Source organism: Petromyzon marinus, unplaced genomic scaffold, assembly GCF_048934315.1.
Source record: "Petromyzon marinus isolate PM22_M1 ecotype Great Lakes invasive population unplaced genomic scaffold, UKy_Petmar_22M1.pri1.0 PM_G_Scaffold_36, whole genome shotgun sequence".
Taxonomy (NCBI): domain Eukaryota; kingdom Metazoa; phylum Chordata; class Hyperoartia; order Petromyzontiformes; family Petromyzontidae; genus Petromyzon; species Petromyzon marinus.
In genome coordinates, this window is record NW_027422939.1 from 1,341,192 (window position 1) to 1,413,280 (window position 72,089).

General features: G+C 42.8%; 1 protein-coding gene across 1 annotated transcript; it reads left to right on the plus strand.

Moving 5' to 3' along the window:
• Positions 1-2,414: 2,414 nt before the first annotated feature.
• LOC142915882 (uncharacterized) lies at positions 2,415-33,921 on the plus strand. The gene is made up of 16 exons (XM_076061520.1): positions 2,415-2,513; positions 10,026-10,139; positions 12,371-12,450; positions 18,934-19,098; positions 22,576-22,643; positions 23,878-23,951; positions 24,303-24,361; positions 24,494-24,563; positions 24,861-24,934; positions 25,592-25,700; positions 25,841-25,935; positions 26,844-27,019; positions 30,199-30,266; positions 30,445-30,497; positions 32,921-33,025; positions 33,218-33,921. The coding sequence occupies exons 2-16, from the start codon at positions 10,079-10,081 to the stop codon at positions 33,323-33,325; spliced, it is 1,365 nt and encodes a 454-aa protein (XP_075917635.1). The 5' UTR covers positions 2,415-2,513; positions 10,026-10,078; the 3' UTR covers positions 33,326-33,921.
• Positions 33,922-72,089: the final 38,168 nt, after the last annotated feature.

Here is a 72,089-nt window from a genome sequence, read left to right on the forward strand (position 1 = left end):
TCTAGCTTAGTGGTCTAATCACCACACCGTGGTGTTGTTGTTGTTGAGTGATTCACTTGGGGCCTTGACAATGCGTCTAGCTTAGTGGTCTAATCACCACACCGTGGTGTTGTTGTTGTTGAGTGATTCACTTGGGGCCTTGACAATGCGTCTAGCTTAATGGTCTAATCACCACACCTTGGTGTTGTTGTTGTTGTTGAGTGATTCACTTGGGGCCTTGACAATGCGTCTAGCTTAGTGGTCTAATCACCACACCTTGGTGTTGTTGTTGAGTGATTCACTTGGGGCCTTGACAATGTGTCTAGCTTAGTGGTCTAATCACCACACCTTGGTGTTGTTGTTGTTGAGTGATTCACTTGGGGCCTTGACAATGTGTCTAGCTTAGTGGTCTAATCACCACACCTTGGTGTTGTTGTTGTTGAGTGATTCACTTGGGGCCTTGACAATGTGTCTAGCTTAGTGGTCTAATCACCACACAGTGTTGTTGTTGTTGAGTGATTCACTTGGGGCCTTGACAATGTGTCTAGCTTAGTGGTCTAATCACCACACAGTGTTGTTGTTGTTGCTGAGTGATTCACTTGGGGCCTTGACAATGCGTCTAGCTTAGTGGTCTAATCACCACACCGTGGTGTTGTTGTTGTTGGTGAGTAATTCACTTGGGGCCTTGACAATGTGTCTAGCTTAGTGGTCTAATCACCACACCGTGTTGTTGAGTGATTCACTTGGGGCCTTGACAATGTGTCTAGCTTAGTGGCCTAATCACCACACAGTGTTGTTGTTGTTGAGTGATTCACTTGGGGCCTTGACAATGTGTCTAGCTTAGTGGTCTAATCACCACACCTTGTTGTTGTTGAGTGATTCACTTGGGGCCTTGACAATGTGTCTAGCTTAGTGGTCTAATCACCACACCGTGGTGTTGTTGTTGAGTGATTCACTTGGGGCCTTGACAATGTGTCTAGCTTAGTGGTCTAATCACCACACAGTGTTGTTGTTGTTGAGTGATCCACTTGGGGCCTTGACAATGTGTCTAGCTTAGTGGTCTAATCACCACACCGTGGTGTTGTTGTTGTTGAGTGATTCACTTGGGGCCTTGACAATGTGACTAGCTTAGTGGTCTAATCACCACACCGTGTAGTTGTTGTTGAGTGATTCACTTGGGGCCTTGACAATGTGTCTAGCTTAGTGGTCTAATCACCACACCATGTTGTTGTTGAGTGATTCACTTGGGGCCTTGACAATGTGTCTAGCTTAGTGGTCTAATCACCACACCGTGTTGTTGAGTGATTCACTTGGGGCCTTGACAATGTGTATAGCTTAGTGGTCTAATCACCACACAGTGTTGTTGTTGTTGAGTGATTCACTTGGGGCCTTGACAATGTGTCTAGCTTAGTGGTCTAATCACCACACCGTGTTGTTGTTGTTGTTGAGTGATTCACTTGGGGCCTTGACAATGTGTCTAGCTTAGTGGTCTAATCACCACACTGTGTAGTTGTTGTTGAGTGATTCACTTGGGGCCTTGACAATGTGTCTAGCTTAGTGGTCTAATCACCACACCATGTTGTTGTTGAGTGATTCACTTGTGGCCTTGACAATGTGTCTAGCTTAGTGGTCTAATCACCACACTGTGTTGTTGTTGTTGAGTGATTCACTTGGGACCTTGACAATGTGTCTAGCTTAGTGGTCTAATCACCACACCATGGTGTTGTTGTTGTTGAGTGATTCACTTGGGGCCTTGACAATGTGTCTAGCTTAGTGGTCTAATCACCACACCGTGTTGTTTTGTTGTTGTTGAGTGATTCACTTGGGGCCTTGACAATGTGTCTAGCTTAGTGGTCTAATCACCACACCGTGGTGTTGTTGTTGTTGTTGAGTGATTCACTTGGGGCCTTGACAATGTGTCTAGCTTAGTGGTCTAATCACCAGACCGTGTTGTTGTTGTTGATTGATTCACTTGGGGCCTTGACAATGCGTCTAGCTTAGTGGTCTAATCACCACACCGTGGTGTTCTTGTTGTTGTTGAGTGATTCACTTGGGGCCTTGACAATGTGTCTAGCTTAGTGGTCTAATCACCACACCGTGGTGTTGTTGTTGAGTGATTCACTTGGGGCCTTGACAATGTGTCTAGCTTAGTGGTCTAATCACCAATATTTAACAGGCGACGTTTCGGGTAACGGACCTTTATCGCACGGTGCACGACCGGCGAGAATCGATATCCGGTGAGCGTCTGTGGCATCGATTAAACGGGAATAGGCCGATTCTAAAGGAATCTACAACCTTCGATTCCTTTACTCTCGATTTAAAGAGTCGATTCTTGGCGCGCGAGCGTCACTATTCTACTCACGCAGCGCGGCTTGGTGGTGGAGGTTTTTATTTTTAAAAGTTTTAACTTTCACGTCTCGTTAAGTTGCTTTAGGAGTCTGTAGTTGTACGAAGTATACCGCAAGGCGTACAGGCCGCAACAATCGAGGCGACTCCTGCGCCTACAATCGCCGGCGGATCAAAGCATCGCGAAGGTTGATTTGGGCCTAACTCTATCATCATCTGTGCCAGACGTCACGATCATCATCATCATTACAGAGAGATTGTTCACGATCATCATTACAGAGAGAGATTGTTCACGATCATCATCATTACAGAGAGAGATTGTTCACGATCATCATCATTACAGAGAGAGATTGTTCACGATCATCATCATCATTACAGAGAGAGATTGTTCACGATCATCATCATTACAGAGAGAGATTGTTCACGATCATCATTACAGAGAGAGAGATTGTTCACGATCATCATCATTATGGAGAGAGAGATTGTTCACGATCAGCATTATTACAGAGAGAGATTGTTCACGATCATCATCATCATTACAGAGAGAGATTGTTCACGATCATCATCATTACAGAGAGAGATTGTTCACGATCATCATTACAGAGAGAGAGATTGTTCACGATCATCATCATTATGGAGAGAGAGATTGTTCACGATCAGCATTATTACAGAGAGAGATTGTTCACGATCATCATCATTACAGAGAGACATTGTTCACGATCATCATCATCATTACAGAGAGAGATTGTTCACGATCATCATCATCATTACAGAGAGACATTGTTCACGATCATCATCATCATTACAGAGAGATTGTTGAGTGATTCACTTGGGGCCTTGACAATGCGTCTAGCTTAATGGTCTAATCACCACACCTTGGTGTTGTTGTTGTTGAGTGATTCACTTGGGGCCTTGACAATGCGTCTAGCTTAGTGGTCTAATCACCACACCTTGGTGTTGTTGTTGAGTGATTCACTTGGGGCCTTGACAATGTGTCTAGCTTAGTGGTCTAATCACCACACCGTGGTGTTGTTGTTGTTGAGTGATTCACTTGGGGCCTTGACAATGCGTCTAGCTTAGTGGTCTAATCACCACACCGTGTTGGTGTTGTTGTTGAGTGATTCACTTGGGGCCTTGACAATGTGTCTAGCTTAGTGGTCTAATCACCACACCTTGGTGTTGTTGAGTGATTCACTTGGGGCCTTGACAATGTGTCTAGCTTAGTGTTCTAATCACCACACTGTGTTGTTGTTGTTGTTGAGTGATTCACTTGGGGCCTTGACAATGTGTCTAGCTTAGTGGTCTAATCACCACACCTTGGTGTTGTTGTTGTTGAGTGATTCACTTGGGGCCTTGACAATGTGTCTAGCTTAGTGGTCTAATCACCACACCGTGGTGTTGTTGTTGTTGAGTGATTCACTTGGGGCCTTGACAATGCGTCTAGCTTAGTGGTCTAATCACCACACCGTGGTGTTGTTGTTGTTGAGTGATTCACTTGGGGCCTTGACAATGCGTCTAGCTTAATGGTCTAATCACCACACCTTGGTGTTGTTGTTGAGTGATTCACTTGGGGCCTTGACAATGCGTCTAGCTTAGTGGTCTAATCACCACACCTTGGTGTTGTTGTTGAGTGATTCACTTGGGGCCTTGACAATGTGTCTAGCTTAGTGGTCTAATCACCACACCTTGGTGTTGTTGTTGTTGTTGAGTGATTCACTTGGGGCCTTGACAATGTGTCTAGCTTAGTGGTCTAATCACCACACCTTGGTGTTATTGTTGTTGAGTGATTCACTTGGGGCCTTGACAATGTGTCTAGCTTAGTGGTCTAATCACCACACAGTGTTGTTGTTGTTGTTGAGTGATTCACTTGGGGCCTTGACAATGTGTCTAGCTTAGTGGTCTAATCACCACACAGTGTTGTTGTTGTTGTTGAGTGATTCACTTGGGGCCTTGACAATGCGTCTAGCTTAGTGGTCTAATCACCACACCGTGGTGTTGTTGTTGTTGTTGGTGAGTAATTCACTTGGGGCCTTGACAATGTGTCTAGCTTAGTGGTCTAATCACCACACCGTGTTGTTGAGTGATTCACTTGGGGCCTTGACAATGTGTCTAGCTTAGTGGCCTAATCACCACACAGTGTTGTTGTTGTTGAGTGATTCACTTGGGGCCTTGACAATGTGTCTAGCTTAGTGGTCTAATCACCACACCTTGTTGTTGTTGAGTGATTCACTTGGGGCCTTGACAATGTGTCTAGCTTAGTGGTCTAATCACCACACTGTGGTGTTGTTGTTGAGTGATTCACTTGGGGCCTTGATAATGTGTCTAGCTTAGTGGTCTAATCACCACACAGTGTTGTTGTTGTTGAGTGATCCACTTGGGGCCTTGACAATGTGTCTAGCTTAGTGGTCTAATCACCACACCGTGGTGTTGTTGTTGTTGAGTGATTCACTTGGGGCCTTGACAATGTGACTAGCTTAGTAGTCTAATCACCACACCGTGTAGTTGTTGTTGAGTGATTCACTTGGGGCCTTGACAATGTGTCTAGCTTAGTGGTCTAATCACCACACCATGTTGTTGTTGAGTGATTCACTTGGGGCCTTGACAATGTGTCTAGCTTAGTGGTCTAATCACCACACCGTGTTGTTGAGTGATTCACTTGGGGCCTTGACAATGTGTCTAGCTTAGTGGTCTAATCACCACACAGTGTTGTTGTTGTTGAGTGATTCACTTGGGGCCTTGACAATGTGTCTAGCTTAGTGGTCTAATCACCACACCGTGTTGTTGTTGTTGTTGAGTGATTCACTTGGGGCCTTGACAATGTGTCTAGCTTAGTGGCCTAATCACCACACAGTGTTGTTGTTGTTGAGTGATTCACTTGGGGCCTTGACAATGTGTCTAGCTTAGTGGTCTAATCACCACACCTTGTTGTTGTTGAGTGATTCACTTGGGGCCTTGACAATGTGTCTAGCTTAGTGGTCTAATCACCACACTGTGGTGTTGTTGTTGAGTGATTCACTTGGGGCCTTGATAATGTGTCTAGCTTAGTGGTCTAATCACCACACAGTGTTGTTGTTGTTGAGTGATCCACTTGGGGCCTTGACAATGTGTCTAGCTTAGTGGTCTAATCACCACACCGTGGTGTTGTTGTTGTTGAGTGATTCACTTGGGGCCTTGACAATGTGACTAGCTTAGTAGTCTAATCACCACACCGTGTAGTTGTTGTTGAGTGATTCACTTGGGGCCTTGACAATGTGTCTAGCTTAGTGGTCTAATCACCACACCATGTTGTTGTTGAGTGATTCACTTGGGGCCTTGACAATGTGTCTAGCTTAGTGGTCTAATCACCACACCGTGTTGTTGAGTGATTCACTTGGGGCCTTGACAATGTGTCTAGCTTAGTGGTCTAATCACCACACAGTGTTGTTGTTGTTGAGTGATTCACTTGGGGCCTTGACAATGTGTCTAGCTTAGTGGTCTAATCACCACACCGTGTTGTTGTTGTTGTTGAGTGATTCACTTGGGGCCTTGACAATGTGTCTAGCTTAGTGGTCTAATCACCACACTGTGTAGTTGTTGTTGAGTGATTCACTTGGGGCCTTGACAATGTGTCTAGCTTAGTGGTCTAATCACCACACCATGTTGTTGTTGAGTGATTCACTTGTGGCCTTGACAATGTGTCTAGATTAGTGGTCTAATCACCACACTGTGTTGTTGTTGTTGAGTGATTCACTTGGGACCTTGACAATGTGTCTAGCTTAGTGGTCTAATCACCACACCATGGTGTTGTTGTTGTTGAGTGATTCACTTGGGGCCTTGACAATGTGTCTAGCTTAGTGGTCTAATCACCACACCGTGTTGTTTTGTTGTTGTTGAGTGATTCACTTGGGGCCTTGACAATGTGTCTAGCTTAGTGGTCTAATCACCACACCGTGGTGTTGTTGTTGTTGTTGAGTGATTCACTTGGGGCCTTGACAATGTGTCTAGCTTAGTGGTCTAATCACCAGACCGTGTTGTTGTTGTTGATTGATTCACTTGGGGCCTTGACAATGCGTCTAGCTTAGTGGTCTAATCACCACACCGTGGTGTTCTTGTTGTTGTTGAGTGATTCACTTGGGGCCTTGACAATGTGTCTAGCTTAGTGGTCTAATCACCACACCGTGGTGTTGTTGTTGAGTGATTCACTTGGGGCCTTGACAATGTGTCTAGCTTAGTGGTCTAATCACCACACCGTGTTGTTTTGTTGTTGTTGAGTGATTCACTTGGGGCCTTGACAATGCGTCTAGCTTAGTGGTCTAATCACCACACCTTGGTGTTGTTGTTGTTGAGTGATTCACTAGGGGCCTTGACAATGCGTCTAGCTTAGTGGTCTAATCACCACACCTTGGTGTTGTTGTTGAGTGATTCACTTGGGGCCTTGACAATGTGTCTAGCTTAGTGGTCTAATCACCACACCTTGGTGTTGTTGTTGTTGTTGAGTGATTCACTTGGGGCCTTGACAATGTGTCTAGCTTAGTGGTCTAATCACCACACCTTGGTGTTGTTGTTGTTGAGTGATTCACTTGGGGCCTTGACAATGTGTCTAGCTTAGTGGTCTAATCACCACACAGTGTTGTTGTTGTTGTTGAGTGATTCACTTGGGGCCTTGACAATGTGTCTAGCTTAGTGGTCTAATCACCACACAGTGTTGTTGTTGTTGTTGAGTGATTCACTTGGGGCCTTGACAATGCGTCTAGCTTAGTGGTCTAATCACCACACCGTGGTGTTGTTGTTATTGGTGAGTAATTCACTTGGGGCCTTGACAATGTGTCTAGCTTAGTGGTCTAATCACCACACCGTGTTGTTGAGTGATTCACTTGGGGCCTTGACAATGTGTCTAGCTTAGTGGCCTAATCACCACACAGTGTTGTTGTTGTTGAGTGATTCACTTGTGGCCTTGACAATGTGTCTAGCTTAGTGGTCTAATCACCACACCTTGTTGTTGTTGAGTGATTCACTTGGGGCCTTGACAATGTGTCTAGCTTAGTGGTCTAATCACCACACCGTGGTGTTGTTGTTGAGTGATTCACTTGGGGCCTTGACAATGTGTCTAGCTTAGTGGTCTAATCACCACACAGTGTTGTTGTTGTTGAGTGATCCACTTGGGGCCTTGACAATGTGTCTAGCTTAGTGGTCTAATCACCACACCGTGGTGTTGTTGTTGTTGAGTGATTCACTTGGGGCCTTGACAATGTGTCTAGCTTAGTGGTCTAATCACCACACCGTGTAGTTGTTGTTGAGTGATTCACTTGGGGCCTTGACAATGTGTCTAGCTTAGTGGTCTAATCACCACACCATGTTGTTGTTGAGTGATTCACTTGGGGCCTTGACAATGTGTCTAGCTTAGTGGTCTAATCACCACACCGTGTTGTTGAGTGATTCACTTGGGGCCTTGACAATGTGTCTAGCTTAGTGGTCTAATCACCACACAGTGTTGTTGTTGTTGAGTGATTCACTTGGGGCCTTGACAATGTGTCTAGCTTAGTGGTCTAATCACCACACCGTGTTGTTGTTGTTGTTGAGTGATTCACTTGGGGCCTTGACAATGTGTCTAGCTTAGTGGTCTAATCACCACACCGTGTAGTTGTTGTTGAGTGATTCACTTGGGGCCTTGACAATGTGTCTAGCTTAGTGGTCTAATCACCACACCATGTTGTTGTTGAGTGATTAACTTGTGGCCTTGACAATGTGTCTAGCTTAGTGGTCTAATCACCACACTGTGTTGTTGTTGTTGAGTGATTCACTTGGGACCTTGACAATGTGTCTAGCTTAGTGGTCTAATCACCACACCATGGTGTTGTTGTTGTTGAGTGATTCACTTGGGGCCTTGACAATGTGTCTAGCTTAGTGGTCTAATCACCACACCGTGTTGTTTTGTTGTTGTTGAGTGATTCACTTGGGGCCTTGACAATGTGTCTAGCTTAGTGGTCTAATCACCACACCGTGGTGTTGTTGTTGTTGTTGAGTGATTCACTTGGGGCCTTGACAATGTGTCTAGCTTAGTGGTCTAATCACCAGACCGTGTTGTTGTTGTTGATTGATTCACTTGGGGCCTTGACAATGCGTCTAGCTTAGTGGTCTAATCACCACACCGTGGTGTTCTTGTTGTTGTTGAGTGATTCACTTGGGGCCTTGACAATGTGTCTAGCTTAGTGGTCTAATCACCACACCGTGGTGTTGTTGTTGAGTGATTCACTTGGGGCCTTGACAATGTGTCTAGCTTAGTGGTCTAATCACCACACCGTGTTGTTGTTGTTGAGTGATTCACTTCGGGCCTTCCAACACCGCCGGCGATGATTATCTCAACCGGTTCTGGGACTCCCCTAGGTCGACTCAGCCTCAAATGAGTAGCTGGTGTAGCGGTGTGTAGTAGTAAAACATCGCTAGCACTGGGGAGACAAAGGCGGCCGGGCGTGGTGCTGGCCACCCACCCCCCTCGTGTGCCACAGTGCCGGTAGCCTTCATAGCTGCTGCTCGCTAACAGCACTTGCCCCTACAGCCTGTTACAGGCTACACGGTGTGGGATCTTTGTGTTATTGTTTGGTGTAAACATGTCAACATGTTGTGAAATTCTATTCCCGTGGACGTCGAGGGGATGGCCATACCCTGGGCACGCCAGGTGAAGGCAGTGGCAGCAAGTATTCAAATCGCCATCACTTTCCATCTCTTTGGGGGGGGTTTGAGTGTTTCCCCCTCGCACGCCACGTGGAGTTTTCTCCCGGTGCTGCGATTTCCTCCCACACGTGTATAATAACAATAATAAGCACAACTGTTATTACATCTTAAAATAAAATAAAAACTAAATGCAGGACACTTAAGAAAAAACAAATTTCACTCGATGTGGCTCTTGGATCAATAGGCACGTGTCAGCTAATTATAGCATTGTGTGGTCACAATGATCAGGAGCACGGGGTAGGCCTTACGTTGAGGGAACTCCATTTGAAGAACTTTGATGTTAAGCTAGATTCATCTTCTTTGGTTCTTTCGGTAAAGTCACCACCACGTAGAATGAGAATAAAATAATAAATTAATAAAATAAAATAACACGATAAAATTCTCACGACGTTTCGGCCACAACACAAGTGGCCTTCATCAGGTGAAGGGACAGCGCTCGCTCCAGCGCTGTCCTCTAGACAGTCTCGTCCCTTCATCTGATGAAGGCCACTTGTGTTGTGGCCGAAACGTCGTGAGAATTTTATTGTGTTATTTTATTTTATCAATTTATTATTTTATTCTCTTTCTACGTGATGGTGACTTTACCGAAAGAACCAAAGAAGATGAATCCTTGCAGTCACGAAAGCTTTAAATCGACAAATGAATCTAGATTCTCATTGTCAGTGCAGCAAAGCACAAAATCAATACAGTAACACCATGAAAATACAATTACCGATTGACGTATTGGGAAACTTGTTGCATTCGTATTTTTGAAAAATGTAAAAATTGCAGCAACAACGCTGTTTGCCCCCACCTCCATTAACGCTACAGCGTAAACAGACGGGCGGTGGCAATTAAAAAAAATGATTCCCATTTAAACTTGTAAGTTGCTTTGCCGAGAGATCTCGCTGGTGCCATCTGGATTGCTCTGCAGCAGTGGCGCTGTCTTAATAAATTCCACATTTGTTTTTTTCTTGCGTGCACGTACACGGTGTCTGTGCGTCATGCAGGAAGACGGCTATCGGAGGAGTGTGCAAAGAATACAACATGGAGGGGAACGACAATGAAACCTTCAGCCGAAATTTGGGCAGCAGTTTTTCCACGCTCCCCGACTTCAAAATACGGTGCATCTTGGGCAGTGTTTCAGAGAATGAACGAGGTCACCGTCAATCTAGGCAGGTCCGGGAGCCATCGAGCCGTGGCCAGAGTCAGCTAGGGCAAGGTCGCGGTCAAACGGGGCCATTCCAGGTGATGTTGGGTCACGGGTGGTGTCAGATGGGACAAGGTGAAGGTCAATCTGGTGGGCAAATCCAGGGGCCATCGGTTCAAGGTTGGGGTAATAAAGGGCAGGGTCAGCCGGGGGAAGGCGACGGAGTGGCAATTCAAGGCCACAATCAGCCAGGGCAGGGGCCTTCGATTCAAGGTTGGGGTAATAAAGGGCAGGGTCAGCCGGGGGAAGGCGACGGAGTGGCAATTCAAGGCCACAATCAGCCAGGGCAGGGGCCATCGACTCAAGGTTGGGGTAATAAAGGGCAGGGTCAGCCGGGGGAAGGCGACGGAGTGGCAATTCAAGGCCACAATCAGCCAGGGCAGAGCCAATATCACGACGGGAAAAAAAAACCCCAATTGGGCCGAGGTCAGACTCAGCCAAAACAGGGTCAGCGTCAACCCGAGCAGGGCCAGGGACTGTCAGGGCACGCCCATGGTCTGCTGGGGCAAGGCCGAGGTCAACCTAATCAGGGCCTGAGTCAGCCAAGGCAATCTCATTGTCCACTGGGCCAAGTCCAGGAGCCATTGGGTCACGCTTGGGGTCAACTTGGACAAGGTCAAGTGGGTCGTGGTGAAACTGGACAGGTTCAACAAGGTCAAGCACAGAGGATGCTATTGCAAGGTCAGTCAACTTGGTCATGGTCAAGGGACACCGCCAAGGTCAAGGTATTCCTTTCAGCTGTAGATCATGGCCCCGTGTATCGCCTGGCTCCAATCTGTAAACCAATCGCGCCGCGTATTTTACTTAAAACGATCTCAATCCTCCGATGTCCACATTGATCGCCGAGCACGAATTCCGCTTGCGCTTTTCAACCGGCGTTTAACGTCAGAAGTACGGTGCGGTGCTCTGCTTAGTCATTGACGATAACGATGGTTAGGCAGCGCTTGCCCCAGGAACGCAAGAGGCGGTACGTCCGTCACGCCGCGATGAAAAGCGGCTCGGCCTAGGTGTGCGTGCCTAGGGCAGGTGGACCGCGTTGGCTAGGAGACGTTAACTACCTCGCCTGGTACGCAGGAGGGTCGTGGGTTCGATCCCGACCCCTGACGCCTGTTGCTGTGTATTTGGAGTTTGCGTGTCTCTCTCTCATCATCATCATCACGGTGGCTAGGAGACGTTAACTACCTCGCCCGGTACGCAGGAGGTCGTGGGTTCGATCCCGACCCCTGACGCCTGTTGCTGTGTATTTGGAGTTTGCGTGTCTCTCTCTCATCATCATCATCACGGTGGCTAGGAGATGTTAACTACCTCGCCCGGTACGCAGGAGGGTCGTGGGTTCGATCCCAACCCTGACGCCTGTTGCTGTGTATTTGGAGTTTGCGTGTCTCTCTCTCATCATCATCATCATCACGCTGGCTAGGAGATGTTAACTACCTCGCCCGGTACGCAGGAGGGGCATGGGTTCGATCCCGACCCCTGACGCCCGTGCGTTTGAAAGTTTGCGCGTTCTCCCCACGGCGGTGTTGATGTTGCTCCATGCCCTGCGTTGTTTCCCCGCGCATTTAGAAAAACGTGACGTTTAAGAGTAATGCGGCTGATATACATTGACACGTGGTGATGAACCACTTTGTTGAGCTTATCAACTGTGGCCAGGTCGCTTCTGAACAAGAGCTACGTATCCGAGCGGGCTCTTACGTGGTAAAATAACAAGTTTAGTTTCGTTTAGTTGATGGGTTCCTTTAATGCTGGCTTTTGTCTCCAAAGTTTTTTTGGGAAAAAACTTTTGGTCAGTTCGCCGATTTTTCTACAGGGCAAGCACTTTATATCAGAACGCAATTTTACTGAAGATTTATTCATATTTATGATGCTCATCATAACCTCTCATTGCCGACAGACACCCCGACTGAGCTGAGCACTAAACCTCAGTTGGAAAGTTCTAAAAAGCGATACGTGTGTCAACGTGTACCAATGTACATCTCGTGCGGTGCTATTATGAACGATGTACTTTAATACTCTTTGGTTCTATTGGGTAAAGTCACGTAGGTGAAAATAAACCCAATAGAACCAAAGAGTATGGATCCTAGCAGTCACGAAAGCTTTAAATCTAGGATGTACTTTAACTTAATTGTGCGCAATTTTTGTTCGCAGCTCAAGCAAACATCACTGAGCAGCATCAACCTCGGCAGAGCACGCCACCGCCGCCGCCGCTGCCGCTTGATGGGCAAGAGGCAAGATGACTCGCTGATCACATTGAAACGTGTCCACAGATGTGCATCGTTATTTCACATTAATAATACGGTCATTCTAAGAAAATACCGATTCATCTAGTTTCATATTCTCGGTTCTTTCGGTAAAGTCACCACGTAGAAGGGAAACGATACAATAATAAAAATATAAAACAATAAAATTATCGCGACGTTTCAAACATCTGAACAAGCTGCCAAATCGCTCTCCGTGGTACTGACGTTTAAAAAAAACTTTTTTCAAATTTTCTTGCTGTGGTTTTCACACCTGACGATGATCGCTGCTTGTGTTGCAGTCGAAACGTCGTGATAATTTTATTGTTTCCCTTTCTACGTGGCGGTGACTTTACCGAAAGAACCGAGAATGTGAATCACTGCAGTCGTGAAAGCTTCAAGTGAAAATTTATTTAGTTTCACGAAGCTTGGGGCTGCTGCCACGGTGCGCAATGGTTCAGCACGCTGGACTTGCGGTCCACAAGGTCGTGATGTCCAGGCGTGCCAGGTTTAATAGGCACGTGTCTACAATGTCCCACCTCTGTCCACTCTGCAGTATATATTGGTACACCGCAGTTGAATGGCAGGCCGCATGTGGTGGGGTAAAGTGTGGGTACTACCATCACTTCCAAGACGTCTCCCCAGCGTGGAGGAGTTCAGCCCCTAGTGAGGGTTTCTCTACCAAGACGTCTTGAACAGCGTGGAAGAGTTCAGCCCCTAGTGAGGGTGTCTTTACCAAGACGTCTTGAACAGCGTGGAAGAGTTCAGCCCCTAGTGAGGGCTTCTCTACCAAGACATCTTGAACAGCGTGGAAGAGTTCAGTCTCTAGTGAGGGTTTCTCTTCCAAGACATCTTGAACAGCGTGGAAGAGTTCAGCCCCTAGTGAGGGTTTCTCTTCCAAGACGTCTTGAACAGCGTGGAAGAGTTCAGCCCCTAGTGAGGGTTTCTCTTCCAAGACGTCTTGAACAGCGTGGAAGAGTTCAGCCCCTAGTGAGGGTTTCTCTTCCAAGATGTCTTGAACAGCGTGGAAGAGTTCATCCCCTAGTGAGGGTTTCTCTACCAAGACGTCTTGAACAGCGTGGAAGAGTTCAGCCCCTAGTGAGGGTTCCTCTACCAATACGTCTTGAACGGCGTGGAAGAGTTCAGCCCCTAGTGAGGGTTTCACTTCCAAGACGTCTTGAACAGCGTGGAAGAGTTCAGCCCCTAGTGAGGGTTTCTCTACCAAGACGTCTTGAACGGCGTGGAAGAGTTCAGCCCCTAGTGAGGGTTCCTCTACCAAGACGTCTTGAACAGCGTGGAAGAGTTCAGCCCCTAGTGAGGGTTTCTCTTCCTTTAAGACGTCTTGAACAGCGTGGAAGAGTTCAGCCCCTAGTGAGGGTTTCTCTTCCAAGACGTCTTGAACAGCGTGGAAGAGTTCAGCCCCTAGTGAGGGTTTCTCTACCAAGACATCTTGAACAGCGTGGAAGAGTTCAGCCCCTAGTGAGGGTTTCTCTTCCAAGACGTCTTGAACAGCGTGGAAGAGTTCAGCCCCTAGTGAGGGTTCCTCTACCAAGACGTCTTGAACAGCGTGGAAGAGTTCAGCCCCTAGTGAGGGTTTCTCTACCAAGACGTCTTGAACAGCGTGGAAGAGTTCAGCCCCTAGTGAGGGTTTCTCTTCCAAGACGTCTTGAACAGCGTGGAAGAGTTCAGCCCCTAGTGAGGGTTTCTCTTCCAAGATGTCTTGAACAGCGTGGAAGAGTTCAGCCCCTAGTGAAGGTTTCTCTACCAAGACGTCTTGAACAGCGTGGAAGAGTTCAGCCCCTAGTGAGGGTTCCTCTACCAAGACGTCTTGAACGGCGTGGAAGAGTTCAGCCCCTAGTGAGGGTTTCACTTCCAAGGCGTCTTGAACAGCGTGGAAGAGTTCAGCCCCTAGTGAGGGTTTCTCTACCAAGACGTCTTGAACGGCGTGGAAGAGTTCAGCCCCTAGTGAGGGTTCCTCTACCAAGACGTCTTGAACAGCGTGGAAGAGTTCAGCCCCTAGTGAGGGTTTCTCTTCCTTTAAGACGTCTTGAACAGCGTGGAAGAGTTCAGCCCCTAGTGAGGGTTTCTCTTCCAAGACGTCTTGAACAGCGTGGAAGAGTTCAGCCCCTAGTGAGGGTTTCTCTACGAAGACGTCTTGAACAGCGTGGAAGAGTTCAGCCCCTAGTGAGGGTTTCTCTTCCAAGACGTCTTGAACAGCGTGGAAGAGTTCAGCCCCTAGTGAGGGCTTCTCTACCAAGACATCTTGAACAGCGTGGAAGAGTTCAGTCTCTAGTGAGGGTTTCTCTACCAAGACATCTTGAACAGCGTGGAAGAGTTCAGCCCCTAGTGAGGGTTTCTCTTCCAAGACGTCTTGAACAGCGTGGAAGAGTTCAGCCCCTAGTGAGGGTTCCTCTACCAAGACGTCTTGAACAGCGTGGAAGAGTTCAGCCACTAGTGAGGGTTCCTCTACCAAGACGTCTTGAACAGCGTGGAAGAGTTCAGCCCCTAGTGAGGGTTTCTCTACCAAGAGGTCTTGAACAGCGTGGAAGAGTTCAGCCCCTAGTGAGGGTTTCTCTTCCAAGACGTCTTGAACAGCGTGGAAGAGTTCAGCCCCTAGTGAGGGTTTCTCTTCCAAGATGTCTTGAACAGCGTGGAAGAGTTCAGCCCCTAGTGAGGGTTTCTCTACCAAGACGTCTTGAACAGCGTGGAAGAGTTCAGCCCCTAGTGAGGGTTCCTCTACCAAGACGTCTTGAACGGCGTGGAAGAGTTCAGCCCCTAGTGAGGGTTTCACTTCCAAGACGTCTTGAACAGCGTGGAAGAGTTCAGCCCCTAGTGAGGGTTTCTCTACCAAGACGTCTTGAACGGCGTGGAAGAGTTCAGCCCCTAGTGAGGGTTCCTCTACCAAGACGTCTTGAACAGCGTGGAAGAGTTCAGCCCCTAGTGAGGGTTTCTCTTCCAAGACGTCTTGAACAGCGTGGAAGAGTTCAGCCCCTAGTGAGGGTTTCTCTTCCAAGACGTCTTGAACAGCGTGGAAGAGTTTAGCCCTTAGTGAGGGTTTCTCTTCCACGACGTCTTGAACAGCGTGGAAGAGTTTAGCCCCTAGTGAGGGTTTCTCTTCCAAGATGTCTTGAACAGCGTGGAAGAGTTCATCCCCTAGTGAGGGTTTCTCTACCAAGACGTCTTGAACAGCGTGGAAGAGTTCAGCCCCTAGTGAGGGTTCCTCTACCAAGACGTCTTGAACGGCGTGGAAGAGTTCAGCCCCTAGTGAGGGTTTCACTTCCAAGACGTCTTGAACAGCGTGGAAGAGTTCAGCCCCTAGTGAGGGTTTCTCTACCAAGACGTCTTGAACGGCATGGAAGAGTTCAGCCCCTAGTGAGGGTTCCTCTACCAAGACGTCTTGAACAGCGTGGAAGAGTTCAGCCCCTAGTGAGGGTTTCTCTTCCTTTAAGACGTCTTGAACAGCGTGGAAGAGTTCAGCCCCTAGTGAGGGTTTCTCTTCCAAGACGTCTTGAACAGCGTGGAAGAGTTCAGCCCCTAGTGAGGGTTTCTCTACCAAGACATCTTGAACAGCGTGGAAGAGTTCAGCCCCTAGTGAGGGTTTCTCTTCCAAGACGTCTTGAACAGCGTGGAAGAGTTCAGCCCCTAGTGAGGGTTCCTCTACCAAGACGTCTTGAACAGCGTGGAAGAGTTCAGCCCCTAGTGAGGGTTTCTCTACCAAGACGTCTTGAACAGCGTGGAAGAGTTCAGCCCCTAGTGAGGGTTTCTCTTCCAAGACGTCTTGAACAGCGTGGAAGAGTTCAGCCCCTAGTGAGGGTTTCTCTTCCAAGATGTCTTGAACAGCGTGGAAGAGTTCAGCCCCTAGTGAAGGTTTCTCTACCAAGACGTCTTGAACAGCGTGGAAGAGTTCAGCCCCTAGTGAGGGTTCCTCTACCAAGACGTCTTGAACGGCGTGGAAGAGTTCAGCCCCTAGTGAGGGTTTCACTTCCAAGGCGTCTTGAACAGCGTGGAAGAGTTCAGCCCCTAGTGAGGGTTTCTCTACCAAGACGTCTTGAACGGCGTGGAAGAGTTCAGCCCCTAGTGAGGGTTCCTCTACCAAGACGTCTTGAACAGCGTGGAAGAGTTCAGCCCCTAGTGAGGGTTTCTCTTCCTTTAAGACGTCTTGAACAGCGTGGAAGAGTTCAGCCCCTAGTGAGGGTTTCTCTTCCAAGACGTCTTGAACAGCGTGGAAGAGTTCAGCCCCTAGTGAGGGTTTCTCTACGAAGACGTCTTGAACAGCGTGGAAGAGTTCAGCCCCTAGTGAGGGTTTCTCTTCCAAGACGTCTTGAACAGCGTGGAAGAGTTCAGCCCCTAGTGAGGGCTTCTCTACCAAGACATCTTGAACAGCGTGGAAGAGTTCAGTCTCTAGTGAGGGTTTCTCTACCAAGACATCTTGAACAGCGTGGAAGAGTTCAGCCCCTAGTGAGGGTTTCTCTTCCAAGACGTCTTGAACAGCGTGGAAGAGTTCAGCCCCTAGTGAGGGTTCCTCTACCAAGACGTCTTGAACAGCGTGGAAGAGTTCAGCCACTAGTGAGGGTTCCTCTACCAAGACGTCTTGAACAGCGTGGAAGAGTTCAGCCCCTAGTGAGGGTTTCTCTACCAAGAGGTCTTGAACAGCGTGGAAGAGTTCAGCCCCTAGTGAGGGTTTCTCTTCCAAGACGTCTTGAACAGCGTGGAAGAGTTCAGCCCCTAGTGAGGGTTTCTCTTCCAAGATGTCTTGAACAGCGTGGAAGAGTTCAGCCCCTAGTGAGGGTTTCTCTACCAAGACGTCTTGAACAGCGTGGAAGAGTTCAGCCCCTAGTGAGGGTTCCTCTACCAAGACGTCTTGAACGGCGTGGAAGAGTTCAGCCCCTAGTGAGGGTTTCACTTCCAAGACGTCTTGAACAGCGTGGAAGAGTTCAGCCCCTAGTGAGGGTTTCTCTACCAAGACGTCTTGAACAGCGTGGAAGAGTTCAGCCCCTAGTGAGGGTTCCTCTACCAAGACGTCTTGAACAGCGTGGAAGAGTTCAGCCCCTAGTGAGGGTTTCTCTACCAAAACGTCTTGAACAGCGTGGAAGAGTTCAGCCCCTAGTGAGGGTTTCTCTTCCAAGACGTCTTGAACAGCGTGGAAGAGTTCAGCCCCTAGTGAGGGTTTCTCTTCCAAGACGTCTCCCCAGCGTGGAAGAGTTCAGCCCCTAGTGAGGGTTTCTCTACCAAGACGTCTTGAACAGCGTGGAAGAGTTCAGCCCCTAGTGAGGGTTTCTCTTCCAAGACGTCTTGAACAGCGTGGAAGAGTTCAGCCCCTAGTGAGGGTTTCTCTACCAAGACGTCTTGAACAGCATGGAAGAGTTCAGCCCCTAGTCAGGGTTTCTCTAACCAAGACGTCTTGAACAGCGTGGAAGAGTTCAGCCCCTAGTGAGGGTTTCTCTTCCTTTAAGACGTCTTGAACAGCGTGGAAGAGTTCAGCCCCTAGTGAGGGTTTCTCTACGAAGACGTCTTGAACTGCGTGGAAGAGTTCAGCCCTTAGTGAGGGTTTCTCTTCCAAGACGTCTTGAACAGCGTGGAAGAGTTCAGCCCCTAGTGAGGGTTTCTCTACCAAGACGTCTTGAACAGCGTGGAAGAGTTCAGCCCCTAGGGAGGGTTTCTCTTCCAAGACGTCTTGAACAGCGTGGAAGAGTTCAGCCCCTAGTGAGGGTTTCTCTACCAAGACGTCTCCCCAGCGTGGAAGAGTTCAGCCCCTAGGGAGGGTTTCTCTTCCAAGACGTCTTGAACAGCGTGGAAGAGTTCAGCCCCTAGTGAGGGTTTCTCTACCAAGACGTCTCCCCAGCGTGGAAGAGTTCAGCCCCTAGTGAGGGTTTCTCTTCCAAGACGTCTTGAACAGCGTGGAAGAGTTCAGCCTCTACTGAGCGCCCTCTAGTGGAGGCCCTTTTGCCAGCAGTGATTACGATCAAACAATTTCAGATCTGCGCCTTAAACATTTTTACGTTCACAGCACTTGGCAAAGACGTTTTAAGGGAAAGTTAATTTAAAAAATAAAAAAACCGTGTATTTGTGCTTGTACATGACTTGATCGAGTTTTCGGTTGAAATGGAGTAATAATAATCAGTTCAACACGTAGGCTTTCACGACCAATTATATTCGTATAATAAATGTTTTTTGGGTTATATCGCGTAAAGTATGAATGTGTAAATGTTGTGGATTTACTCTCCGACACACCGGTGGGCCGAAGTAGTAATTCACTGGCGCGTTTTGTTTACGTGACAAACCTCACTGGCTGGGTCGGGTGGTGGAGGGTAACGACACACACTTACGCGAGCCAACCCAAGAACGTTTATCGCGAATGATCGGTCATCGGGCAGCGGAAAATCTTGATGTGTTCACGACACTACGGCTTGGGAAGCTGCTGACACACGCTCCTCATGCCGTGTGTTGTGTTTGGTTGTTTTTTTTTCTTCGCAGAATAAAGATCACGTGTCAAGGACGTACAATTCTTTGCGCTGTGAAATGAACAAGTTGAACATGTGGAAGGTCAGAGTTCACTCTGAGCTCAGCAAAAAGGAGGAAGCTGTCAGAATGGCCCAGGAGACGGCCGACGCTCTGCAGAAATCAACTCGACAAACACAGGTGGGTAGCAGCAGCAGTAAGTGGTCTCATTTCTCTAAAGCAGTGCTTCTCAGTGTGGTCACTCACCCCCGGTATCACCGGTGGTCCACCACGCTCCTCCGGGTGGTCCTCAGGGCTGTGAGTAACACAGGTGGGCAACAGCAGCAGCAGTAAGTGGTCTTATTTCTCTAAAGCAGTGCTTCTCACAGTGTGGTCACCCTCCCTCCCTCCCCCGTACCACCGGTGGTCCTCCATGCTCCTCCGGGTGGTCGCGGGGTTGTGACGCAGGCTGATCCGGAGAGTAATTACAATGTACGTCATTATTATTATTAAATTAAATTCGTGATATTTAAAAATTAGGTGAGGAAAAACGACCTTAACCCTCGGGTCTAAATGCGCCCCCCCTAAAAAAAAACCTCGTAGCTGCGTTTAAAAAAATAAAGCGTTTGTATTCCCGTAATATGAGTGATTTAGTGTTACTGCTATTTAGAGAAACAAGCGAATGGCTGAGTTGGTTTGCGGGCCGACGACTTGTCGAGTTTCCGCGGAGTATTTGTGCATTGCGCGCGGTCATTCTCTTGGCCTTTAATCTTTGGTTACTTCGGTAAAGTCACGTGGTAGGTATAAAGATGATAAAATGTCCACGACGTTTCGATCGCAACACCTCAAGCGCTTTGTCCTAGGGCGGTAAAAAAAAGTAATCCCTGCAGTGGAACTGCTGAACCAGCGAGAGAGTCCTGTCACAACAACAACAACAACAGCAGCAGCAAGAGGTTTAATTTTTATTTTCGCCTGAGGACGACCGCCGCCTGTGGTGTCGCGATGGAAACGTCGTGATTTGATTTATTATTTTGTGTTGTATTTTTATACGCGCTACGCGACTTTACTTGAATGAAAGCAAAGACTGTGGATTCCTGCGGTGACGAAAAACTTCAAATCTCTTAGTCTTATTAAATTTTTATTTAAATATTTCGTGACTGCAGGGATTCATATTCTTGGTTCTTTCGGTAAAGTCACCGCCACGTAGAAGGGAATCAATAAAATAATAAAAATTTAAAACGATCAAATTATCATGACGTTTCGACTGCAACGCAAGCGATCATCGTCAGGTGTGAAAACCACAGCAAGAAAACAATTTTCACCGCCGCTCTTTAAAAAAAAATTCTTGCTGTGGTTTTCACACCTGATGATGATTGCTTGTGTTGCAGTCGAAACGTCGTGAGACTTTTATTGTTTGATATTTTTTATTATTTTATTGTTTCCCTTCTACGTGGTGGTGACTTTACCGAATGAACCAAAGATTATGGATTCCTGCAGTGACGTAAACTTCAAATCTCTTCTTCGTCTTCTTCTTGATTCTTTCGGTAAAGTCGCCACGTAGAAGGGAAAAAATAAAATAATAAAAATTTAAAACAATAAAATTCTCACGACGTTTCGACTGCAACGCAAGCGATCATCATCAGGTGTGAAAACCACCGCAAGAAAAAAATGTCACCGCCACTTTTTTAAAATTTTCTTGCTGTGGTTTTCACACCTGACGATGATTGCTTGTGTTGCCATCGAAACGTCGTGAGAATTATATTGTTTTATATTTTTATTACTTTATTGTTTCCCTTCTACGTGGTGACTTTACCGAAAGAACCAAAAATAAATCTCTTAGTCTTGTCGACTAAAGCAGTGAAACGCTTTCATTCAATGTTGGTGTGAGTGGCTCCTCATTTCTCCAAACCCAAACATTTATTGTCAGCTAATCGGTAAACTTCATCAATCTTTTGACGTAGACACGTAGCCAATGATCAGGTTTGGTTTTCCTCAGTGCACTGTGTGTATGTTGAACTTCTTTCACACCGTACGTAGCCAACCGTGCTGTGTGTGTATATTGAACATCTTTCACACCGTACGTAGCCAACCGTGCTACGTGTGTGTATGTTGAACATCTTTCACACCGTGCGTAGCCAACCATGCTACGTGTGTGTATGTTGAACTTCTTTCACACCGTACGTAGCCAACCGTGCTACGTGTGTGTATGTTGAACATCTTTCACACCGTACGTAGCCAACCGTGCTATGTGTGTGTATGTTGAACTTCTTTCACACCGTACGTAGCCAACCGTGCTATGTGTGTGTGTGTATGTTGAACTTCTTTCACACCGTACGTAGCCAACCGTGCTATGTGTGTGTATGTTGAACATCTTTCACACCGTACGTAGCCAACCGTGCTACGTGTGTGTATGTTGAACTTCTTTCACACCGTACGTAGCCAACCGTGCTACGTGTGTGTATGTTGAACATCTTTCACACCGTGCGTAGCCAACCATGCTACGTGTGTGTATGTTGAACTTCTTTCACACCGTACGTAGCCAACCGTGCTACGTGTGTGTATGTTGAACATCTTTCACACCGTACGTAGCCAACCGTGCTATGTGTGTGTATGTTGAACTTCTTTCACACCGTACGTAGCCAACCGTGCTATGTGTGTGTGTGTATGTTGAACTTCTTTCACACCGTACGTAGCCAACCGTGCTATGTGTGTGTATGTTGAACATCTTTCACACCGTACGTAGCCAACCGTGCTACGTGTGTGTATGTTGAACTTCTTTCACACCGTACGTAGCCAACCGTGCTACGTGTGTGTGTATGTTGAACTTCTTTATACACCGTACGTAGCCAACCGTGCTATGTGTGTGTTTGTTGAACTTCTTTCACACCGTACGTAGCCACCTGTGCTATGTGTGTGTATGTTGAACTTCTTTCACACCGTACGTAGCCAACCGTGCTACGTGTGTGTATGTTGAACTTCTTTCACACCGTACGTAGCCAACCGTGCTATGTGTGTGTGTATGTTGAACATCTTTCACACCGTACGTAGCCAACCGTGCTACGTGTGTGTATGTGGAACATCTTTCACACCGTACGTAGCCAACCGTGCTGTGTGTGTGTTTGTTGAACTTCTTTCACACCGTACGTAGCCAACCGTGCTATGTGTGTGTATGTTGAACATCTTTCACACAGTACGTAGCCAACCGTGCTACGTGTGTGTATGTTGAACTTCTTTCACACCGTACGTAGCCAACCGTGCTCAATGGGAGATGCAGTGGCATCTCAAATAACGTTGCTACATTTGCATATTGTTTCAGACTCATTAATTTCGTCTGGTTATAATCACGATTAGGTTGTTTTTGTGGATTCCCCATAGTCATCATTATGATTGGTAATTGTGTCCACTCATCATTCGTCATTGTTAACTAAAATAGAGAAACACTTGGTTTGCCAAGACAATAATTTAAAGGTGTTTCTAATCTGTTTGTAGCTTCAACTGGACAGCAATAAGATTTGTGTCTGTGGTTCCTCAGCGATCGCTTTGTCTGCATGATTGACGATGCTTTATGAAACCCGAACGTCATTATCAGTGCTGTGTGTCAGATAACAATTATCAGACAACTGTGTTGAAGCGGTATGCGTCACCTCAGCGAAGTGTGTGTGTCGTGTTTCCTTTCAGCTTGAAAATGTACACCTCAGCGCGCAACTTCAAGACGTGATTGACATCAAAGGAGATTTAATGGAGAAGTAAGAAGTTATTCATTTCCCTCGAATTTCATCTTTGTCCTCTGTTTAGGTTCCTAAACTTACTGGAGAAACCCGAAGAGCAATGAAGCTCTTTTTTTTGTAACAAATGTCCGGTAGATTTCAGAGATGTCCGGTGGACTCAGGGGCGAGGAGCCAGGATTTTGACTTTGGGGGGGTTGCTGACTTCAACATTCTGAGATATCTCAGTGTGTTTGTGTTTTCCAATGGGCACCACAAATGTATAAAACTAATTATTGGATTTGAGCTGCGGAGTTTATTAATAGGTCGGAGCCGCCGACGTGGCCAGTAAGTTCGATAAGTTCGCAAGGCTGCCGCTCAAGCAGCCTGCAGGGCAGCACGCAAGGTGGCAGCCTGCAGGGCAGCACACAAGGTGGCAGCCTGCAGGGCAGCACGAGGTGACATCACAAGGTGACATCACAAGGTGGCAGCACAAGGTGGTAGCCTGCAGGGCAGCACAAGGTGACAGCCTGCAGGGCAGCACACAAGGTGGCAGCCTGCAGGGCAGCACAAGGTGGCAGCCTGCAGGGCAGCACGAGGTGGCAGCACACAAGGTGACATCACAAGGTGGCAGCTGGCAGGGCAGCAGCACAAGGTGGCAGTCTGCAGGGCAGCACAAGGTGACATCACAAGGTGGTAGCCTGCAGGGCAGCACACGGGGTGGTAGCCTGCAGGGCAGCACACAAGGTGGTAGCCTGCAGGGCAGCACACGAGGTGGCAGCCTGCAGGGCAGCACAAGGTGACAGCCTGCAGGGCAGCACACAAGGTGGCATCACAAGGTGGCAGCCTGCGGCATTTTGCAGCAGCCGGATATCCGGTTATCCCGATTGCCGACTTCCCCAAATTTTCAGGGGGGGGGGCTGACCCCCCCCATCCCCCCCTGTTGCTCCGCCCCTGAGTGGACTACTGGGTGGAGGTCAGAGGTCACGCCGGCAGAACAAACAAGCGACTTGTTGATGACACCAACATCCTCTCTGCATTTTCATTTTAAAAACTTTCGCGACTGCAGGAATTCACGTTCTTTGGTTATTTCTGTAAAGTCACAGAAAACAACAAAATCACGGTGAGTTTTTATTTTGTTGTTTCCCTTCTACGTGACTTCACCGAAAGAACCAAGAATATCTTCATCTGCAATGCGCTTTGCCTTAAAATGGCGGATACGTTCCTACGAAGGTTTTCTGACCCGCCGTCCTTGCAATGTGCCCGTGTCCGTAAGGATCCGTGCCACCAGGCAGATGTGTGACGATCTGAAGGGCCAGTCCTCTTCAGTGCAACAAACATTAACCAGAGGTACATTCTCAACATTCGCCGACCATTGGACGTTGCCGGTGTTACACGTTTAGTGATTAAACTTGCTTGTCGTTGACTCACGTGGGTCACGTGCGTACGGTGATAATGGACGTTGACGGTGTAACACGTTTAGTGATTAAACTTGATTGTCGTTGACTCACGTGGGTCACATGCGTACGGTGATAATGACATTGACGGTGTAACACGTTTAGTGATTAAACTTGATTGTCGTTGACTCACGTGGGTCACGTGCGTACGGTGATAATGGACGTTGACGGTGTAACACGTTTAGTGATTAAACTTGCTTGTCGTTGACTCACGTGGGTCACGTCCGCACGGTGATAATGGCAGCTGAAACAGAACAAGAAGAAGTGGAAGCTGTTCATTCGTCGCTGAAAGCAGAACTGAAGGTAAAATGTGTGATGCTTTTTAAATTTTGTTTTCATTTAATTGTATTTCTTGAGAAACGTGTAACGGTATAAACGTACGCACGTGCACATTTAACATTAATGCTGGATCCCCGCTGTCATCCTCTCTTAAAGACGTTTGCGGTGACTTTCAGCGAATTGAATTTAAAGTCTCAAAATGACAAGAATATTGCGTTGGGCAAAGGTGAGTCTCGTGCCGGGTGACGCAATGCACGGCTGCTCAGTGATACGCAGAGCACTGTCGATGATGATCAATGACCGTTGTGGTTTTTACTGGATGAATATTGACGCGCTCAGCCACTTTGTCGAACGTGCGACGCGCGTGTGTCGTACGCAGTGGAAGCAGCCGTGGAAGCGACGGGGAGAGCGCGGTGGGACTTTGTAAACAAGTTGACGATTAAAGAAAGCCAGGTTCGCGCGAATTCATGAGCTCATCGCTTTTGCTCACATTTTAAATGCATGACGCGTGTGTCGTACGCAGTGGAAGCAGCTGTGGAAGAAATGGAAAGAGCGCGGTGGGACTTTGTAAACAAGTTGACGATTAAAGAAAGCCAGGTTCGGGCGAATCCACGAGCTGATCGCTTTTGCTCACATTTTAAATGCACGTTGGGATAAAAAAAAAATTGGATTAAATGACCATGCATTACCTTTTACAAACCAGTGTGTATATATATAGCTCAAACCCCAAGGGTCTGTTATAATTCAGGCTCATTAATTTTTGTTGATTTCAAATGTAAGAAATGCAGCTCCTAAAGGCATGCCTGTCTCAATCATAAAATATCCTTTGAAGATCAAGATCACCTTCAAATAAAAACTGATATATTAATGTTCCTATCCCAAACTATTGCCTTTAACGCCTACTATTGCCATTGTGTACAGTGTTCATACATTGCTTTTACAATTTACAAACGTCTGTATAACAATATAATGCTTAAAATGTGAATTATTTCCACTTTAGAATGTATTCAGTGCCCTAAACGCATTTGTTCAACGAAATATATGGGATCTGCACATTTCGACCTCTTTGTCTTGATTTCTCAAGTTCATTTCAGTCTGGTAAACACAACTTATCTGACTTCAATGATGACTTTCAAACCAGAAAACTCGCCTTGCCCAGCAGTAGGTCATTTCATAGATCCGTGCGTAAAGTCGTATTATTATCTTTGTCGTTCAGTAGTTAGCAAACAGAGAGTTCCGTCTTTTCGCTCTTAGGCCAAAGAAATGTCCGAGCTGTTGGAGTTAAAAAATGAAGAGCTCAAAATGGCCTCGCAAAAGCTGCAAGATTCCATTGAAAGCTGCGCTCGACTCGAAGAAACAGAGCGTGAGAGCACACTTCAAGTTGCCCGCTTTTTATTGCCAACGAGCCCGGATGTGTTTGTGCGTGTGCGCGGTGGGCAAATGTCTGCACGTCCCGACCGTGAAAGTCGATCCCGATTTCATTTGTTTTGCGTGAATTAACAGGCAACTTTCAAGCACGGCTTGAGCAAATGCAGAAAGAAAGTGGTACCCTGAAACTCGAAGTAAATCGCCGTCGGGAAATTGAAAGCACGCTGCAGGTGACCTATCCGTTCATTTTTTTTATTTAAAGCTTTCGTGACTGCAGCGATTCATATTCTTAGCTCTTTCGGTAAAGTCACCACGTTGAAGGGAAACAAAATAATAAAATATATTTAAAACAATAAAAATTCTCACGACGTTTCGACCATAACACAAACGGTCGTCATCAGGTGTGTCGGTTTGCATTAATTAATTTATTTTTAAACGGTGTTTAAACGGTGTTTTAAAAATAAATACATTAATGCAAACCGACACACCTGATGATGACCGTTTGTGTTATGGTCGAAACGTCGTGAGAATTTTTATTGTTTTATATATATTTTATTATTTTTATTGTTTCCCTTCAACGTGACTTTACCGAAAGAGCTAAGAATATGTATCCGTTCATATTTATTACATCGCTAATATTGTCTGCATTCCTTAACTGGATATTTTTTACGGAATGGTTTTCTTTTTGATTTAAAGCTTTGGTCACTGCAGGGATTCATATTCTTGGTTCTTTCGGGTAAAGTCGCCACGTAGAAAGGAAACAATAAAATAATAAAAATATACAACAATAAAATTCTCACGACGTTTCGACGGCAACTCAAGCAATCGTCATCAGGTGTGAACACCACAGCAAGAAACATTTTTCACCGCCACTTATTCCAAATGTTCTTGCTGTGGTTTTCACACCTGATGATGATTGCTTGTGTTGCCGTCGAAACGTCGTGAGAATTTAATTGTTTGATATTTTAATCATTTTATAGTTTCCCTTCTACGTGGCGACTTTACCGAAAGAATCAAGAATAAGGAATGGTTTTCTCTTAGCCTTTTTGGAAAAGTCTCAAGCTTTTTTCACTGTATCTGAACAAATGCAGCGGGTCACCCGCCTCATCGATTTCATCATTGTACGGTCTGAATGCAGGCTGGGATGCAAAACGCGGAGAGAAGTTTTGCGGAGAAGGAGCGAGAGTTCACCGCAAGCACCGCGGGGCAGCGGCTGTCGTGCGACAAGCTGCAGCACGAACGTCGGGACCTGAACGTGATTGTGCAAAACCTGGAGAAGGCAAACGAAGAGTTGACAGCAGCAGCCAGCCAGAGGCAAGTGGTGAACTTTTACAACACGGAACGTGGCGCGTGCCGAGACATTAATCATCGATTTAAAGCGTTCGTGACTGCAAGGATTAATTGTATTAAATAATAAATTAATAAAATTAAATAACACGATAAAATTCTCACGACGTTTCGGCCACAACACAAGCGGCCTTCATCAGGTGAAGGGACGAGACTGCCTCAGCGCTCCAGCGCTGTCCTCCAGACATTCTCGTCCCTTCACCTGATGAAGGCCGCTTGTGTCGTGGCCCGAAATGTCGTGAGAATTTTATCGTGTCATTTTATCAATTTATTATTTTATTCTCAATCTACGTGATGGTGACTTTACCGAAAGAACCAAAGAAGATGTTAATTATCGTTGCGTCGCTATTGTCACGTACTACGCTGGTTGACGCAGGAAAGCACCACGGTGGTGTTCTTCACTCATTTTCAGAGGTGGCGGAGGGCGAGGGCGGGTCGGGGGGGGTGGGGCACGTCCGCCGATAAGACACGGTACAGCGTGAGGGCCGCCACACGTTTTAACACCGCTGGGTTTGACAGCAGCACACGAGGACGACGACGACGACGACGATGGGGAGGTGATTTCAGATCTGGGTATTGTCAGGGGCCGCACAAGAGGCCACCAGGGGCCGCTCGTGGCCCGCCGGCCTTGCAGTGAAGGACACTGCCCCGCAGTGTTCACGTTTAGAAGGGGGTCTGCAATTGTTTTGCAGTAGGGGGCGACAATTGCTTCGTGTTTCCCCCAATTAAGTTATTAGCGAGTTTTCAAGTTTGTGAATTTCAGACGTTGGGAGCTACTAAGGAGAAGGCGCTGCATTGCGTAGAACATCTCTGACTGTTGTGGTATCTGTAAAGCAAAACAAATACAGTACAGTTTAAATTTCCATTTAAAGCTTTCGTGACTGCAGGGATTCATATTCTTGGTTCTTTCGGTAAAGTCACCACCACGTAGAATGGAAATAAAATAATAAAAATAAAACATAAAATAAAATTATCACGACGTTTCGGCCACAACACAAGTAGCCTTCCTCAGGTGAAGGAACAGAACTGTCGGGAAGACGGCGCTCGAGTGAACACTGCTAAGCTTGGCAGCGTCTTTTAAGCTGGGTGGGAGGAGCAGAGCCCCTTGACGAAGGAGTTTACATATCAACAGAAGGATTTAGCATTGAAGTAGCTAAGTTAATGTGTTGGATTAGCATGATGTTAATGTGAGGAATTAGCATGTAACTGGGAGACTAGCATGATGTTGATGTGAGGAATTAGCATGTAACTGGGAGATTAGCAGGATGTTAATGTGAGGAATTAGCATGTAACTGTGAGATTAGCATGATGTTGATGTGAGGAATTAGCATGTAACTGGGAGATTAGCAGAATGTTAACGTGAGGGATCAGCATGTGACTGGTCACGGAAGTAGCTATGTTAAAGTCCGAGTTTACATATCAACATAAGGATTTAGCATTGATGTAGCTGTGTTAATGTGTTGGATTAGCAGGATGTTAAAGTCAGAAATTAGCATGTAACTGGGAGATTAGCATGATGTTAGTGTGAGGGATCAGCATGTGACTGGTCACGGAAGTAGCTATGTTAAAGTCAGAGTTTACATATCAACAGAAGGATTTAGCATTGAAGTAGCTAAGTTAATGTGTTGGATTAGCATGATGTTGATGTGAGGAATTAGCATGTAACTGGGAGATTAGCAGGATGTTAATGTGAGGAATTAGCATGTAACTGGGAGATTAGCATGATGTTGATGTGAGGAATTAGCATGTAACTGGGAGATTAGCAGAATGTTAACGTGAGGGATCAGCATGTGACTGGTCACGGAAGTAGCTATGTTAAAGTCCGAGTTTACATATCAACATAAGGATTTAGCATTGATGTAGCTGTGTTAATGTGTTGGATTAGCAGGATGTTAAAGTCAACAAATTAGAATGTAACTGGGAGATTAGCATGATGTTAGTGTGAGGGATCAGCATGTGACTGGTCACGGAAGTAGCTATGTTAAAGTCAGAGTTTACATATCAACAGAAGGATTTAGCATTGAAGTAGCTGTGTTAATGTGTTGGATTAGCAGGGTGTTAAAGTCCGAGTTTACATATCAACAGAATAATTTAGCATTGAAATAGCTGTGTTAATGGGTTGGATTAGCAGGATGTTAAAGGCAGAATGTTAGTGTGAGGGATTAGCATGCCGGTTTATTTTTTCCTTGTTTCAACGTTAACACCACGGAAAGCGACGAGCTTTGTTCAGACGGACGAGTCCATCATTGTTCGGAACGGAGGAGGGGGGAGAGGGAGAAGCAGCCACGATGCGCTGGGTCTGCAATTATTTTGCAGTAGGGGGCGACAGTTGCTTCGTGTTTCCCCCAATTAAGTTATTAGCGAGTTTTCAAGTTTGTGAATTTCAGACGTTGGGAGCTACTAAGGAGAAGGCGCTGCATTGCGTAGAACATCTCTGACTGTTGTTGTATCTGTAAAGCAAAACAAATACAGTACAGTTTAAATTTTTATTTAAAGCTTTCGTGACTGCAGCGATTTATATTCTTGGTTCTTTCGGTAAAGTCACCACGTAGAAGGGAAACACTAAAATAATAAAAATATAAAACAATTAAATTCTCACGACGTTTCGACTGCAACGCAAGCAATCATCGTCAGGTGTGAAAACCACTGCAAGAAAATTTTCTTGATATGTGGTTTTCACACGTGAGAATTTTATCGTTTTATATTTTTATTATTTTATTGTTTCCCTTCTACGTGGTGACTTTACCGAAAGAACCAATAATAGAGTACAGTTTGTTTACCGATGCAGTTTTCTGCATCGTTTAATCTGGCTTCTGCCGCACATCACGAACACAACGTCCGCGTGACGATTATCCGAACCGGTCCCGGGCCTCCACTCAACTCGGCCTCAAATGAGTACCCTGGTGCGGTGTGTGAACATTGCCACTGGGGAGACAAAGGCGGCCGGGCGTGGTGCTGGCCACCCACCCCCTCGTGTACCGTGCCGGCCTTAACAATGATGCTCGCGAGCAGCACTTGACCCAACAGTCTGTTAAGGCTACACGGGGACGATTTTCGTCTTGCATTGATTGTGTGCTGCGTTGCGTATGACATTTTTTTTAACAATTAAATGAGGCAGATGTCTTGTTATGTTTTTTTTTTATCAGGCGCAGCGAAGAAGCTGAGATTCGTAGCAGGCTTGAAAGAAATATTCGTGAAAAAAATACAGAAATAGGTAGGCAACGTTTTGAGAGTGTCAGTGACCATTGCGAGTGTTAATTATTTATCGCACGTGTGACATTTGACCTCTATCAGGAGTGTACATTGTTAACGTCTGTTTAATATATTTTCATCGTTGTCCAACGTTTATTGGTAATCCTTAATTAATATTATCACTCGATTAATATTTTTAGGTAATTTGAAGATTGCAAGCGACAATAACGACATGAAACATCGCGAAACGCTGGTGAGCACATTTCAATGTCGTCTATCGCAATATCAGCCAGAAGAGCGGACGACGTTCAACGTCGCGATTGTAGTTCACAAGTTCATTAGCCAAGTAAAGCCCAATGAGCCAAAAAAGCTCTTTGTCAATGGTGGCTCAGCAAATCATTCTATTTGAACAATTACACAGGTTCACATTTTTAAAATAAATCAATTAGATTGTACTATTTACATTCACATTTGAAACTTTTGTGATCTTAACAGTCGGTTTAGGTGAGGACAGAGATGACAGAGTGAAGGTGCTAAGAGACGATGCTAGATGGTTCCAAAGCTTTGTAGCAGCTACATTAAATGATTTCGATTTATCTTCCCACCCGCCCCACTTCTCTGAAATGGTTCAATTGCGTTGGGATTGTTTTCCGCCAGCGAAGTCACCTGCTTGAGCAAGCTATGCAGCGTTGCCGTATTGGGGCTCGCACTTTGTTACCCAAAAAAAAACACAATCGCTTTTCGATTTATAATAATAGGGTTTTTCCTCTTTTTTCTGGCAATAAAACTGAAACCTTTTTACGAGGATTCACGTCACTGCAATAACCACAATACCTGCAGTCAAAATGCAAACAAAAAACCTACTATGATAATATATATGTGGCATTGTCCTTGAAACTGATTGGTCCACACCAAGGGACGGCTTTCTTTTGAGCCTCGACCCAATTGGTGCTCGACAAGATGACGCCAAAAGGCGTACATTGTCTTTGAGCTGTGTGACGCCTTTTGGCGTGGACCAATCAGTTTCAAGGACAATGCCACATATATTATCATAGTAGGTTTTTTGTTTGAATTTTGACTGCAGGTATATTGTGGTCAATGCAGCGACGTGACTCCTCGTAAAAAAAGGTTTCAGTTTTGTTGCCAAAAAAAGGGGGAAAACCCCTCTATTATTATATTTTGGCACTGGCAAAGGAGGTCCAATGATGTAGATGCTCACCCCGAGCCCTCATTACCTGGATAGTGCATTGTCTTTGAGCTGTGTGACGCCTTTTGGCGTCATGTGGTCTAGCACCAATTGGGTCGAGGCTCAAAAGAAAGCCGTCCCTAGGTGTGGACCAATCAGTTTCAAGGACAATGCCACATATATATTATCATAGTAGGTTTTTTTGTTTGCGTTTTGACTGCAGGTATTGTGGTCGATGCAGCGACATGAATCCTTGTATAAAAAGGTTTCAGTTTTGTTGCCAGAAAAAAGGGGGAAAACCCCTATTATATTATTATATTTTGGCACTGGCAAAGGAGGTCTAACGGTGCTTTTCGATTTTATCAAACACGGAACGCCGGCCACTGCGTCGGTCTCCGTCGCTGTGCTCGCAACGGCGTTTGGGTCGCGTCCCAATATTTTTTGTTTTGCTTGGCAAGGCGTTTCACGTTGAGCTCCTGAGAGGCTCGGGGAGCACGTGGGGGGGGGGGAGGGGGGAGAGAAAGGGAACGTTCAGACGGCATCCGAGAGCATTTACATTATGAGACCTCCTTTGCCAGTAACAAGATATAGTAATAGGTTCTACCCTTTTAAACTGGCACGAAAAACTGACACCTTTATTCAAGGCATCATGTCTGCAATAACCACAACACAAGCAGTCAAAATGCAAACAAAAGAGACAACTCTGATAATAATATTGGCACTGTCCTTGAATTTGAGTTTTTTGTGCCAGTTAAAAGGGTAAAAACCTATTCCTATATCTTGTTACTGGCAAAGGAGGTCTCATAATGTAAATGCTCACCCCGAGCCCTCAATACTCTGATAGTGCGTTGTTTTTGAGTTGTACGCCTTTTGGCATCTTCTGGTCCAACACCAGTGGAGACTAGGCTCTAAGAAAAGCCGTCTCGGGTGTGGACCAATCAAATTCAAGGACAGTGCCAATATCGTTATCAGAGTTGTCTTTTTGCTTGCATTTTGACTGCTTGTGTTGCGGTTATTGCAGACATGATGCCTTGAATAAAGGTGTCAGTTTTTGGTGCCAGTTAAAAGGGTAAAAACCTATTCCTATATCTTGTTACTGGCAAAGGAGGTCTCATAATGTAAATGCTCACCCCGAGCCCTCAATACTCTGATAGTGCGCTGTTTTTGAGTTGTACGCCTTTTGGCGTCTTCTGGTCCAACACCAGTGGAGACTAGGCTCTAAGAAAAGCCGTCTCGGGTGTGGACCAATCAAATTCAAGGACAGTGCCAATATCATTATCAGAGTTGTCTCTTTTTTGCTTGCATTTTGACTGCTTGTGTTGCGGTTATTGCAGACATGATGCCTTGAATAAAGGTGTCAGTTTTTGGTGCCAGTTAAAAGGGTAAAACCTATCGCTACGGCATCCGAGAGCTTACGCCCACCGTGGTGCAATAAACACATCTTGGGGTATCGTAGGAAGTGTTGGTCTCGTGTCGTGTCTTGCGTGAAGGAATCCTTAGACGCGTTCAAACGAGAGAGAGCTTCACTCCAAGAAGCCGTCTGTCAAATGGAACAGCGGATAGCCGCCATGGAAACGCTGAAAAACGAAAGCAAGGTATTTCGAACGTTTCTTAAATCTACGGGTAAAATAATAACCCGCGCAACACTTCCCTGTGAGCGTTATCATTTGCAAACGCGTGTTAGAATTGCGTCAATTGTCGTCGCTGCGGATGCTCTTTTTTGCGCGCACAAATGTGGCAATTCGCGTCGCCCGGCGCCGCATCTTGGGGCGTCGTTTACCTTCCAGAGCGAACTCAACGGAGCGAAAGCAAAAGAGCGCGTCTTGGAGAATGACCTCAGAGACGCCTTGAACGCGGTGAACGTCCTGGAATCAGAGCTGTCTCAGGAGAGGTAAATGTTGGAGCGTTATTTTTCAGCTCGCTCATTCGGGTGCATTTAGGCGTTCCCCTCCTCCTCCCCCTTCGCCCTCTCTCCCTTTTATCGTTTCAACCCCCGGCCGTCCTTCCCCCGAGAGCGGTGTCTCTTCACCTTGACCGCAGCCTGCCACCCCTTGTGGCTCTCAGCCGTTAACAACGTCGTACAACGTCGATACGGTAGAAACCGTGGGATCGCGAGCTCGATTCGTTCCGGAAACGTGTTTTGTAATCCAAAGCACTCGCGTATAATCAGAGCACTCGGTACATCAGTTGTGATCACGTGACGCCCGGCAGTACAAAGCGTGTCTACACGTGCGCTGCGCGTATTGCGAGAACCTCGCTCGTTTATCAAGTTAATATTTATTTACAAATGTAGCCCGTCTCGCCAAACACTCGCAGGCCAAGTTACTCGCAATCCAAGGTTTTACTGTACACAGCAACTCCTCTGCACCCCCTGTGGGACGTAAGGCCACAATAAATACACAGGGGTTGATGAAACAAAGTAGTTGTACTAACGTATCCACGCTAAATTTGCGTTTTGTTTTTTCACCTTCTAAAGAAAACAAATCTGGCCGTGTCTCGTACCCCCCCAGAAAGGGAATCTCGCACCCTCAGGTTGTGAAGAGCCACTGCCCTACAGGGTTATCCGAGTTAAGGAAGTAGACACCAGGGAAGTAGAGTTTATTTAAACACATGGCATCGACGGGTTAAAGATATAAAACGCCGGTGAATAATCGGCGTGCTTGACAGGTGTCAAGTCCCAGGCAATGTCGTCTGTCTGTGTGTGTGTGTGTACCTTAAGCGTACACACACACACACAGACAGACGACATTACATACAGACACTTACATACAGACTCTTACATAAAGACACTTACATACGGACAATTACATACAGACACTAAGACACTTACATACAGACACTTACATACAGACACTTACATACAGACACTGAGACACTTACATAGACACTTACATACAGACACTTACATACAGACACTTACATACTGACACAAACAGACACTGAGACACTTACATACAGACACTTACATAAAGACATTTACATACAGATACTGAGACACTTACATACAAACACTTACATACAGACACTTACATACAGACACTTATATACAGACACTTACATACAGACAGTTACATACAGACACTTACATACAGACACTTACATACAGACACTGAAACACTTAAATAGACACTTACATACAGAAACTTACATACACTTACATACAGACACTGAGACACTTACATACAGACACTTACATACAGACACTTACATACACTTACATACAGACACTGAGACACTTACATACAGACACTTACATACAGACACTTAAATACAGACACTGAGACACTTACATAGACACATACAGACGCTTACATACAGACACTTACATACAGACACTGAGACACTTACATACAGACACTTACATACAGACACTGTGACACTGACATACAGACACTTACATACAGACACTTACATTGAGACACTTACATACAGAAACTTACATACAGACACTGAGACACTTACATAGAGACACTACTTACAGACACTTACATACAGAAGCTTACATACAGACACTTACATACAGACACTGAGACACTTACATACAGACACTTACATACAGACACTGAGACACTTACATACAGACACTTACATACAGGCACTTATATACAGACACTTACATACAGACACTTACAAACAGGCACTTACATACAGACACTTACATACAGACACTTACAAACATACACTTACATACAGAAACTTACATACAGACACTTAGATACAGATACTTACATACAGACACTTACAGACACTTACATACAGCCACTTACATACAGACGCTTACATACAGACACTTACATACAGACACTTACATACAGACACAAACAGACACTTACATACAGACACTTACATACAGACACTAAGACACTTACATACAGACACTTACACACAGACATTTACATACAGATACTTACATACAGACACTTACATACAGACACTTACATACAGACACTTACATACAGACACTTACATATAGACACTTACATACAGACCCTTACATACAGACACTTAGACACTTACATACTGACACTTACATACAGACTCTTACATAGAGACACTTACATACAGACACTTAGACACGTACATACAGACACTTGCATACAGACTCTTACATAAAGACACTTACATACAGACAATTACATACAGACACTTACCTTGAGACACGTACATACAGACACTTACATACAGACACTTACATTGAGACACTTACATACAGACACATACAGACACTAAGACACTTACATAGAGACACTACTTACAGACACTTACATACAGAAGCTTACATACAGACACTTACATACAGACACTTATATACAGACACTTACATACAGACACTTACATACAGACACTTACATACAGACACTTACATACAGACACTGAAACACTTACATAGACACATACAGAAACTTACATACACTTACATACAGACACTTACATACAGACACTTACATACACTTACATACAGACACTGAGACACTTACATACAGACACTTACATACAGACACTTAAATACAGACACTGAGACACTTACATAGACACATACAGACGCTTACATACAGACACTTACATACAGACACTGAGACACTTACATAGACACTTAAATACAGAAACTTACATACACTTACATACAGACACTTACATACAGACACTTATATACAGACACTTACATACAGACAGTTACATACAGACACTTACATACAGACACTTACATACAGACACTGAAACACTTACATAGACACTTACATACAGAAACTTACATACACTTACATACAGACACTGAGACACTTACATACAGACACTTACATACAGACACTTACATACACTTACATACAGACACTTACATACAGACACTTATATACAGACACTTACATTCAGACAGTTACATACAGACACTTACATACAGACACTGAGACACTTACATAGACACTTACATACAGAAACTTACATACACTTACATACAGACACTTACATACAGACACTTATATACAGACACTTACATACAGACAGTTACATACAGACACTTACATACAGACACTTACATTCAGACACTTACATACACTTACATACAGACACCGAGACACTTACATACAGACACTTACATACAGACACTTAAATACAGACACTGAGACACTTACATAGACACATACAGACGCTTACATACAGACACTTACATACAGCCACTGAGACACTTACATACAGACACTTACATACAGACACTGTGACACTGACATACAGACACTTACATACAGACACTTACATTGAGACACTTACATACAGAAACTTACATAGAGACACTACTTACAGACACTTACATACAGAAGCTTACATACAGACACTTACATACAGACACTGAGACACTTACATACAGACACTTACATACAGACACTGAGACACTTACATACAGACACTTACATACAGGCACTTATATACAGACACTTACATACAGACACTTACAAACGGGCACTTACATACAGACACTTACATACAGACACTTACAAACATACACTTACATACAGAAACTTACATACAGACACTTACATACAGATACTTACATACAGACACTTACAGACACTTACATACAGCCACTTACATAAAGACACTTACATACAGACACTTACATACAGACACTTACAGACACTTACATACAGACACTTACATACAGATACTGAGACACTTACATACAGACACTTACATACAGACACTTACATACAGACACTTACATACAGACACTTACATACAGATACTTACATACAGACACTTACATACAGACACTTACATACAGACACTTACATATAGACACTTACATACAGACCCTTACATACAGACACTTAGACACTTACATACTGACACTTACATACAGACTCTTACATAGAGATACTTACATACAGACACTTAGACACGTACATACAGACACTTGCATACAGACTCTTACATAAAGACACTTACATACAGACAATTACATACAGACACTTACCTTGAGACACGTACATACAGACACTTACATACAGACACTTACATTGAGACACTTACATACAGACACTTACATACAGACACTGAGACACTTACATAGAGACACTACTTACAGACACGTACATACAGAAGCTTACATACAGACACTTACATACAGACACTTATATACAACAACAACAACCGCCATTCGCCACTAAGTGGCGGTGACGTCACCACGACGCTTGTGCCAGGCTATGTGCACCCTGAGGCCACGTGAAGTGTCGAACGCCCGCTGGCAGGAGGTCACGGGGCAGACCCAGGTGCCACGGGTCGACTGACTGAGATGACTGGCTGATGCACCACCTGTGCCCCCTACTGTGCCAACCTGCTGTGCTTTAGCCACCCGGCGCTCCGCTCGCTGTTGTGAGCGTCGCTCCTCCGCCCTCCGTTGTTGTTGGAGGGCGACTGCCTCCAACTGCCCAGTAGCATCCTTCACGAGCCTCCTCCACAGAGGCCGATCTTGACACCGCTGGTACCAGTCATCGGCAAGTCCACTCAGCTCCACGTCCTCCTGTACCACATCACTCCATCTCTTCTCTAGCCCGTGCCGCGCCCGCTTAGCCCCCTCAATCCGGCCAAACAAAAGCTGTTTCGGCATGCGGTGGCTGGGCATGCGGGCTACATGACCCAGCCATCGCAGCCTTGCCTGCCGGAGGAGCTCACCGATGGGACCCTGCCCAGATCTTTCAAGGATTTGTGAGCTCCTCACACAATCCAGTCTGGTTAAACCCAGGATGGATCGTAGGCAGGTCAGCCTAAATGTTTCTAACCGGCGAAGATGTTCCATTAGGGGGGTCCACGTTTCGCAAGCGTAGAGAAGGGAGGGAATGACCGTGGCCGAGAAGACCTGAAGCTTAGTGCGGAGCGACAGACCAGGTAGCTTCCACACAGCGTTACGCAACCGATGAAAAGATATTGCTGCTCGACTGATTCGGAGTGAGACCTCTGCTGTTAAACTGGAGCCAGTCATAAGCACACTGCCCAGGTATGGGAAACTCTCCACTCTCTCCACAACTGCCCCATCACCGATTGGGAGTTTTGGGGGTGGAGTGTCCGATGGTACAAAATACCCAGGCAGGTGCTTAGTTTTGGTGGGGCTGATGGTAAGGCCCCACCTCTTAGTGGCACGCTCCAGTCTCAGCAGCAGCGTCTCCAACTCCTCCTCTGACTGAGCAGCTATTACCAAGTCATCAGCATACATAACGTGGTTGAGCAATAGGGAGCCATCCCTTGACCGCACCCGGGCATCGATTAGCCTCCCATTATATCTGTACCATATGGAGATTCCCCCGGTACAGCTATTGAAGGCTTCACGAACTACGTGGTCAAAATAGATGTTAAATAATGTGGGAGCCAGAGGACATCCCTGTCGCACCCCAAGGTGTACAGGGAATGGCTCTGACTCCCGGCCACGTAGTTTTACCCGGGCCCGCTCACCATCATGAAGGTCCTTAATGATCGTGAGCAGAGGGTCTGGTACTCCAAAAGCACGAAGAACGACCCAGAGCCCAGGCCTACTGATGGTATCATAGGCCTTGACCAGGTCAATAAAGCAGAGATGTAGGTCTTGTTGGAATTCCCTACACCTCTGCTGTAGCAGACGGACAGAAAATATGGCATCTGTGCAGGACCGCCCTTTCCTGAAACCGCATTGGGGCTCCGCAAGCCTTTCCTCAGCGTGCCTGGCAAGGCGATGCTGAATAATCCTTGCCAGGACCTTTCCCGGCACACTGAGGAGTGAGATGCCCCTGTAGTTGTTACAGTCTGTGCGGTCCCCCTTCTTAAAAAGGGGGACCACCAGGGCATCCTTCCAATCCTGCGGAACCCGTCCAGTGGTCCAGACTGTTGTTATGATGTCATATAGGGCAGTCTGTGCACAAACGCCACCCTCCCTCAGCATTTCGCTTGGGAGATCATCTCTGCCCGCTGCCTTTCCTGGTCTCAGACTCCGGATCGCCTTCAATACTTCCTCAGCAGATGGCACCTCAGCCAGCCACTCACAGGGGGTGACTTCATCCAATATTTGAGGCACCGCAGCATCAGCAGGGTCATCCTCACTTTGTGCCACGATGTTTTCCTGGCTGAGGGATTTTCCCTCCCCCAGGACCTCACAGAAATGCTCAGCAAATCTGCGAACCTGTTCCTGGGGGTCGGAAATTGGATCACCGTTTTTTCCCCTAATGATGGTAATAGGTGTGGCGCTGCAGGTTACTTTTTTGATGGAGTTAAATAGCGATTTGTGATCACGGGCCACTGAGGCAGACTCCATCTCCTCAGCAACCCGCGACCACCACCCATCCTTGCAGCGCCTCACGGCTCTCCGAACCTCCGAGCGAAGGCTGCGGTAAGCCTCCTCATTCTCTGACGTGGGATTCTGTAGCCGATGACAGTGGGCCTGTCGCTTTTTCTCAACCATCCTGAACAGCTCCTCTGTCATCCAGGGTGTCTGGGGAGGTCTGGACCGCGTACCCAAAGCAGCCATTGCAGCTGCATGAGTCACAGTCCTAAACCTCGCCCATTTACCCTCGACATCAGGAGGAGTCGGGGACGATGCCAATCCCAGCCGCAAGCGATGATGAAATTCTCGCTTGCAACTTTCATCAGATAACTGAGACCAGGCCACTTTAGGTTGGAATGGGGTCCTGGGTGTACACCTACCACCGGAGTGGAAGAATGGCAGGCGCATCTTACAGATGACTAGTCGATGGTCAGAGGGCAGATCAGCTCCACGGTAGGTCCTGGTGTCAAGGACATGGGCTCGCATTCGCTGGTCCGTCACTATGTAGTCCAGCAGATGTTCTTGCTTGGACCCGGCATGCATCCATGATGTTGTGTGGATGCGCCGATGCCGGAACAGCGTGTTGGTAATTACAAGCCCATGGGCTGCACAAAAATCTAGCAGCCTCCTACCGTTGTTATTGAGCTGATCTGGCCCATGCCCTCCAATCACTCCAGACCAGGTGCCAGTATCATGACCAACTCGGGCATTGAAGTCACCCAACATGATGACTCTATCCCGAGGGGCCACTTTAGCCAGCACCTGTGACAGGAGGTCATAGAAGGCATCTGACTCATCGGCTTTGCCTGCATCCCTCCACGGATGTTCATCTTCGGTGGGGGCATAAGTAACCACGACCACCATTCCTCGCCTCCGGTTGATGGGAAGGCGAGCCCAAAGTAGCCTGGGGCTTACAGCTTCCCACACCTCACCGCCACGCTCCCACGCCCCCTTCATTCTTTTGTTCAAAAGAAGACCCACACCCTGTTGTTTGGCAGTCTGCTGCCCCGAGTAGAGGACTGTCCACCCCTCATGGTGGCAGGAGCCAGAGCCGGTCCACCGGACCTCCTGAATGCCGCATAGATCCAGGCGGTACCGGTCCAGCTCCCGACAGAGGAGTGGCAGCCTCTCCTCTGCAGTGAGCGTTCGAACATTCCACGTGGCCACCCGTAGTGGCTTTTCGTTGTTTCTGGAGTAGACACTTACATACAGACACTTACATACAGACACTGAAACACTTACATAGACACATACAGAAAGTTACATACACTTACATACAGACACTTACATACAGACACTTACATACACTTACATAAGGACACTGAGACACTTACATACAGACACTTACATACAGACACTTAAATACAGACACTGAGACACTTACATAGACACATACAGACGCTTACATACAGACACTTACATACAGACACTGAGACACTTACATACAGACACTTACATACAGACACTGTGACACTGACATACAGACACTTACATACAGACACTTACATTGAGACACTTACATACAGAAACTTACATACAGACACTGAGACACTTACATAGAGACACTACTTACAGACACTTACATACAGAAGCTTACATACAGACACTTACATACAGACACTGAGACACTTACATACAGACACTTACATACAGACACTGAGACACTTACATACAGACACTTACATACAGGCACTTATATACAGACACTTACATACAGACACTTACAAACAGGCACTTACATACAGACACTTACATACAGACACTTACAACCATACACTTACATACAGAAACTTACATACAGACACTTACATACAGATACTTACATACAGACACTTACAGACACTTACATACAGCCACTTACATACAGACACTTACATACAGACACTTACATACAGACACAAACAGACACTTACATACAGACACTTACATACAGACACTAAGACACTTACATACAGACACTTACACACAGACATTTACATACAGATACTTACATACAGACACTTACATACAGACACTTATATACAGACACTTACATACAGACACTTACAGACACTTACATACAGCCACTTACATACAGACGCTTACATACAGACACTTACATACAGACACTTACATACAGACACAAACAGACACTTAGAATCAGAATCAGAAAGGGTTTTATTCGCCATGTAAGTTCACACCGACACGGAATTTACTTTGGCAGGATGGTGCATACATTCAACATATAGGAATCTAAAATCTTAAATAAGTTTTAAACAAGTCTTACTATAATAAGGGTTAAAAGTCTAACACTAAGGGGCTGAAGTATATAAAATTAAATAAATATCGAATATAAAATAGCTTTAAGATATAATTTAAAAATACAAATAGGGAAACATAGTTAATATCAGCAACGTGTCGTTATGTAGATCAAATGTTAAAAACAGTGTTAGCCCTTGGCCTTGTTTAACAGGCCAGCAGCAGATGGGAAGAAACTGTTTTTATGGCGTGAGGTTTTGGTCCTGATGGACCGAAGCCTTCTGCCGGAGGGGAGTAGCTGAAACAGAGAGTGTCCAGGGTGGGAGAAATCGGCCATAATCTTCCTCGCTCGCCTCATAGACCTTGTCGTGTGCAGGTCCTCGAGGGTCGGTAGATTGCAGGCAATTACCTTCTCAGCAGTGTGGATGATACGCTGCAGTCTGCTCTTGTCCTTGGCAGTGGCAGCAGCGTACCAGACGGTTATGGAGGAGGTGAGGATGGATTCAATGATCGCTGTATAGAATTGCACCATCATTGTCTTTGGCAGGTTGAATTTCTTCAGCTGCCGTAGAAAGTACATCCTCTGTTGAGCTTTCTTGGTGAGGGAGCTGATGTTCAATTCCCACTTGAGGTCCCGGGAGAGAATAGTGCCCAGGAAGCGGAAGGACTCTACAATTTTTACTGGGGAGTCTAACAGGGTGATGGGGGTGAGTGGTGCTGTATTCTTCCTGAAGTCCACAACCATCTCAACTGTCTTTAGAGCATTTAGCTCTAAGTTGTTCTGGCTACACCAGGTCACCAGATTGTCAGCTTCCCACCTATAGTCAGACTCATCCCCACCAGAGATCAGCCCAATGAGGGTGGTGTCATCCGCAAACTTCAATAGTTTGACGGACAGATGATTGGAGGTGCAGCTGTTGGTATACAGGGAGAAGAGCAGAGGGGAAAGGACGCAGCCCTGAGGAGTTCCGGTGCTGATGGACCTGGAGCCAGAGACTTGTGTTCCCAGCTTAACGCACTGCTTCCTGTCAGACAGGAAGTCTGTGATCCATTTACAGGTGGTGTATGGCACGTTCAGCTGGAAGAGCTTGTCCTGAAGCAGGGCAGGGATGATGGTGTTGAAGGCAAAGCTGAAGTCCACAAACAGGATCCTGGCGTAGGATGCTGGGGCGTCCAGATGCTGTAGGGTGAAGTGGAGGGCCATGTTAACTGCATCGTCCACAGACCTGTTGGCTCTGTAGGCAAACTGAAGGGGGTCCAGGAGAGGGTCTGTGATGGCTTTGAGGTGTGCCAGGACCAGGCGCTCAAAAGACTTCATTATCACAGATGTAAGGGCGACCGGTCTGTAATCATTTAGTCCTGTTGGCCTTAGCTTTTTGGGCACAGGGATGATGGTGGAGGACTTGAGACAGGCTGGTACATGGCATGTCTCCAGGGAGGTGTTAAAGATGTTGGTGAACACCGGAGACAGCTGGTCAGCGCAGTGCCTGAGGGTGGCTGGAGAGACAGAGTCCGGCCCGGCTGCTTTGCGTGGATTCTGCCTCTTGAAAAGTCTATTAACTTCTCCCTCCTGAAAGGAGATAGTCGTCTCTGTAGTATTGGTGGGGGATGGGGCCTCTTGGGTTGGAAGGGGTGGTTCAGGACAGTCCAATTGTCTTTCAAATCTACAGTAGAACTCGTTCAGGTCGTTGGCTAGGCGGGAGTCGTTAGTGGTGTGGGGGGCTCTGGGTTTGTAGTTGGTGATCTGCCTGAGCCCTCTCCAGACAGAAGCAGCGTCGTTTGTAGAGAACTGGTGTTTTAGTCTCTCTGAGTACAGTCGTTTAGCCTCTCTCACCGCTTTGCTAAACCTGTTCTTCGACTCCTTGAATCTGTCTCTATCTCCACTCCTAAATGCTTCCTCCTTCTCCAACCTCAACCTTCTGAGCTTTGCTGAGAACCAGGGCTTATTGTTGTTAAAGTTCACCCTGGTACGTGTTGGGATACAGCAGTCCTCACAGAAGCTGATGTAGGACGTCACAGCCTCTGTGAGTTCATCCAGACTATTGGTAGCAGTCGTGAACATATCCCAGTCAGTACAGTCTAAGCACGCCCGCAAATCTTCCACAGCCTCACTGGTCCACTGTTTAGATGTCCTCACAGCAGGTTTACAGAGTTTTAGTTTCTGCCTGTATGCAGGAATCAGGTGGACCATGGCATGGTCAGAGTGTCCTAGTGCTGCTCGGGGGACGGCGTGGTAGGCTCTACTGACTGTAGTGTAACAGTGATCCAGAGTGTTCCCTTCTCTGGTTGGGCATTTAATGAATTGTATGTATTTGGGGAGTTCGTGGCTGAGATTACCTTTGTTAAAGTCGCCAAGTACGATAACCAACGAATCTGGATTTGCTCGCTCCACACTCAGAATCTGATCGGCGAGCATGCGTTGGGCCTCTTTAACTTGAGGACAAGGCGGCAAATAAACTCCGACCAAAATGAGCGACGCGAACTCGCGAGGCGAGTAAAACGGTTTACAGGTTATAAAAATTGATTCAAGGAGTGGAGAACAATGTTGCAGAATCACTGTGACATCTACACACCAGCCACTGTTAATGTAAAAACAAATACCACCGCCTTTCGTCTTGCCGGAGAGTGCTATGTCACGATCCGATCTTACAAGATGGAATCCTGCTAGTTGTAGCGAAGTGTCCGGAATCAAATCACACAGCCATGTTTCCGTGAAGCACAATGCAGAAGCTGAAAGAAAGTCTTTGTTTTTTACCATCAGTAGCTGAAGTTCATCCATTTTGTTGTACATTGAACGTACGTTGGAGAGGAAAAAGCTCGGAAGCACTGTTCGGATCCCGCGTCTGCGTAGCCGTACTAGAGCCCCCGACCGTTTACCCCTTGGGCGGCGTTTCGTTGCTTGAGCAAAGCCTAGCGCGGCATTGACTAGAATGCCTACTAATTCTGCCGCTGGAAGCAGAAAAGTAGGAATTAAATCCACAGGAGTTGTTTCCCTGATATTTAAAAGTTCGTCTCTTGTTAGAGAACTCCGAAAATCTTGGCAAAACACTGAATTGACAGACAAAACAAGACAAAACAGGGCGCACCGACCGGCTGAGGCTACCATCATCAGCGCCATCTTCGCACCAGCACGGGTGTGCTGAACAGCAGGACTCTCTCACCAGCACTGGTGTGTTGAACAGTAGGCCCCTCTCACCAGCATGGGAGTGGTGAACAGCAGGCCCCTCTCACCAACACGGGTGTGATGAACAGTAGGCCTCTCTCACCAGCATGGAAGTGAACAGCAGGCCCCTCTCACCAACACGGGGGTGATGAACAGCACGCCCCTCACACCAGCACGGGTGTGATGAATAGTAGGCCTCTCTCACCAGCACGGGTGTGATGAACAGCAGGCCCCTCTCACCAGCACGGGTGTGTTGAACAGCAGGCCCCTCTCACCAGCACGGGTGTGTTGAACAGCAGGCCCCTCTCACGAGCACGGGTGTGTTGAACAGCAGGCCCCTCTCACCAGCACGGGTGTGCTGAACAGTAGGCCCCTCTCACCAGCACGGGTCTGTTGAACAGCAGGCCCCTCTCACCAGCACGGGTGTGCTGAACAGTAGACCCCTCAACACGGGTGTGCTGAACAGCAGGCCTCTCTCACCAACACGGGTGTGCTGAACAGTAGGCCCCTCAACAGCAGGCCCCTCTCACCAGCACGGGTGTGCTGAACAGCAGGCCCCTCAACACGGGTGTGCTGAACAGCAGGCCTCTCTCACCAGCACCGGTGTGCTGAACAGCAGGCCCCTCTCACCAACACGGATGTGATGAACAGCAGGCCCCTCTCACCAGCACGGGTGTGCTGAACAGCAGGCCCCTCAACACGTGTGAGCTGAACAGCAGGCCTCTCTCACCAGCACGGGTGTGCTGAACAGCAGGCCCCTCTCACCAGCACGGGTGTGCTGAAAAGCAGGCCCCTCTCACCAGCACGGGTGTGTTGAACAGCAGGCCTCTCTCACCAGCACGGGTGTGCTGAAAAGCAGGCCCCTCTCACCAGCACAGGTGTGTTGAACAGCAGGCCTCTCTCACCAGCAAGGGTGTGCTGAAAAGCAGGCCCCTCTCACCAGCACGGGTGTGTTGAACAGCAGGCCTCTCTCACCAGCAAGGGTGTGCTGAACAGCAGGCCCCTCAACACGGGTGTACTGAACAGCAGGCCTCTCTCACCAGCACGGGTGTGATGAACAGCAGGCCCCAAAACAGCAGGCCTCTCTCACCAGCACGGGTGTGATGAACAGCAGGCCTCTCTCACCAGCACGAGTGTGTTGAACAGCAAGCCCCTCTCAAGACAAAACAAGACAAAACTGGACAAAACAGGGCGCACCAACCGGCCGAGGCTGCCATCATCGGCGCCATCTTGCACATACATACAGACACTTACATACAGACACTAAGACACTTACATACAGACACTTACACACAGACATTTACATACAGATACTTACATACAGACACTTACATACAGACACTTACATACAGACACTTACATATAGACACTTACATACTGACACTTACATACAGACTCTTACATAGAGACACTTACATACAGACACTTAGACACGTACATACAGACACTTGCATACAGACTCTTACATAAAGACACTTACATACAGACAATTACATACAGACACTTACCTTGAGACACGTACATACAGACACTTACATACAGACACTTACATTGAGACACTTACATACAGACACATACAGACACTGAGACACTTACATAGAGACACTACTTACAGACACTTACATACAGAAGCTTACATACAGACACTTACATACAGACACTTATATACAGACTTACATACAGACACTTACATACAGACACTTACATACAGACACTTACATACAGACACTGAAACACTTACATAGACACATACAGAAACTTACATACACTTACATACAGACACTTAAATACAGACACTGAGACACTTACATAGACACATACAGACGCTTACATACAGACACTTACATACAGACACTGAGACACTTACATAGACACTTACATACAGAAACTTACATACACTTACATACAGACACTTACATACAGACACTTATATACAGACACTTACATACAGACACTTACATACAGACACTTACATACAGACACTTACATACAGACACTGAAACACTTACATAGACACTTACATACAGACACTTACATACACTTACATACAGACACTTACATACAGACACTTATATACAGACACTTACATTCAGACAGTTACATACAGACACTTACATACAGACACTGAGACACTTACATAGACACTTACATACAGAAACTTACATACACTTACATACAGACACTTACATACAGACACTTATATACAGACACTTACATTGAGACACTTACATACAGAAACTTACATACAGACACTGAGACACTTACATAGAGAAACTACTTACAGACACTTACATACAGAAGCTTACATACAGACACTTACATACAGACACTGAGACACTTACATACAGACACTTACATACAGACACTGAGACACTTACATACAGACACTTACATACAGGCACTTATATACAGACACTTACATACAGACACTTACAAACAGGCACTTACATACAGACACTTACATACAGACACTTACATACATACACTTACATACAGAAACTTACATACAGACACTTACATACAGATACTTACATACAGACACTTACAGACACTTACATACAGCCACTTACATACAGACACTTACATACAGACACTTAGATACAGACACTTACATACAGACACAAACAGACACTTACATACAGACACTTACATACAGACACTAAGACACTTACATACAGACACTTACACACAGACATTTACATACAGATACTTACATACAGAAACTTACATACAGACACTGAGACACTTACATAGAGACACTACTTACAGACACTTACATACAGAAGCTTACATACAGACACTTACATACAGACACTGAGACACTTACATACAGACACTTACATACAGACACTGAGACACTTACATACAGACACTTACATACAGGCACTTATATACAGACACTTACATACAGACACTTACAAACAGGCACTTACATACAGACACTTACATACAGACACTTACATACAGACACTTACATACCGAAACTTACATACAGACACTTACATACAGATACTTACATACAGACACTTACAGACACTTACATACAGCCACTTACATACAGACACTTACATACAGACACTTACATACAGACACAAACAGACACTTACATACAGACACTTACATACAGACACTAAGACACTTACATACAGACACTTACACACAGACATTTACATACAGATACTTACATACAGACACTTACATACAGACACTTATATACAGACACTTACATACAGACACTTACATACATGCACTTATATACAGACACTTACATACAGACACTTACAAACAGGCACTTACATACAGACACTTACATACAGACACTTACAAACATACACTTACATACAGAAACTTACATACAGACACTTAGATACAGATACTTACATACAGACACTTACAGACACTTACATACAGCCACTTACATACAGACGCTTACATACAGACACTTACATACAGACACTTACATACAGACACAAACAGACACTTACATACAGACTCTTACATAGAGACACTTACATACAGACACTTAGACACGTACATACAGACACTTGCATACAGACTCTTACATAAAGACACTTACATACAGACAATTACATACAGACACTTACCTTGAGACACGTACATACAGACACTTACATACAGACACTTACATTGAGACACTTACATACAGACACATACAGACACTGAGACACTTACATAGAGACACTACTTACAGACACTTACATACAGAAGCTTACATACAGACACTTACATAAGACACTTACATACAGACACTTACATACAGACACTTACATACACTTACATACAGACACTTACATACAGACACTTATATACAGACACTTACATTCAGACAGTTACATACAGACACTTACATACAGACACTGAGACACTTACATAGACACTTACATACAGAAACTTACATACACTTACATACAGACACTTACATACAGACACTTATATACAGACACTTACATTGAGACACTTACATACAGAAACTTACATACAGACACTGAGACACTTACATAGAGAAACTACTTACAGACACTTACATACAGAAGCTTACATACAGACACTTACATACAGACACTGAGACACTTACATACAGACACTTACATACAGACACTGAGACACTTACATACAGACACTTACATACAGGCACTTATATACAGACACTTACATACAGACACTTACAAACAGGCACTTACATACAGACACTTACATACAGACACTTACATACATACACTTACATACAGAAACTTACATACAGACACTTACATACAGATACTTACATACAGACACTTACAGACACTTACATACAGCCACTTACATACAGACACTTACATACAGACACTTACATACAGACACTTACATACAGACACAAACAGACACTTACATACAGACACTTACATACAGACACTAAGACACTTACATACAGACACTTACACACAGACATTTACATACAGATACTTACATACAGAAACTTACATACAGACACTGAGACACTTACATAGAGACACTACTTACAGACACTTACATACAGAAGCTTACATACAGACACTTACATACAGACACTGAGACACTTACATACAGACACTTACATACAGACACTGAGACACTTACATACAGACACTTACATACAGGCACTTATATACAGACACTTACATACAGACACTTACAAACAGGCACTTACATACAGACACTTACATACAGACACTTACATACAGACACTTACATACCGAAACTTACATACAGACACTTACATACAGATACTTACATACAGACACTTACAGACACTTACATACAGCCACTTACATACAGACACTTACATACAGACACTTACATACAGACACAAACAGACACTTACATACAGACACTTACATACAGACACTAAGACACTTACATACAGACACTTACACACAGACATTTACATACAGATACTTACATACAGACACTTACATACAGACACTTATATACAGACACTTACATACAGACACTTACATACATGCACTTATATACAGACACTTACATACAGACACTTACAAACAGGCACTTACATACAGACACTTACATACAGACACTTACAAACATACACTTACATACAGAAACTTACATACAGACACTTAGATACAGATACTTACATACAGACACTTACAGACACTTACATACAGCCACTTACATACAGACGCTTACATACAGACACTTACATACAGACACTTACATACAGACACAAACAGACACTTACATACAGACTCTTACATAGAGACACTTACATACAGACACTTAGACACGTACATACAGACACTTGCATACAGACTCTTACATAAAGACACTTACATACAGACAATTACATACAGACACTTACCTTGAGACACGTACATACAGACACTTACATACAGACACTTACATTGAGACACTTACATACAGACACATACAGACACTGAGACACTTACATAGAGACACTACTTACAGACACTTACATACAGAAGCTTACATACAGACACTTACATAAGACACTTATATACAGACACTTACATACAGACACTTACATACAGACACTTACATACAGACACTTACATACAGACACTGAAACACTTACATAGACACATACAGAAACTTACATACACTTACATACAGACACTTACATACAGACACTTACATACACTTACATACAGACACTGAGACACTTACATACAGACACTTACATACAGACACTTAAATACAGACACTGAGACACTTACATAGACACATACAGACGCTTACATACAGACACTTAAATACAGACACTGAGACACTTACATAGACACATACAGACGCTTACATACAGACACTTACATACAGACACTTACATACAGACACAAACAGACACTTACATACAGACACTTACATACAGACACTAAGACACTTACATACAGACACTTACACACAGACATTTACATACAGATACTTACATACAGAAACTTACAGACACTGAGACACTTACATAGAGACACTACTTACAGGCACTTACATACAGACACTTACATACAGACACTTACATACAGACACTTACATACCGAAACTTACATACAGACACTTACATACAGATACTTACATACAGACACTTACAGACACATACAGCCACTTACATACAGACACTTACATACAGACACTTACATACAGACACAAACAGACACTTACATACAGACACTTACATACAGACACTTACACACAGACATTTACATACAGATACTTACATACAGACACTTACATACAGACACTTATATACAGACACTTACATACAGACACTTACATACATGCACTTATATACAGACACTTACATACAGACACTTACAAACAGGCACTTACATACAGACACTTACATACAGACACTTACAAACATACACTTACATACAGAAACTTACATACAGACACTTAGATACAGATACTTACATACAGACACTTACAGACACTTACATACAGCCACTTACATACAGACGCTTACATACAGACACTTACATACAGACACTTACATACAGACACAAACAGACACTTACATACAGACTCTTACATAGAGACACTTACATACAGACACTTAGACACGTACATACAGACACTTGCATACAGACTCTTACATAAAGACACTTACATACAGACAATTACATACAGACACTTACCTTGAGACACGTACATACAGACACTTACATACAGACACTTACATTGAGACACTTACATACAGACACATACAGACACTGAGACACTTACATAGAGACACTACTTACAGACACTTACATACAGAAGCTTACATACAGACACTTACATAAGACACTTATATACAGACACTTACATACAGACACTTACATACAGACACTTACATACACTTACATACAGACACTTACATACAGACACTTATATACAGACACTTACATTCAGACAGTTACATACAGACACTTACATACAGACACTGAGACACTTACATAGACACTTACATACAGAAACTTACATACACTTACATACAGACACTTACATACAGACACTTATATACAGACACTTACATTGAGACACTTACATACAGAAACTTACATACAGACACTGAGACACTTACATAGAGAAACTACTTACAGACACTTACATACAGAAGCTTACATACAGACACTTACATACAGACACTGAGACACTTACATACAGACACTTACATACAGACACTGAGACACTTACATACAGACACTTACATACAGGCACTTATATACAGACACTTACATACAGACACTTACAAACAGGCACTTACATACAGACACTTACATACAGACACTTACATACATACACTTACATACAGAAACTTACATACAGACACTTACATACAGATACTTACATACAGACACTTACAGACACTTACATACAGCCACTTACATACAGACACTTACATACAGACACTTACATACAGACACAAACAGACACTTACATACAGACACTTACATACAGACACTAAGACACTTACATACAGACACTTACACACAGACATTTACATACAGATACTTACATACAGAAACTTACATACAGACACTGAGACACTTACATAGAGACACTACTTACAGACACTTACATACAGAAGCTTACATACAGACACTTACATACAGACACTGAGACACTTACATACAGACACTTACATACAGACACTGAGACACTTACATACAGACACTTACATACAGGCACTTATATACAGACACTTACATACAGACACTTACAAACAGGCACTTACATACAGACACTTACATACAGACACTTACATACAGACACTTACATACCGAAACTTACATACAGACACTTACATACAGATACTTACATACAGACACTTACAGACACTTACATACAGCCACTTACATACAGACACTTACATACAGACACTTACATACAGACACAAACAGACACTTACATACAGACACTTACATACAGACACTAAGACACTTACATACAGACACTTACACACAGACATTTACATACAGATACTTACATACAGACACTTACATACAGACACTTATATACAGACACTTACATACAGACACTTACATACATGCACTTATATACAGACACTTACATACAGACACTTACAAACAGGCACTTACATACAGACACTTACATACAGACACTTACAAACATACACTTACATACAGAAACTTACATACAGACACTTAGATACAGATACTTACATACAGACACTTACAGACACTTACATACAGCCACTTACATACAGACGCTTACATACAGACACTTACATACAGACACTTACATACAGACACAAACAGACACTTACATACAGACACTTACATACAGACACTAAGACACTTACATACAGACACTTACACACAGACATTTACATACAGATACTTACATACAGACACTTACATACAGACACTTACATACAGACACTTACATACAGACACTTACATATAGACACTTACATACAGACCCTTACATACAGACACTTAGACACTTACATACTGACACTTACATACAGACTCTTACATAGAGACACTTACATACAGACACTTAGACACGTACATACAGACACTTGCATACAGACTCTTACATAAAGACACTTACATACAGACAATTACATACAGACACTTACCTTGAGACACGTACATACAGACACTTACATACAGACACTTACATTGAGACACTTACATACAGACACATACAGACACTGAGACACTTACATAGAGACACTACTTACAGACACTTACATACAGAAGCTTACATACAGACACTTACATAAGACACTTATATACAGACACTTACATACAGACACTTACATACAGACACTTACATACAGACACTTACATACAGACACTGAAACACTTACATAGACACATACAGAAACTTACATACACTTACATACAGACACTTACATACAGACACTTACATACACTTACATACAGACACTGAGACACTTACATACAGACATTTACATACAGACACTTAAATACAGACACTGAGACACTTACATAGACACATACAGACGCTTACATACAGACACTTAAATACAGACACTGAGACACTTACATAGACACATACAGACGCTTACATACAGACACTTACATACAGACACTGAGACACATAGACACTTACATACAGACACTTATATACAGACACTTACATACAGACAGTTACATACAGACACTTACATACAGACACTTACATACAGACACTGAAACACTTACATAGACACTTACATACAGAAACTTACATACACTTACATACAGACACTGAGACACATACAGACACTTACATACAGACACTTACATACACTTACATACAGACACTTACATACAGACACTTATATACAGACACTTACATTCAGACAGTTACATACAGACACTTACATACAGACACTGAGACACTTACATAGACACTTACATACAGAAACTTACATGCACTTACATACAGACACTTACATACAGACACTTATATACAGACACTTACATACAGACAGTTACATACAGACACTTACATACAGACACTTACATACAGACACTGAAACACTTACATAGACACTTACATACAGAAACTTACATACACTTACATACAGACACTGAGACACTTACATACAGATACTTACATACAGACACTTAAATACAGACACTGAGACACTTACATAGACACATACAGACGCTTACATACAGACACTTACATACAGACACTGAGACACTTACATACAGACACTTACATACAGACACTGTGACACTGACATACAGACACTTACATACAGACACTTACATTGAGACACTTACATACAGAAACTTACATAGAGACACTACTTACAGACACTTACATACAGAAGCTTACATACAGACACTTACATACAGTCACTGAGACACTTACATACAGACACTTACATACAGACACTGAGACACTTACATACAGACACTTACATACAGGCACTTATATACAGACACTTACATACAGACACTTACAAACATACACTTACATACAGAAACTTACATACAGACACTTAGATACAGATACTTACATACAGACACTTACATACAGCCACTTACATACAGACGCTTACATACAGACACTTACATACAGACACTTACATACAGACACAAACAGACACTTACATACAGACACTTACATACAGACACTAAGACACTTACATACAGACACTTACACACAGACATTTACATACAGATACTTACATACAGACACTTACATACAGACACTTACATACAGACACTTAGACACGTACATACAGACACTTGCATACAGACTCTTACATAAAGACACTTACATACAGACAATTACATACAGACACTTACCTTGAGACATGTACATACAGACACTTACATACAGACACTTACATTGAGACACTTACATACAGACACATACAGACACTGAGACACTTACATAGAGACACTACTTACAGACACTTACATACAGAAGCTTACATACAGACACTTACATACAGACACTTATATACAGACACTTACATACAGACACTTACATACAGACACTTACATACAGACACTGAAACACTTACATAGACACATACAGAAACTTACATACACTTACATACAGACACTTACATACAGACACTTACATACACTTACATACAGATACTGAGACACTTACATACAGACACTTATATACAGACACTTACATACAGACAGTTACATACAGACACTTACATACAGACACTTACATACAGACACTGAAACACTTACATAGACACTTACATACAGAAACTTACATACACTTACATACAGACACTGAGACACTTACATACAGATACTTACATACAGACACTTAAATACAGACACTGAGACACTTACATAGACACATACAGACGCTTACATACAGACACTTACATACAGACACTGAGACACTTACATACAGACACTTACATACAGACACTGTGACACTGACATACAGACACTTACATACAGACACTTACATTGAGACACTTACATACAGAAACTTACATAGAGACACTACTTACAGACACTTACATACAGAAGCTTACATACAGACACTTACATACAGTCACTGAGACACTTACATACAGACACTTACATACAGACACTGAGACACTTACATACAGACACTTACATACAGGCACTTATATACAGACACTTACATACAGACACTTACAAACATACACTTACATACAGAAACTTACATACAGACACTTAGATACAGATACTTACATACAGACACTTACATACAGCCACTTACATACAGACGCTTACATACAGACACTTACATACAGACACTTACATACAGACACAAACAGACACTTACATACAGACACTTACATACAGACACTAAGACACTTACATACAGACACTTACACACAGACATTTACATACAGATACTTACATACAGACACTTACATACAGACACTTACATACAGACACTTAGACACGTACATACAGACACTTGCATACAGACTCTTACATAAAGACACTTACATACAGACAATTACATACAGACACTTACCTTGAGACATGTACATACAGACACTTACATACAGACACTTACATTGAGACACTTACATACAGACACATACAGACACTGAGACACTTACATAGAGACACTACTTACAGACACTTACATACAGAAGCTTACATACAGACACTTACATACAGACACTTATATACAGACACTTACATACAGACACTTACATACAGACACTTACATACAGACACTGAAACACTTACATAGACACATACAGAAACTTACATACACTTACATACAGACACTTACATACAGACACTTACATACACTTACATACAGATACTGAGACACTTACATACAGACACTTATATACAGACACTTACATACAGACAGTTACATACAGACACTTACATACAGACACTTACATACAGACACTGAAACACTTACATAGACACTTACATACAGAAACTTACATACACTTACATACAGACACTGAGACACTTACATACAGATACTTACATACAGACACTTAAATACAGACACTGAGACACTTACATAGACACATACAGACGCTTACATACAGACACTTACATACAGACACTGAGACACTTACATACAGACACTTACATACAGACACTGTGACACTGACATACAGACACTTACATACAGACACTTACATTGAGACACTTACATACAGAAACTTACATAGAGACACTACTTACAGACACTTACATACAGAAGCTTACATACAGACACTTACATACAGTCACTGAGACACTTACATACAGACACTTACATACAGACACTGAGACACTTACATACAGACACTTACATACAGGCACTTATATACAGACACTTACATACAGACACTTACATACAGACACAAACAGACACTTACATACAGACACTTACATACAGACACTAAGACACTTACATACAGACACTTACACACAGACATTTACATACAGATACTTACATACAGACACTTACATACAGACACTTACATACAGACACTTAGACACGTACATACAGACACTTGCATACAGACTCTTACATAAAGACACTTACATACAGACAATTACATACAGACACTTACCTTGAGACATGTACATACAGACACTTACATACAGACACTTACATTGAGACACTTACATACAGACACATACAGACACTGAGACACTTACATAGAGACACTACTTACAGACACTTACATACAGAAGCTTACATACAGACACTTACATACAGACACTTATATACAGACACTTACATACAGACACTTACATACAGACACTTACATACAGACACTGAAACACTTACATAGACACATACAGAAACTTACATACACTTACATACAGACACTTACATACAGACACTTACATACACTTACATACAGATACTGAGACACTTACATACAGACACTTATATACAGACACTTACATACAGACAGTTACATACAGACACTTACATACAGACACTTACATACAGACACTGAAACACTTACATAGACACTTACATACAGAAACTTACATACACTTACATACAGACACTGAGACACTTACATACAGACACTTACATACATACACTTACATACAGACACTTACATACAGACACTTATATACAGACACTTACATTCAGACAGTTACATACAGATACTTACATACAGACACTGAGACACTTACATAGACACTTACATACAGAAACTTACATACACTTACATACAGACACTTACATACAGACACTTATATACAGACACTTACATACAGACAGTTACATACAGACACTTACATACAGACACTTACATACAGACACTTACATACACTTACATACAGACACTGAGACACTTACATACAGACACTTACATACAGACACTTAAATACAGACACTGAGACACTTACATAGACACATACAGACGCTTACATACAGACACTTACATACAGACACTGAGACACTTACATACAGACACTTACATACAGACACTGTGACACTGACATACAGACACTTACATACAGACACTTACATACAGACACTTATATACAGACACTTACATACAGACAGTTACATACAGACACTTACATACAGACACTTACATACAGACACTGAAACACTTACATAGACACTTACATACAGAAACTTACATACACTTACATACAGACACTGAGACACTTACATACAGATACTTACATACAGACACTTAAATACAGACACTGAGACACTTACATAGACACATACAGACGCTTACATACAGACACTTACATACAGACACTGAGACACTTACATACAGACACTTACATACAGACACTGTGACACTGACATACAGACACTTACATACAGACACTTACATTGAGACACTTACATACAGAAACTTACATAGAGACACTACTTACAGACACTTACATACAGAAGCTTACATACAGACACTTACATACAGACACTGAGACACTTACATACAGACACTTACATACAGACACTGAGACACTTACATACAGACACTTACATACAGGCACTTATATACAGACACTTACATACAGACACTTACAAACATACACTTACATACAGAAACTTACATACAGACACTTAGATACAGATACTTACATACAGACACTTACATACAGCCACTTACATACAGACGCTTACATACAGACACTTACATACAGACACTTACATACAGACACAAACAGACACTTACATACAGACACTTACATACAGACACTAAGACACTTACATACAGACACTTACACACATACATTTACATACAGATACTTACATACAGACACTTACATACAGACACTTACATACAGACACTTACATACAGACACTTACATACAGACACTTACATATAGACACTTACATACAGACCCTTACAGACACTTAGACACTTACATACTGACACTTACATACAGACTCTTACATAGAGACACTTACATACAGACACTTAGACACGTACATACAGACACTTGCATACAGACTCTTACATAAAGACACTTACATACAGACAATTACATACAGACACTTACCTTGAGACATGTACATACAGACACTTACATACAGACACTTACATTGAGACACTTACATACAGACACATACAGACACTGAGACACTTACATAGAGACACTACTTACAGACACTTACATACAGAAGCTTACATACAGACACTTACATACAGACACTTATATACAGACACTTACATACAGACACTTACATACAGACACTTACATACAGACACTGAAACACTTACATAGACACATACAGAAACTTACATACACTTACATACAGACACTTACATACAGACACTTACATACACTTACATACAGATACTGAGACACTTACATACAGACACTTATATACAGACACTTACATACAGACAGTTACATACAGACACTTACATACAGACACTTACATACAGACACTGAAACACTTACATAGACACTTACATACAGAAACTTACATACACTTACATACAGACACTGAGACACTTACATACAGAAACTTACATACACTTACATACAGACACTTACATACAGACACTTACATATAGACACTTACATACAGACCCTTACATACAGACACTTAGACACTTACATACTGACACTTACATACAGACTCTTACATAGAGACACTTACATACAGACACTTAGACACGTACATACAGACACTTGCATACAGACTCTTACATAAAGACACTTACATACAGACAATTACATACAGACACTTACCTTGAGACACGTACATACAGACACTTACATACAGACACTTACATTGAGACACTTACATACAGACACATACAGACACTGAGACACTTACATAGAGACACTACTTACAGACACTTACATACAGAAGCTTACATACAGACACTTACATAAGACACTTATATACAGACACTTACATACAGACACTTACATACAGACACTTACATACAGACACTTACATACAGACACTGAAACACTTACATAGACACATACAGAAACTTACATACACTTACATACAGACACTTACATACAGACACTTACATACACTTACATACAGACACTGAGACACTTACATACAGACATTTACATACAGACACTTAAATACAGACACTGAGACACTTACATAGACACATACAGACGCTTACATACAGACACTTAAATACAGACACTGAGACACTTACATAGACACATACAGACGCTTACATACAGACACTTACATACAGACACTGAGACACATAGACACTTACATACAGACACTTATATACAGACACTTACATACAGACAGTTACATACAGACACTTACATACAGACACTTACATACAGACACTGAAACACTTACATAGACACTTACATACAGAAACTTACATACACTTACATACAGACACTGAGACACATACAGACACTTACATACAGACACTTACATACACTTACATACAGACACTTACATACAGACACTTATATACAGACACTTACATTCAGACAGTTACATACAGACACTTACATACAGACACTGAGACACTTACATAGACACTTACATACAGAAACTTACATGCACTTACATACAGACACTTACATACAGACACTTATATACAGACACTTACATACAGACAGTTACATACAGACACTTACATACAGACACTTACATACAGACACTGAAACACTTACATAGACACTTACATACAGAAACTTACATACACTTACATACAGACACTGAGACACTTACATACAGATACTTACATACAGACACTTAAATACAGACACTGAGACACTTACATAGACACATACAGACGCTTACATACAGACACTTACATACAGACACTGAGACACTTACATACAGACACTTACATACAGACACTGTGACACTGACATACAGACACTTACATACAGACACTTACATTGAGACACTTACATACAGAAACTTACATAGAGACACTACTTACAGACACTTACATACAGAAGCTTACATACAGACACTTACATACAGTCACTGAGACACTTACATACAGACACTTACATACAGACACTGAGACACTTACATACAGACACTTACATACAGGCACTTATATACAGACACTTACATACAGACACTTACAAACATACACTTACATACAGAAACTTACATACAGACACTTAGATACAGATACTTACATACAGACACTTACATACAGCCACTTACATACAGACGCTTACATACAGACACTTACATACAGACACTTACATACAGACACAAACAGACACTTACATACAGACACTTACATACAGACACTAAGACACTTACATACAGACACTTACACACAGACATTTACATACAGATACTTACATACAGACACTTACATACAGACACTTACATACAGACACTTAGACACGTACATACAGACACTTGCATACAGACTCTTACATAAAGACACTTACATACAGACAATTACATACAGACACTTACCTTGAGACATGTACATACAGACACTTACATACAGACACTTACATTGAGACACTTACATACAGACACATACAGACACTGAGACACTTACATAGAGACACTACTTACAGACACTTACATACAGAAGCTTACATACAGACACTTACATACAGACACTTATATACAGACACTTACATACAGACACTTACATACAGACACTTACATACAGACACTGAAACACTTACATAGACACATACAGAAACTTACATACACTTACATACAGACACTTACATACAGACACTTACATACACTTACATACAGATACTGAGACACTTACATACAGACACTTATATACAGACACTTACATACAGACAGTTACATACAGACACTTACATACAGACACTTACATACAGACACTGAAACACTTACATAGACACTTACATACAGAAACTTACATACACTTACATACAGACACTGAGACACTTACATACAGATACTTACATACAGACACTTAAATACAGACACTGAGACACTTACATAGACACATACAGACGCTTACATACAGACACTTACATACAGACACTGAGACACTTACATACAGACACTTACATACAGACACTGTGACACTGACATACAGACACTTACATACAGACACTTACATTGAGACACTTACATACAGAAACTTACATAGAGACACTACTTACAGACACTTACATACAGAAGCTTACATACAGACACTTACATACAGTCACTGAGACACTTACATACAGACACTTACATACAGACACTGAGACACTTACATACAGACACTTACATACAGGCACTTATATACAGACACTTACATACAGACACTTACAAACATACACTTACATACAGAAACTTACATACAGACACTTAGATACAGATACTTACATACAGACACTTACATACAGCCACTTACATACAGACGCTTACATACAGACACTTACATACAGACACTTACATACAGACACAAACAGACACTTACATACAGACACTTACATACAGACACTAAGACACTTACATACAGACACTTACACACAGACATTTACATACAGATACTTACATACAGACACTTACATACAGACACTTACATACAGACACTTAGACACGTACATACAGACACTTGCATACAGACTCTTACATAAAGACACTTACATACAGACAATTACATACAGACACTTACCTTGAGACATGTACATACAGACACTTACATACAGACACTTACATTGAGACACTTACATACAGACACATACAGACACTGAGACACTTACATAGAGACACTACTTACAGACACTTACATACAGAAGCTTACATACAGACACTTACATACAGACACTTATATACAGACACTTACATACAGACACTTACATACAGACACTTACATACAGACACTGAAACACTTACATAGACACATACAGAAACTTACATACACTTACATACAGACACTTACATACAGACACTTACATACACTTACATACAGATACTGAGACACTTACATACAGACACTTATATACAGACACTTACATACAGACAGTTACATACAGACACTTACATACAGACACTTACATACAGACACTGAAACACTTACATAGACACTTACATACAGAAACTTACATACACTTACATACAGACACTGAGACACTTACATACAGACACTTACATACATACACTTACATACAGACACTTACATACAGACACTTATATACAGACACTTACATTCAGACAGTTACATACAGATACTTACATACAGACACTGAGACACTTACATAGACACTTACATACAGAAACTTACATACACTTACATACAGACACTTACATACAGACACTTATATACAGACACTTACATACAGACAGTTACATACAGACACTTACATACAGACACTTACATACAGACACTTACATACACTTACATACAGACACTGAGACACTTACATACAGACACTTACATACAGACACTTAAATACAGACACTGAGACACTTACATAGACACATACAGACGCTTACATACAGACACTTACATACAGACACTGAGACACTTACATACAGACACTTACATACAGACACTGTGACACTGACATACAGACACTTACATACAGACACTTACATACAGACACTTATATACAGACACTTACATACAGACAGTTACATACAGACACTTACATACAGACACTTACATACAGACACTGAAACACTTACATAGACACTTACATACAGAAACTTACATACACTTACATACAGACACTGAGACACTTACATACAGATACTTACATACAGACACTTAAATACAGACACTGAGACACTTACATAGACACATACAGACGCTTACATACAGACACTTACATACAGACACTGAGACACTTACATACAGACACTTACATACAGACACTGTGACACTGACATACAGACACTTACATACAGACACTTACATTGAGACACTTACATACAGAAACTTACATAGAGACACTACTTACAGACACTTACATACAGAAGCTTACATACAGACACTTACATACAGACACTGAGACACTTACATACAGACACTTACATACAGACACTGAGACACTTACATACAGACACTTACATACAGGCACTTATATACAGACACTTACATACAGACACTTACAAACATACACTTACATACAGAAACTTACATACAGACACTTAGATACAGATACTTACATACAGACACTTACATACAGCCACTTACATACAGACGCTTACATACAGACACTTACATACAGACACTTACATACAGACACAAACAGACACTTACATACAGACACTTACATACAGACACTAAGACACTTACATACAGACACTTACACACATACATTTACATACAGATACTTACATACAGACACTTACATACAGACACTTACATACAGACACTTACATACAGACACTTACATACAGACACTTACATATAGACACTTACATACAGACCCTTACAGACACTTAGACACTTACATACTGACACTTACATACAGACTCTTACATAGAGACACTTACATACAGACACTTAGACACGTACATACAGACACTTGCATACAGACTCTTACATAAAGACACTTACATACAGACAATTACATACAGACACTTACCTTGAGACATGTACATACAGACACTTACATACAGACACTTACATTGAGACACTTACATACAGACACATACAGACACTGAGACACTTACATAGAGACACTACTTACAGACACTTACATACAGAAGCTTACATACAGACACTTACATACAGACACTTATATACAGACACTTACATACAGACACTTACATACAGACACTTACATACAGACACTGAAACACTTACATAGACACATACAGAAACTTACATACACTTACATACAGACACTTACATACAGACACTTACATACAGACACTGAAACACTTACATAGACACTTACATACAGAAACTTACATACACTTACATACAGACACTGAGACACTTACATACAGACACTTACATACATACACTTACATACATACACTTACATACAGACACTTACATACAGACACTTATATACAGACACTTACATTCAGACAGTTACATACAGATACTTACATACAGACACTGAGACACTTACATAGACACTTACATACAGAAACTTACATACACTTACATACAGACACTTACATACAGACACTTATATACAGACACTTACATACAGACAGTTACATACAGACACTTACATACAGACACTTACATACAGACACTTACATACACTTACATACAGACACTGAGACACTTACATACAGACACTTACATACAGACACTTAAATACAGACACTGAGACACTTACATAGACACATACAGACGCTTACATACAGACACTTACATACAGACACTGAGACACTTACATACAGACACTTACATACAGACACTGTGACACTGACATACAGACACTTACATACAGACACTTACATTGAGACACTTACATACAGAAACTTACATAGAGACACTACTTACAGACACTTACATACAGAAGCTTACATACAGACACTTACATACAGACACTGAGACACTTACATACAGACACTTACATACAGACACTGAGACACTTACATACAGACACTTACATACAGGCACTTATATACAGACACTTACATACAGACACTTACAAACATACACTTACATACAGAAACTTACATACAGACACTTAGATACAGATACTTACATACAGACACTTACATACAGCCACTTACATACAGACGCTTACATACAGACACTTACATACAGACACTTACATACAGACACAAACAGACACTTACATACAGACACTTACATACAGACACTAAGACACTTACATACAGACACTTACACACAGACATTTACATACAGATACTTACATACAGACACTTACATACAGACACTTACATACAGACACTTACATACAGACACTTACATACAGACACTTACATATAGACACTTACATACAGACCCTTACATACAGACACTTAGACACTTACATACTGACACTTACATACAGACTCTTACATAGAGACACTTACATACAGACACTTAGACACGTACATACAGACACTTGCATACAGACTCTTACATAAAGACACTTACATACAGACAATTACATACAGACACTTACCTTGAGACATGTACATACAGACACTTACATACAGACACTTACATTGAGACACTTACATACAGACACATACAGACACTGAGACACTTACATAGAGACACTACTTACAGACACTTACATACAGAAGCTTACATACAGACACTTACATACAGACACTTATATACAGACACTTACATACAGACACTTACATACAGACACTTACATACAGACACTGAAACACTTACATAGACACATACAGAAACTTACATACACTTACATACAGACACTTACATACAGACACTTACATACACTTACATACAGACACTGAGACACTTACATACAGACACTTATATACAGACACTTACATACAGACAGTTACATACAGACACTTACATACAGACACTTACATACAGACACTGAAACACTTACATAGACACTTACATACAGAAACTTACATACACTTACATACAGACACTGAGACACTTACATACAGACACTTACATACATACACTTACATACATACACTTACATACAGACACTTACATACAGACACTTATATACAGACACTTACATTCAGACAGTTACATACAGATACTTACATACAGACACTGAGACACTTACATAGACACTTACATACAGAAACTTACATACACTTACATACAGACACTTACATACAGACACTTATATACAGACACTTACATACAGACAGTTACATACAGACACTTACATACAGACACTTACATACAGACACTTACATACACTTACATACAGACACTGAGACACTTACATACAGACACTTACATACAGACACTTAAATACAGACACTGAGACACTTACATAGACACATACAGACGCTTACATACAGACACTTACATACAGACACTTACATTGAGACACTTACATACAGAAACTTACATAGAGACACTACTTACAGACACTTACATACAGAAGCTTACATACAGACACTTACATACAGACACTGAGACACTTACATACAGACACTTACATACAGACACTGAGACACTTACATACAGACACTTACATACAGGCACTTATATACAGACACTTACATACAGACACTTACAAACGGGCACTTACATACAGACACTTACATACAGACACTTACAAACATACACTTACATACAGAAACTTACATACAGACACTTACATACAGATACTTACATACAGACACTTACAGACACTTACATACAGCCACTTACATAAAGACACTTACATACAGACACTTACATACAGACACTTACATACACTTACATACAGACACTTACATACAGATACTGAGACACTTACATACAGACACTTACATACAGACACTTACATACAGACACTTACATACAGACACTTACATACAGACTCTTACATAGAGATACTTACATACAGACACTTAGACACGTACATACAGACACTTGCATACAGACTCTTACATAAAGACACTTACATACAGACAATTACATACAGACACTTACCTTGAGACACGTACATACAGACACTTAGACACGTACATACAGACACTTGCATACAGACTCTTACATAAAGACACTTACATACAGACAATTACATACAGACACTTACCTTGAGACACGTACATACAGACACTTACATACAGACACTTACATTGAGACACTTACATACAGACACTTACATACAGACACTGAGACACTTACATAGAGACACTACTTACAGACACGTACATACAGAAGCTTACATACAGACACTTACATACAGACACTTACATACAGACACTAAGACACTTACATACAGACACTTACACACAGACATTTACATACAGATACTTACATACAGACACTTACATACAGACACTTATATACAGACACTTACATACAGACACTTACATACAGGCACTTATATACAGACACATACAGACACTTACAAACAGGCACTTACATACAGACACTTACATACAGACACTTACAAACATACACTTACATACAGAAACTTACATACAGACACTTAGATACAGATACTTACATACAGACACTTACAGACACTTACATACAGCCACTTACATACAGACGCTTACATACAAACACTTACATACAGACACAAACAGACACTTACATACAGACACTTACATACAGACACTAAGACACTTACATACAGACACTTACACACAGACATTTACATACAGATACTTACATACAGACACTTACATACAGACACTTATATACAGACACTTACATACAGACACTTACATACATGCACTTATATACAGACACTTACATACAGACACTTACAAACAGGCACTTAGACACTTACATACTGACACTTACATACAGACTCTTACATAGAGATACTTACATACAGACACTTAGACACGTACATACAGACACTTGCATACAGACTCTTACATAAAGACACTTACATACAGACAATTACATACAGACACTTACATACATGCACTTATATACAGACACTTACATACAGACACTTACATACAGGCACTTATATACAGACACTTACATACAGACACTTACAAACGGGCACTTACATACAGACACTTACATACAGACACTTACAAACATACACTTACATACAGAAACTTACATACAGACACTTACATACAGATACTTACATACAGACACTTACAGACACTTACATACAGCCACTTACATAAAGACACTTACATACAGACACTTACATACAGACACTTACATACACTTACATACAGACACTTACATACAGATACTGAGACACTTACATACAGACACTTACATACAGACACTTACATACAGACACTTACATACAGACACTTACATACAGATACTTACATACAGACACTTACATACAGACACTTACATACAGACACTTACATATAGACACTTACATACAGACCCTTACATACAGACACTTAGACACTTACATACTGACACTTACATACAGACTCTTACATAGAGATACTTACATACAGACACTTAGACACGTACATACAGACACTTGCATACAGACTCTTACATAAAGACACTTACATACAGACAATTACATACAGACACTTACCTTGAGACACGTACATACAGACACTTACATACAGACACTTACATTGAGACACTTACATACAGACACTTACATACAGACACTGAGACACTTACATAGAGACACTACTTACAGACACGTACATACAGAAGCTTACATACAGACACTTACATACAGACACTTACATACAGACACTAAGACACTTACATACAGACACTTACACACAGACATTTACATACAGATACTTACATACAGACACTTACATACAGACACTTATATACAGACACTTACATACAGACACTGAAACACTTACATAGACACTTACATACAGAAACTTACATACACTTACATACAGACACTGAGACACTTACATACAGACACTTACATACATACACTTACATACATACACTTACATACAGACACTTACATACAGACACTTATATACAGACACTTACATTCAGACAGTTACATACAGATACTTACATACAGACACTGAGACACTTACATAGACACTTACATACAGAAACTTACATACACTTACATACAGACACTTACATACAGACACTTATATACAGACACTTACATACAGACAGTTACATACAGACACTTACATACAGACACTTACATACAGACACTTACATACACTTACATACAGACACTGAGACACTTACATACAGACACTTACATACAGACACTTAAATACAGACACTGAGACACTTACATAGACACATACAGACGCTTACATACAGACACTTACATACAGACACTGAGACACTTACATACAGACACTTACATACAGACACTGTGACACTGACATACAGACACTTACATACAGACACTTACATACAGACACTTATATACAGACACTTACATACAGACAGTTACATACAGACACTTACATACAGACACTTACATACAGACACTGAAACACTTACATAGACACTTACATACAGAAACTTACATACACTTACATACAGACACTGAGACACTTACATACAGATACTTACATACAGACACTTAAATACAGACACTGAGACACTTACATAGACACATACAGACGCTTACATACAGACACTTACATACAGACACTGAGACACTTACATACAGACACTTACATACAGACACTGTGACACTGACATACAGACACTTACATACAGACACTTACATTGAGACACTTACATACAGAAACTTACATAGAGACACTACTTACAGACACTTACATACAGAAGCTTACATACAGACACTTACATACAGACACTGAGACACTTACATACAGACACTTACATACAGACACTGAGACACTTACATACAGACACTTACATACAGGCACTTATATACAGACACTTACATACAGACACTTACAAACATACACTTACATACAGAAACTTACATACAGACACTTAGATACAGATACTTACATACAGACACTTACATACAGCCACTTACATACAGACGCTTACATACAGACACTTACATACAGACACTTACATACAGACACAAACAGACACTTACATACAGACACTTACATACAGACACTAAGACACTTACATACAGACACTTACACACATACATTTACATACAGATACTTACATACAGACACTTACATACAGACACTTACATACAGACACTTACATACAGACACTTACATACAGACACTTACATATAGACACTTACATACAGACCCTTACATACAGACACTTAGACACTTACATACTGACACTTACATACAGACTCTTACATAGAGACACTTACATACAGACACTTAGACACGTACATACAGACACTTGCATACAGACTCTTACATAAAGACACTTACATACAGACAATTACATACAGACACTTACCTTGAGACATGTACATACAGACACTTACATACAGACACTTACATTGAGACACTTACATACAGACACATACAGACACTGAGACACTTACATAGAGACACTACTTACAGACACTTACATACAGAAGCTTACATACAGACACTTACATACAGACACTTATATACAGACACTTACATACAGACACTTACATACAGACACTTACATACAGACACTGAAACACTTACATAGACACATACAGAAACTTACATACACTTACATACAGACACTTACATACAGACACTTACATACACTTACATACAGATACTGAGACACTTACATACAGACACTTATATACAGACACTTACATACAGACAGTTACATACAGACACTTACATACAGACACTTACATACAGACACTGAAACACTTACATAGACACTTACATACAGAAACTTACATACACTTACATACAGACACTGAGACACTTACATACAGACACTTACATACATACACTTACATACATACACTTACATACAGACACTTACATACAGACACTTATATACAGACACTTACATTCAGACAGTTACATACAGATACTTACATACAGACACTGAGACACTTACATAGACACTTACATACAGAAACTTACATACACTTACATACAGACACTTACATACAGACACTTATATACAGACACTTACATACAGACAGTTACATACAGA

Bases quoted from the DNA above. Each gene is read 5' to 3' on its own strand.
- LOC142915882 (XM_076061520.1), top strand. From the start codon at position 10,079: ATGAAACCTTCAGCCGAAATTTGGGCAGCAGTTTTTCCACGCTCCCCG. The intron at 12,451-18,933 runs GCAAGATGACTC...TTTTCTTCGCAG, and splicing joins TGCCGCTTGATGGGCAAGAG to AATAAAGATCACGTGTCAAG. The intron at 24,564-24,860 runs GTGAGTCTCGTG...TGTCGTACGCAG, and splicing joins GAATATTGCGTTGGGCAAAG to TGGAAGCAGCTGTGGAAGAA.